The sequence below is a fragment of the Stegostoma tigrinum genome, chromosome 6, assembly GCF_030684315.1.
Source record: "Stegostoma tigrinum isolate sSteTig4 chromosome 6, sSteTig4.hap1, whole genome shotgun sequence".
Taxonomy (NCBI): Eukaryota; Metazoa; Chordata; class Chondrichthyes; order Orectolobiformes; family Stegostomatidae; genus Stegostoma; species Stegostoma tigrinum.
This window is the reverse complement of record NC_081359.1, coordinates 30,153,051-30,225,139: the sequence shown is the minus strand read 5'-3', so window position 1 is coordinate 30,225,139 and position 72,089 is coordinate 30,153,051. Positions and strand designations below refer to the sequence as shown.

The window sequence follows — 72,089 nt, the reverse complement described above, 5'->3', positions numbered from 1 at the left end:
GGCCTTGATTTCTCCTACTGAGTCTGGAGCACGGAGAATGTATCCTAATTTCATACAGTTGAACTGGGAAAACTGTTCTATGAATTGGAATTATCATTCTGGAGTAGTGGGGCTCCTTATGCTGCATGACCTGAGAACATAAGCATTTGCTGCACAAGACACACCTCCATGCACCAGTACTGTGTGAATATTAATAAAACCTAGTGTAACAAAAATCATCCCTCTCCCATCATGCGATCTCTTTTCATAAATCAAAACCACCAAACACTCAGGACCCACCCCATGGCCCCACACCATTCAATGTCCCCCTACACCCAGTTATTATCTTGTACCCATCTCCATGGCCCTCACACACCCCACACTAATCTGTGCTGTTCTATCCTCACACATTTTCTTTCATGTGAATATTGCCAATCATTGCTTCTATTCATCCGCACGGCTCTTTGTAGCACTTATGTCTCACAACGGCCCTGTACCTATCCCCATGCCCCCTCATAACACCGTCTGCCAACCAATGACCTTGAATCATTCCAATTGGCCTTTATTGCCCCCTGGCAATTTACTACCAACTCATGCTCCACAGCCACCACCAAATATCCTTCCTTCTCTATGTTAACTCACTTAGTATCCACCATTGCTAAACCTCAGGAGCTATCTTCACACAAAATAAGGTTGTTGGTTTATCCAAATGTTAAAAAAAACTTCAATGCATTATAATTCTGTCAAATAATCCCTAATGAAATCAAACATGTCTGTAAGTGCTGGAAGCTGACATCAAACTTTTCATTTCGTAGGCACTCCACTGTGAGAACTGTTTGTTAGAAAATGAAGGACACAGCACAAGTCTTACCCTGGCATATGTCACTGGCACACTTTTTTTTGTTTAACTTCACATAGTTTTTAACAGCCCTTTGTCAGCTTGACAACAGTTGTTTGACAACTTTGTCATTTCCAATGCATCTATGCACTTTTGGGCAAATTTGTACTTCTAAAGATTCCATGGTATAACACTGGCATCTGGTAATGCTGAAAATTGTTAATGTATGCCCAATACTCAAGGAAGAGGACAAATTCAATACAGTCAATTACACCCCATTCACCCTTGATCATTGGTAAAATGATGGAAGGGGTCATTAACAGTATTATCAAGCAGCAATTTCTTAGGAATAACCTGGTCACCAATGCTCAGTTTTGGTTGCGCTGCTTGGAGTCATAGCTGGCACAAAAGAGTATGGGTGAGGTTGTTGGAGGTCAGTCATCTCAGATGCAGGATGTCACTGCGGAGATTCCTCAGGGTATATCCTTCCGTTGTTTCATCAATGTCTTTCCTGTCATCATAAGGTAAGATGTAGGGATGGACTGCAGTGGTTTAAGAGGACAGCTCAGCAACTTCTCAAGGACAATTAGGGATGGGCAGTAAATACTCACATCCACTGAAGAATAGAAAAATCCAAAACCACACATGATCTCCTTTAAAAAATCAACTGTCATCTTCTGCCTAATGTTACCTGATCACACAAAAGGCACTTGATCCCATTTTCCAGCCACAAAGGTATCTCAAGATCAAGGCCATAGGGGCCAAAGAGGCACCCTATCTCTCCAAATGAATTCACCAAGGTTAGACCTACTGTTAGTAGATCTAATGCACACATTCCATGTTCCAATGCACAGGAACACCATAATTCCACTTCAGTGGGGACAGCTGGTTACATAAATGGCAAAGTTGCCTTTACAAAATGTACATGTGCAAACCTAGCTTGATGGCACTTCTATTCCATGGAAAGACCACATTAGGGTGTGGGGCTGGGGAGGTTTGGAGGAAGTGAGATTTCAGATATCCAGCCACCAATCATTTTCACTGTGTCAGAGATGGTTTCCCTTGTGATTGAACTCTGAGCCCAGATTTCAAGCTTGAAGTCTTTTACCATCGTAAACAAACTGAAAGCAGCATTATCTTATTACTATGCAGCAGCCAGTTTACATGCTAAAGTTCAGAAAGGTTTTTCTATTTAACTATTAAAGTGACCAAGGATCCCATACACAGTTAAACTTGACTCTACCGCATGAGGGGACTCTAAGTATTAAACCAGTTCACAGCTATTTGCTACTCCCAGTGACTTGCATTCGTTTTTCTTCTGAAATTAGGTAATCTTAAATCCCAGGACTGACTTTCGTGGGCAGAGTTAACTCAAACATTCTATCCCCTAGCCAAAGCTAGGCTTATGGTTCAGCTTTCTTAAACCCATTCAAATTTGATTTCCTTAATCCGAAAGTGAATAACCAACTGCCTTTTGCATGGTGAACAATATACATTGGGTTTATCTAAGATAACCAAGTGTGAAGCTGGATGAACACAGCAGGCCATTCTGCTCCTAAGATGCTGCTTGGCCTGCTGTGTTCATCCAGCTTCACACTTGGTTATCTTGGATTCTCTAGTATCTGCGGTTCCCATTATCTCTGATCACACTGGCTTTATCTTCCAGGAGTCTCTTTTTGGTCTATATTGGTGAAATTCAAGCAGACTTTAGGAAAACCTGCAAACCAATCTGTCAATAGCTTTCTATGGATTCTTCCTTCTCAAAACTCAACTGCATGCCAATGTTAACTCCGTCGGCCTTTAAGCAGGTCGAATTGCTAATCAGTTATCTTTTGTAACCCTGATTCTATCCTTTAACATTCCAACATTCTTTTTGAAACTAAGAAAGCACGCAGACTTTCTACTTAACCCGACAGTTATAACACTGTGAGACTGAGAAACTAGCTTTCTTCCCATAGCCAGCACTGAGCGTCTTTAGGTGTGAACATCTTGCACCTTTTTCACAGGAAAACGATCTGCCCTCTAGCACACTCAGAAATCACAAGAACTGCAGATGGTGAAGTCAGAGATAACACAGCATGGAGCTGGAGGAACGCAGGAGGCCAGGCAGCATCAGAGGAGCAGGAAAGTTGATGTTTCGCATCAAGACCCTCCTTCAGAAAAAGGGTCCTGACCTGAAACATCAACGTTCCTGCTCCTCTGATTCTGCCTAGCCTGCCGTGTCCCTCCAGCTCCACGCTGTGTTATCTTTGTCCTCTAGCACACACCAACTCCTAATTGTCCATAACCCAGGCACCCAAGCTACTTATTAGTCAGGTTCACAGCAGGACACATGACTGCTTTAGTTCTTCTATTCCATTCTAATTTAAAGACATTAATTTAAAGTTCCAAAACATTACAACCTTGTGCACGAGGCATTTGTAACAGTGTCTATGTCAGATTGGTCAGAGCTTTTTCTTACAGTTTTCAGAACATAGATGATGCCACCATATAAAAACATAAATGTTTCATTGAAAGGATTGCAGTTATCTAGCTGTTCTCATCGAAATGTGTGTCACCTTGTTTGCATTGCCTAAGTATCAAGTTACTATAATATTCTTGGTACAGCAATGTCTACAATTCATTGAGGAAGCATCGGTTATAAAAAAGGTACATTAGTAAATACAATGAAATGTTGAATGAACTGCTTGTTTTCATAATGATTAATATGTCATGTTAGACACATTTGGGTTACACCTACTGAGAAGATAATGAAGCCTCAACATAGTGCCATTGGATATGGCCTACCCTTACTACAGAAACCTTTGAAGGCTATAATAGCTTATCTGAACCTAAATAAACAAGCTGAGCAGGCAAGTCAAACAATAACCCTCTCATCCAAAGTAAGCAGTTATATATAACATCGGTTGCTGCAGCACTTAACTGACCCCCAAAAGTTTCATGGGTGGCATGAAAGGAAAATCAGTTTTGAACTTCAATAGATCCCAATTGGTACGGAATAGGATAGCTTTGATTGTCACGTACACTCAAATGATTGCAGTGAAAAGTTTGCATTGCCGCCTCTCAGTGTCATCTTAGATATTGGGTACCTAGGTACGGCCACTTTGTGTTGTCACAGAATTGAAACAGGGAAAAAGAATAAATTAATATGGGAATATAGAGTTTCAAAAGTCCAGAATGAGAATTAAAAGTGTCTTTAAAGTACTCAAGTTATAGTTCTTTCCCAACTTAAGTCCATGCACACCGAGCTTCAGAACACAAGGCCACACTGTCTCCATGCACTGGCCTTGTTCCAGGATTCACTCTGCTCCTGCTCCAGGCTCCGGCCCATGTTTTGGCCCACACTTGCTCTGCTGCTGTTCTGGGCTCCAACTGCAACTCGCCCTGCTCCCCATTCCAGGACTTGGTCTGTACTCACTCTGCTGTCACCCTGTGCTCTGGCCACAACTTGGCCTGCTCCCTGCTCCAGAATTCAGCTGGCGACACAGCCTACGCTCGCTCTGCCTCCACTCTGGGCCCCTGCTGCACTGACTGTGATGCCCACGCTGGGGCTTGGCCTGCATGCTCTGCTCTCACCCGGATCCGGCCATGACTCATCTCCCTTCATCTTTATTCCATTGTCAAGGTTGGGTAGGGTAGCTTCAAAGTTAAAATTTGGGAAGAAAGTTAAAAGGTGAGGGAAGAAAAACTGCTGCAAAGAGGGAATAAAAGGAAAAGGAACTGGCAAGCAGAGGAGCTCCTACTGGGGCATCTTAATCTGCTGCCATCTTCTCACTTAAATATCTCAAATTTTTTCATTAGATTTGTTTAGGCAATTGATCGATATACAACTTTAAATAAATGGGAACATGTACAAAAGAAAATTTCCTCTTGCTCATGAACACTGGTGCTGGGCTCATCCTTACGAGTATTTTCCATTATTTCAATGCATGCCAAGTAAGACCTGGCTATATGGCATTTGTAAAGGTACTGTCTTTCATTTAAATTATGTAGTAGTTTCTTAGTAGAATACTTTGATTCTCAGGCATCCAATAAAAGAGAATGGGTTTAATAGGATGGAGGGAACATTCCCAGATAGCTGACTGATGATAATGTTTCAACATTACTTGAAACACAAAGTAAATTGTGTTTCCTTTCATTTTTGAATCAAGTCCCACAAATAAGCAAAGTGAAATGCAGTGTGTTTACAAATAAATGCTCATCTTCCCTGGCCAATGACAGCAACATACTCAATGATAATATGAGCTGCAGAAATGTTATGATGCAATATAAATATTGTTTATAAGTCACAGCGAAAAGTAACGCATTGTTCAGCATCCTGGTAGAAGCATGGTCTTTCTAGTAGTTATCCCATTGGCATCGATTTGATCTCCTGCAATAAGTAAGTTTTGTGCAATTATTTTGTCCTATATCATGAAAAATAAGCAAAGATTACATTGAGCCATCACACAACATGTTAGCTATCATTTAAATAGCTACCATGTATGAAGATAACCAGAATGGAAAAAATTAGTTTAAAATTCCTTGGAAAAGAATTAGGAGCAGCCGATTGCTCTGCTCTGGAGGCTGGGAGATAAGCTGAGTCAACATCATGCATCCGTTGTTTTCTCTTAAAAAATTTTTCTGGTCTCTAGTAGTGCAACTGTAGAGACATTTATCTTGCCAATTTGATTCTTCAGCTGTCATCTGACACTTTTGTGTTTTGAATTTATTAAATATAATCAAAATAAATCCTTCATAATAGCCAGCTTAACATGTCCACAATCTTATGCTGTAAACCATTGGCACTGATATTGTCATTCTTAAGTGTGATTTGGGCACAACATTTGCCTTGGTAAGCCTGCATTAATGTAATACATGAGAAGTTTAATATTTGGGCTGGCTCCTTTACACGTAAGTGTCACTTAAACCAATGCAGGTATCTCACAGACACAGTTGGATGAGCACATAAAGTAGCATAGAAATTGTTAGGTGATCAAATATTCATGTCCATGCAGTTCACCTTGTAGCATTTTGGTGGTCTTATGAAACAAAAAATTGTAACACCATTTAATCATTACTGTAAATCTCACTCTGGCCATGTCATCGCATTTCAGAATATTGTGATTTTTTTGCAGAATAGAATAGAATTTGAAAAAAAGTTACTTATATTTAGCAATTTTTGTCACAAATCAGATTTGGAAGCAGTGAAAAATTAAGGCTGCCAACACTGCACAAAGTTCATTCAAGCTAGATTTTGATACTGATGCTCAAGCTGATCAGGAGTCATTGACACATCCTTGGAGTTTCCAACAATTTTATTGTGTGTGGTAGGAGGATGGGGATAGGAATCCAAAAAAATTCAAGACCAACTTTTTATTGGATAGACGATAAATTCAGTTTTTGGATAGTTACCATTTGCAGTCCGTTTGGGTCTGTTTGCCCTTGAACAAACCAGAAATCAAAGTTTTTTTTTCCCAAAAGGGCCTAAATAAAACTAAAGGCAAAGCTTCTTTTTATAGAACCCAAATGAACCTAAAATTGAAGCTTATTTTCCCAAAAGGTCTAAACTCAGCATGTCAACACGTCCATTTAGGTTTGCTTTCAAAAGGCTTTTTGTCTTAACGTCTATCCAGTTTATGGAAGTGTTTATAAAGGATACCCAATCTGTATTCTTAAATCAAGAAATATGCTGACCATTCCTCCTTTCAAAGAATACAGGTCAAAATTAGTGTCCCACCTGATCAGGTGTATCCTGGAACTTAGTGACAAGCCAGGGAAGTGATTGCTAGGCCCCTTGCTGAGATATTTGTATTATCAATATCCACAGGTGAGGTGCTAGAAGACTGAAGGGTGGCTAATGTGCACCATTTTCTAATAATTGTGGAAAGGAAAAGCCAAGGAACTATAGACCGGTGAGCTTGACATCAGTGGTGGCTAAGTTGTTCGAGGGAATTCTGAGGGATTGGATTTACATGTATTTGGAAAGGCAAGGACTGATTATGGATAGTCAACATAGCTTTGTGGGAAATTCTGTCTCACTAACTTTATTGAGATTTTGAAGAGACAAAGAAGATTGATGAAGGCAGAGCAATGGATGTTGTCTATTTGGACATCAGCAAAGTGTTCAGAAAAGTTCTGTGTGGTAGTCTGGTTGGCAAGGCTAGATCACATGGGATTCAGGGAGAACTAGACATTTAAATGCAAAATTGGATTGAAGATAGGAGACAGAGGGTGAAGGTGGGGGAGCACAGCAGAACAGGCAGCATCAGAGGAGCAGAAAAGTTGACATTTCGGGTCGGGACCCTTCTTCAAAAAGGAGGGTCCTAACCTGAAGCATCAACTTTCCTGCTCCTCTGATGCTGTCTGTAATCCTGTGTTCCTCCAGCTCCACATTGTGTTATCTCTGACTCCAGCATCTGCAGTTCTTACTATCACTGGGTAGTAGTGGAGGGTTGTTTTTCACACTGGAGGCCTGTGGCAGGTGTGTGCTGCAAGGGTTTGTGTTGGGGCCACTGTTTTTTTGTCAACTGTAGAAATGTTTTGTATGTGAATATGAGAGGACTGGTTCGTAAGTTTTCAGATGACACCAAAATTGGTAGTGTAGTGGACAGTGAAGGAGGTTAGCTCAAAGTACAATGGGACTTTGATCAGATGAGCAGATGGAGTGGCAGGTGGAGTTTGGTTTAGATAAATGTGAGGTGTTACATTTTGGTAAGGCAAACCAGAGCAGGCAAACCAAGAGACTTTGGCGGTAGACAGGATAGTGAAGAAGGTGTTTGGTACACTTGCCTTTATTGGGCAGTATTGAGTACATGAGTTGGGATGTCATGTTGCAGCTGTAGGGGAGATTGGTTAGAGATAATGGGAACTGCAGATGCTGGAGATTCCAAGATAATAAAATGTGAGGCTGGATGAACACAGCAGGCCAAGCAGCATCTCAGGAGCACAAAAGCTGACGTTTCGGGCCTAGACCCTTCATCAGAGAGGGGGATGGGGGGAGGGAACTGGAATAAATAGGGAGAGAGGGGGAGGCGGACCGAAGATGGAGAGTAAAGAAGATAGGTGGAGAGGGTGTAGGTGGGGAGGTAGGGAGGGGATAGGTCAGTCCAGGGAAGACGGACAGGTCAAGGAGGTGGGATGAGGTTAGTAGGTAGCTGGGGGTGCGGCTTGGGGTGGGAGGAAGGGATGGGTGAGAGGAAGAACCGGTTAGGGAGGCAGAGACAGGTTGGACTGGTTTTGGGATGCAGTGGGTGGGGGGGAAGAGCTGGGCTGGTTGTGTGGTGCAGTGGGGGGAGGGGATGAACTGGGCTGGTTGAGGGATGCAGTGGGGGAAGGGGAGATTTTGAAACTGGTGAAGTCCACATTGATACCATATGGCTGCAGGGTTCCCAGGCGGAATATGAGTTGCTGTTCCTGCAACCTTCGGGTGGCATCATTGTGGCAGTGCAGGAGGCCCATGATGGACATGTCATCAAGAGAATGGGAGGGGGAGTGGAAATGGTTTGCGACTGGGAGGTGCAGTTGTTTGTTGCGAACTGAGCGGAGGTGTTCTGCAAAGCGGTCCCCAAGCTTCCGCTTGGTTTCCCCAATGTAGAGAAAGCCGCACCGGGTACAGTGGATGCAGTATACCACATTGGCAGATGTGCAGGTGAACCTCTGCTTAATGTGGAATGTCATCTTGGGGCCTGGGATGGGGGTGAGGGAGGAGGTGTGGGGACAAGTGTAGCATTTCCTGCGGTTGCAGGGGAAGGTGCCGGGTGTGGTGTGGTTGGAGGGCAGTGTGGAGCGAACAAGGGAGTCACGGAGAGAGTGGTCTCTCCGGAAAGCAGACAGGGGTGGGGATGGAAAAATGTCTTGGGTGGTGGGGTCGGATTGTAAATGGCGGAAGTGTCGGAGGATAATGCGTTGTATCCGGAGGTTGGTAGGGTGGTGTGTGAGAACGAGGGGGATCCTCTTGGGGCGGTTGTGGCGGGGGCGGGGTGTGAGGGATGTGTCGCGGGAAATGCGGGAGACGCGGTCAAGGGCGTTCTCAATCACCGTGGGGGGGAAGTTGCGGTCCTTAAAGAACTTGGACATCTGGGATGTGCGGGAGTGGAATGTCTTATCGTGGGAGCAGATGCGGCGGAGGCGGAGGAATTGGGAATAGGGGATGGAATTTTTGCAGGAGGGTGGGTGGGAGGAGGTGTATTCTAGGTAGCTGTGGGAGTCGGTGGGCTTGTAATGGACATCAGTTACAAGCTGATTGCCTGAGATGGAGACTGAGAGGTCCAGGAAGGTGAGGGATGTGCTGGAGATGGCCCAGGTGAACTGAAGGTTGGGGTGGAAGGTGTTGGTGAAGTGGATGAACTGTTCGAGCTCCTCTGGGGAGCAAGAGGCGGCGCCGATACAGTCATCAATGTACCGGAGGAAGAGGTGGGGTTTGGGGCCTGTGTAGGTGCGGAAGATGGACTGTTCCACGTAACCTACAAAGAGGCAGGCATAGCTGGGGCCCATGCGGGTGCCCATGGCCACCCCCTTAGTCTGTAGGAAGTGGGAGGAGTCAAAAGAGAAGTTGTTGAGTGTGAGGACGAGTTCCGCTAGGCGGATGAGAGTGTCGGTGGAGGGGGCCTGGTCGGGCCTGCGGGACAGGAAGAAGCGGAGGGCCTTGAGGCCATCTCCATGCGGAATGCAGGTGTACAGGGACTGGACGTCCATGGTGAATATGAGGTGTTGGGGAGATTGGTTAGGCTGCTTTTGGAATTCTGCTTTCTTTTCTGGTCTCCCTTATAAAAGAAAGGTGTTACTAAACTTGAGAGGGTACAGAAAAAGTATACAAAGATGTTGTTGGGATTTGAAAGTATTAAGCTATAGGGAGAAGCTGAATCAGCTGGGGCTATTATCCCTGAAGCGTCGGAGGCTGAGGTGACCTTACAGAGGTTTTTAAAATCATGTGGGACATGGATAGGGTGAATAGGCAAGGTCTTTTTCCCAGGATGTGGGAGTCCAAAACCAGAGGGCAGTAGTGTAAGGTGAGAGGGTAAAGATTTAGAAGGGACATAAGGGGCAACTTTTTTATGCAGAGGGTGTGCATGTATGGAATGAGCTGCCAGAGGAAGTGGTGGAGGCTGGTACAATTGCAACATTTAAAAGGCATCTGGATGCATACATGAATGGGAAGGATTTAGAGGGATATGGGCCAAATGCTGGCAAATGGGACTAGATCAGTTTTGGACATCTGTTTGACATGGACAATTAGACCAAAGGCTCTATTTCTGTGTTGATTCTGTGAGTATATGACTCTGTGACTCTGTGTAGCTCATTCTATAGGTATGCAAAGTCCTGGTTAGACTATTTCAGCAGTAGTCTGAACTGTTCTTGAAATCACAGCTTTGGAAGGATGTATTAGCTTTCAAAGGAGTGCAGCATAAATTTGCCTGATTGGTAGTAGGTTTAAACTATGAGTAAGCTTACATAAGCTAGAATTGTGCTCTTTGAAATTTAAAAGTTTAAAGAAGTATTCAAAATATTAAGGAGAACTGATAGTTTATTTCTATCTGACCTATTTCTCATGGTTGGGGAACCTAGGACTGGGGCATATTCAGATATTATGATCCAATGGAGAGCAGCATCTATTGTGCAAAAAATGTATTTCTGGTGACTTGACTGGAAGGATCACACAATGTTTCAAGTTTTAAGACTTTTACTGTAACAAACAAACAATAAGCAAGATGTTTAAATATTATCACAGTAGGTAACTTTGCAGTAAACTCCAGAAGAAACTTCCCCAACTTTTAGAATGACTAAAAGAGCCTTTCACAGCTATACTTTATTCTGACCCTTAAATGGACACTTAGTTCTCCAAAATCAGCCCCTCTTCAAACTCATCTCCCAATTGCTTGTTTCTCCCACCTCCAAGCAGTTAATTTCTAATCCTCTAGCTGACTTCCACAGTGAGAGCTAAACTGAAGAGTGTCCTTGTTCTTCTATTGTTGGTCCTTGTTTGTATGTTCTTATGTTCCCTCTAGCCTGAACTAGGCAAACCTTTCAGCCTCATTTGAATCCACATGACCTTGGTCTTTTCAATTGGAATAAGACCTTCAACCTGCATTGTGCACGGGGCATAATAGAAATTGGTTGCCTTTATTTGTATTGTGTCTCCCTCACTCACGTTCCTGTAGGCTGACCAATCTGTTAGATTCGGGGATCTCTTCAGAAACGCTATCTCACAATGATTTTCTGCTGACTTTTCTTTCCTAAAAGTACATACCCATGTCAATATGAATCACAAAGTCCTTGAATCCAGGTAAAACACTAATTAGCTAGCCTCTAGATCTTTGGCTCTCTTCTTTCTTGGAATTCAATCAACAGTTTAGTATTAAGCCATTTATAAAATCTAACTTTTTCTGATGAAGGGTCTAGGCCCGAAACGTCAGCTTTTGTGCTCCTAAGATGCTGCTTGGCCTGCTGTGTTCATCCAGCTCCACACTTTGTTAGCTCTATTATAAAATCTAACGTTACTTTTTATATTCAGTCACAGCATGAGGGCATTGCTGGCTAGGCCAGCATTTATTGCCATCTCTAATTACCGAGAGGGCAGTTAAGAGTCAACCATATTGCTGTGGGTCTGGAGTCACATGTAGGCCAGACCAGGTAAGGATGGCAGTTTCCTTCTCCAAAGGACATTAATGAGCCAGATGCTTTTTTTCCCAACAATCGATTCATGGCCATCATTAGACTCTTAATTCCAGATTTCTTTATTGAATTCAAATTCCATCATTTGCCATGACAGGATTCTGGGTCTCTGGTTTAAAAATCCAGTGACAATACCACAAGGCTATCACCTACCCATAATCGTTATCACCTCTGTTTGTGACCTGGAGCCTGGATTGGCACACGGTCAATGCAAATGGGCCTGCCACTATTTGCGACTGTGATTATTTTGTATATTTCCTCATCCTAGTAAATGAAACTGTACCTAAAGGTACATTATGCATCTTAATTGTTAATGCAGACATACTCTGGAAGCATACAAAAATAAACTGACATTATACATTATCAATTTATTTGAGAATTTAGAGGAAGATATTATGAGTGATGTCCAATTGAAAACATATAACTTCTTGGAATTGGAAAAGGACACTCTAAATAAACTACACTGGGAACAGGAAAGGTCTCGACCAGCATGTCTTTAGGGTTTAGAATGCATACCACTTTTTAAGTGTTGTAAAATAGCAAATATCTTCCTCAGAAAGTCACCTAACTGCAGTAATTCCTTCTAAAAATGTATGTCAAATTGGGAAATATTATTTGGTGACACATACTAGTGTAATTATGATTTATAATTATGATCCTAAATGAAATAAAAAACTGTTCTTGCAATGGCACAGAAGCAAATTATCTCCATATTTAGAAAACTATTAATGAGAAAGTTAATCCAGCATGCCTGAATATTGTACAAGGTCATTGAGTGTGCATCTTCCTGCACGAGCTTTTACAGAAGCAAAAGCACATTTTCTTACATTTATTTCACAGTAGTGTTTTGGCATTCCTGAGTTAGCTTTCAAACTCGAGTGAATGTTCAGATGTTTATTAGGGACCTTACTTCCCTCACTTGAGGAACTATCATCAGTACAGGGGAGGAATGCAAAAATCAATGGAACAAGCTAATTCTGTATGGGTTTGAATCTTAAACGTGAGCATCGCTTCAACAATTACTTAATGCAGTTGGAATTTTCTGTGAGAACATAATTGTCATATGTTGTGATCAATATGCTATTACTTACTCATGGTCTTGACTACAAATTACACATTTCTATCAATAACTCTAATTGACTGCTTCTCAGAAGCTATAAAATGAGAAAATGTTTTAGAAATGACCCTTATAGAAAGGGAGACACAGCGCATTTAATATCAAAGGTAGATTAGATTAGATTAGATTTAGTTTTATTATTACTTATACTGGAATACAGTGAAAGGCATTGTTTTGTGTGCTATTTGCAAAGATTGGCCACTGTCTGGCGATATCTTGGATTCCTATCTGAATAGAGTATTATTGCAGCAATAGCTTTGGTATTTTATCCAGTTATTGTTTGTCTACTGGTTCTTTTCCTGCTTGCCCACTCAGCTGCGAACTCCTTGGCTCTCTTTCCTGCTGCTGAATATTGGTTGGGTCTTGGTTCCGGGCTCCATCTCTGCTGTTGCTACTGCTCCTGCAGCCATGTCCAAACTTGAGTGTGGGCCTGAGTGGGGCCTAGTGAGGCCTTGGTTCCAAGCAGCTCCTCCATCATTGCTGCCATTCCTGTTGTGTTAACCATGTGTGTGGGGGAAAGACCACTCGGACTACCTGACCAACTGACTACTTGAGTGATGACTTAAGTAAGAGTAAAATAGGGATTTTTTTATACTAAAGTGTTGCATGTCATGATATCATATTGCTGTCTTACAGCTATAGTACCTCTATGATATCTGAGCAATGACAGCACATTCCTCTTTTGCCCTTTATGGAATGAGAACCTTTGATCTAATAAACAAGGTGAACAAAGATACATAAGTCTACACATTGTAATAATGCTTTTGTGACATAGAATTGGACCAGATCCTGTCATTCTCCAATTATCTTGAATATGTAGATTCACTCTGCAGTTTATTGATCTGTGGACAGATGTGTATCATTTGTCATAGATGTATAGTTGTTGCCTGGTATGATACTTTTAGTATCTGCGTCATTATCCTGGGTGACAGATGATTGATGATATACAATTGAGATGTGGGGTCTGTTTTGTTGAGGATTTGCAACAAAATTATAATGTTGTAGTACTTTTCCTTGGAACCATGAAGATTTTGAACTCTTTGTCCAGATTCTAATTAGGATCAATGTCTCCATGTACATCAAGTATGGTCTTGTACCATTTTTTCCTTTCTTTCCAAAAATACACTTTGTTTATGTGGTTAGGTGGTAAGATCTGTGCAAGCAAAGAATTACGTGGATCAGCTTTCCAACATGAGAGATTTTGATGAAGGTGATGCATTTTTTACAAGAATAGAATGGAGACTTAAAATAGCTGTCTGAAAATCTTGGCAAGTCACTTTACACTTAGTGATCATGCTTATATTGCAGTATGAGCAATGAATTCAGTGAGACTATTTGTTTTTCACCTCATCTTCCCCATGTCTTGGAAGGATGCACAACTGTGTTCAAACCATTATCAGATACAATTGCTGAATTCCATCAAGCATATTCAATATGGTGGTGAAAGTAAAAGTCAGTCAGCAGAATGTAATCATTTCCTTGAACATGGAGAGTATCAGTGACAGCCTGGCACTCTGGCTCAAATGGAATCTTGCGTAGAATGAGAGGTTCTCTTGATGCTTGAGCTTGTTGAAATTGGCATGTTCCACACCGATTGATCAGTTCGTTAATGTCCTTACTGATGATAGGCCAAAAGTTTGGTCTTTATCTATGTCCATATGACCTAAATGCATATGATCAAACATTTCATGACATCAAGCTTGTGAAATAATTATTTGTTTGCCTTTGAAGATTACATCCCAAGACAGTACTGGTTCATTTCTGATCGGGCAGAAAGTACTTGTTTGCCCAAGTGTGGTTCAATGTATCTAGTCCATCTGCTGCTGATTATTGAGTGCTGCAGTAGGTCATTATCAAACATAGCTTGCTGAAAACACTCTGCTTGGTGATGCCAGAGTGAATTGGATTGGTGTGGAGATGATATTCTAAGTCAGATTCAATAATATCCACTTCTGGGTATAAGGAAACATCTTTGTTCTTCATAAGATTTTGAAGTTGACTAAGAACATTGCAAATAGATATCTTTGAACTTGGTTTTTAATTATACTTCTACATTGTACCTTGGGACAAGTAGTCAGGAGGTGTACTTGTGTGAGATTTTTTGACAGATTATTATTTCCATTAGTTTGTGATTAGTACAAATACTGAATAGGTATGTGTGAAATATTTGTCTTCCAAACACTAGAGCAAGAATTTTCCTTTCCATGTTCGTGTAGTTAACCTGAATTGTTGTGAGAGCTTTAGAACTCAAAGCTATGCCATCCTGTCATAGACATGCTGCGAGACCTTCTTGAGAAGGATCTACTTCCGATTTAGGGATCATAATATTGAAGGACACATTGGCTGGATGAGAAACCATTTTTAACAACTTGAAAAATATGCTGGTGACCTCCCTCCATATGTATGATATGTCTTTGAGGAGCAAATTGTGAAGAAGAGAGACTGTTCACAAAATTTAAAATATATGGGAATAAAAATTTGAATAAACCCTTGTGAGTTGCATTTTATTTGTGGTGAAACCATCTTTGGTCCATCTTTTATTGTGGTAGGTTCAGGTCGAATAGTGCTCACAGAGTAGATAGATCTGAAGAAGTAGATTTGGCTTTTCTTCCTTTTGAAAATGAGGTAATATTTCCTTGCCCCTGCCAAGAGCTGATGGAGGTTGGTGTCATGCTCCTATTTAGTTTCCCTGAGAACTGTAATGTCACCTGTGACACAGAGGCAACCTGGCAAATTCTTAATGATACAATCCCTACATTGTTTCACTATCTCCTGAAAATTGATAATCAAAATGGTAATCTGCAAAAAAAGTGTGTACAAAGTGTGTTTTAAAAGTTACTGTCTCCTGCAATTTCGGGGAAAGATATGTATGGATCAGCATTCATTCTTAGCATAGAGTTTTGAAAAATACCTGCTGCCTGACAACTTGTGGTCAAACTGACCCAGGGTAAGAATGTGATGTGAACATGGTTTAGTGCAATAATAGTCACCCTTGATCTAAACATACATATAGAATGTCAGAGATATTAGGAACTGTCAATGCTGGAGAATCTGAGATAACAAGGTGTAGAACTGGATGAACACAGAAGGCCAAGCAGCATCAGAGGAGCAGAAAAGCTGACATTTCAGGTCCAGACCCTTCTTCAGAAATCTTTCTTCTTTCTGAAGAAGGGTCTAGACCCAAAACGTCAGCTTTCCTGCTCCTCTGCAGCTGCTTGGCCTGCTGTGTTCATCCAACTCTACACCTTGTACAGAATGTCATCTTTTTTAAAAAAACAGAAGAAGTTGCACCAATCAGTATACTGTTCAAAGTTTCCAATGATATTGTATCAGGGAGTCCTATTCCAATTTGAGCTTGTTGTGAATGTAAATGTTGTACTTACAAGTGGCTGGGGGAAGGGGAGCAGGGTCAGTGCTGGATTGGGCATCATCTTTCAGTCATAGGGTTTTAAAGTTACCAAAAAGATCAAACCACTGTGAAAATTCATTGCTAAAGATGTGCAGTCTTAGGGCAAGAGCAGCTTTGATTACAATTAAGCAACTAGCGATAACAATGCCAGTGATAAGTGCTATGATGTTAGTGATGAAGTCATCTGACAGTATTGCAACAGCAAGACACACAAACCTACTGTAGAAGTCGGCCATTCAGCTTGGTTTGATCCCCCATTGTACAGCAGGAACAAGAAGGTGCATTTACACGCAGGGTATTAAAACAAATTGAATGACGCTACACTCAAATAGAGAAACACTGCCTAGCTATTGTTTTTATTTGTGAGTATTTTAATCGACACCTTGTTTGGGAGACACAAAATGACAGTGAATCCAAACACAAGCCGCTTCAAAGCATCTTCTTCAAACAGCTTCATTCTGCTCCAAAATGTCTGCAGAGAATGTTACTTTATTTGCAATTACATCATCTGGGTGTGATTTATAAGCAAAAAATATACATTAGTGACATGCTGACAAAGCAAAACGAAATTGAGGATGCAAAGATAAGGCATAAAATTTCCTGATTTAGTGAGATGCAACAGTTTGACATGCTCTGGAAGTTATCAACGTTGAATCAGAAAGACAAGCGTCTTGCTTGGATTAAGAAATTTACGCAACAAGATGCAACTCTTCGAGTGCTGCAGAAAGTAATGATGAAATGATGGACTGAAAATATTAAGACAGAGAGTTTTATTGTAAAATAGCACTGGGCCTATAAAAATGAAGCTATTGTCCAAGATGACATCATCTTGTTCAAAGGAAGTAGAGAAATTACTCTGGAAAAAGCACTTAAAGAGATGGGTGAAGCTTAAACATGCAAGACATTGAGGCTAATCTGGGCAAGGCAAGTGAAGTGCTCTACTGGCCAAATGTGAACAACAAATTTGAGGATTACATCAGTCCGTCAAGTGCTTTTAATGAATTCCAAGTTAAGCAAGCCCAAGAGTCACTTATGACACATGACATCCTAGACAGGCCATGAATGAAGGTTAGAGTTCCCCTCTTCCCTCTCATGAGAACTGATTATCTTGTCATCATCAACTACTGTTCTGACGATTGGGAGTTAGGCCAGCTGACATCAATGACTACCAACGAGATTACAAAATGCCTGAAAGCACACTTCAATTATGACAGCATTCCAGACATAATGATGTGACAAAGGCCCTCAGTTCATGAGTCAAGAATTCAGCTGCTTCATAAAGGTTTGGGAAATTCAACACCATCCATCATCTTCACACTATGTATCCCTAAACAAATGGAAAGGCTGCAGCAGCAGTGAAACTCACCAAAGGGATCAAAATGAAATCAAGCAAATCCAGCACAGACATGTACAAGGCAACCCTTGTGTAGAGAAATATAGCTACTAAAGGAATGGAAAGTTGTCCAGTCCAAAAGCAAAGATTGTGCCACACCCAAACGATTCTTCCAATTGCAAAAACAGCTGTTAACTTTATATAAGAATAATACAATAAGAATACAAGCATAATGTCACACTGATAACATCACTTAGCTTTCTTAAAAAGTACAGACTTGCCCAATCATAGGTACATACAATATTGCAACAATACTTAGACAACATTTGACTTTTTTTAAAACTAATCTGCATTGTTTGTCAAACTACTGGATATTGAAAATACACAAAAACTATCAACTGCATGTAATCAGTGTTGCAGTTTAAGTCCAGTGATATATGACTTTATTTCACATTTTAAGAACTCAATCTAAAGTAACAGTTGTAGGACCTATGAGAACCACACATTCAGTTAATCAGCCAATTTAAAAATAAATATGATCATAGATTTCCTCTTGCATTGCTCACTGTAAGCGAAATGGGACTGTCCTTTGTAAGGACTGCAGCATTAAACTAACTTCTTAAATAAGTGTCATCCAATACTTGATTCTGTTAAGATAACATTGTGCCTTTGTAAAGGCAAACATACGTTAAAGATAGTTTAATTGTTGTTTGGCTGGAGAACATTGCAGATCAAAGTGTGTTTGCCAGTTTCAGTCTGTAACCCAAAATGACCGAGTATGTTAAGTTTGTTCTGTTTCCAAAACAGAGTATGATGCCTGGTGTGTGACATTAGCAGCGTGACTTCAGAAGATAGTTGACCTGCCATTTTTGGAAGACATTAATAGCTAGATATTAATTAGCCCTATTTTCATTTAGTAGCCCTTTGGCATTTGCATTGTTTAACTTGTAGTATAATGTCGGGATTTCAGAGCTCTTGATATAATTTCCATTGATACATATAAATCTGTTTTAAAAATGCAAACATCTGCACCCATAAAACTAGAAATTGAAGGATAGCTGTGCCAGCAAAAACACCTCAAAATCTGACAACCATTTGTATTAGTCACGAGCTAGGGAGCACACATTTAAGCAAACATGAGACTCAAGCCCTGCCATTCTTGGCACTCTAGTCAATCCAAAAAACACATTTTTATATTACCAGGGAATGTCACTACACAGCAAATAAACATATTCTTGTTCTCCGAATGTTGATATCCATATTTTTCAGGACATTTAGTGCTAACAGACTTCAGCTTGAAATCCCACGTGTTTTCTGCTGGGACAATTCTTTCACCATTTTGGCATTAATGCAAATGCAAGAGATCCAGACAACCCAGATTTATCAGTGCCAATACCAGTTTCACACTTCTGAAGTCATTTAGGAGCTGTTTAACTGGATTAAGTGCACCCATTAATGTGAAGCCATCTGGAGAGAATGTAACTGTGAGCCTGTTATATCCTTCGCTGTGAGGGATAGAAGCTTATGCCGGAATCCAAACTTTAGATGTGGCCCTGGCTTCTTTCCATCTCAAAGCCTCTTGACATCATTAGAACCAGGGACCAGCTGGCCTGTCATGATGCTTAGACTGTTTGAGCACAAAACCTGTTTGCATCACCAGGTTCACTCCAGAAGAAGTTCAATGGCATGCCCAGAAGGACAAAGGTCTGCCGGGAATAATATGTAAGGGTGGCCAATGGACAAATATAGGTTTTGAGGTATGAGGGCAACATGGCATTGTTTGTGTTGTCATTCCATCTCTTCTCAGCGTGGGGTTACTTAGGGGCATGTATGCTGTAGTGTGTGAGGATGCTTACATTCTGGTCTAAAGAGAAGACTGCTGTAGAGTAAACAAGATGTCATTCATTCCATAAAAACCAAAAGAACTGCAGATGCTGTTAACAAGAAGCAAAAACAGTATTTGCTGGAAAAGCTCAGCAGGTTTGGCGGAATCGGAGTGTAGAAATCAGTGTTAATGTTTTGGGTTAAGTGACCCTATTTTGAGGAAGGGTCACTTGGCCGAACACATTAACTCTGATTTGTCTCCACAGATGCTGACAGACCTGCTGAGCTTTTCCAGCGAATTCTGTCTTGGTTTGTCATTTATTGCAGCTTTGAAACCAGTTTAGGTGATAAGAATAGGCTCTATATGACTACTAGGACTTTTGGGAGGACCTAGCCTCAGGCCTATCTTCCACAAGAATCTATTTTACCCTCCCACCAAAACCATATGCTCTCATCACACTGAATGGCATTTATGGCACTCAATGAAGCATTCATCCTTTTTAGACTTACATAAAAATGAAGTTTAACCGTAGAAGTGAATGTGCAACTAGTTTCAAATTCAAATTAAGATTGGTTCAGTTAGTTGGTTTGCTGAGCTGACTGGTTTTCATGCAAACATTTCGCCTCCCTTCTACACTATGTTAGAAACACACCAGAACTGACTACAAGACTCCTACAACCTCTTGAAATAAGTATAGCACAAAAACCAACAGCCACACTTTGCCAGTTACTCTCAAAGATAGAAAACCCCATACCCACAATGAGCAGGACAAATGTGATATATAAAATACCATGCAGCAACTGCAAGATTCACTATATAGGACAGATAGGCTGGAAACTCGCCATGAAGGATACATGAACTACAATTCACAACAAAATGGCACGATCAACTGTCCCTCATTTTAATGCATTCTGACATAGAAGGACATCAATTAAGCTGGGACGAAGTTACTAGGACAAATGAACAAAGGCAAACATGAGAATTCCTGGAGACCTAGTTTTCAACCACCAATGTAATTAACAAACATGTTGAAATAGACCCCATCTACATACCACTATAGTACAAAACCAGACGTGGCAAACCAGACCATATAAATTCAAAGTGCGACAGAACAACAGCGCTTCAATGGAGGCTGCACAGCACTGATGATGTCACCCACGACAGAGACAAAACATTTGCATGAAAACCAGTCAGCTCAGCGAACCAACCAACAACTCTAACTGCAACACGAGCGATAGATTGTCTTTAGAACATCAGATTAAGGTATCAACTTACTTGTACTTGTAATAATTTTTAATATTATTAATAATTATTATTATTGTATTATTACTTACAATTATTTAAAAATATTAATAATAATAATAATAATCAATAAGGCACAGATGGCACAATAAGTCAGATGTCTCCTTAGATATGGAAAGGGAAGTGTGTGAGTATGACTATTTACTCTTATATATACTCTATATGCTCTTAGTTAGGTCTTATATTTCATGTGAAGGAATTGGTTTACATCTTGAATGACTTGGCATGGTTGAGTGTGCATGTTGTCCTTGCATTTAAAATAGCTTTATCCTGACAGACACAGACAAGTAGAATATGCCCCTTGCTTCATCAGCAGAATTTCTTATGACTGATATCATTTCTTTCCTCCTGGTTAATCTTTTTTCAATGCATAACACAGAAGAGGAACCACAGGAGGATGGCTCTGGATGATAAGGCCCAGGAGCTCCACCTCATTGAAATTCCTTCACAAGCAATCATTCTAGGAACAGAAGCTTACTACTATCCAGGACAAAGCAATCTACTTGGTTGGTATCTCTTCAACTTTCTTAAAAAATCACATCCTCCAGCACAGATACACAGTGTGCACCATCTATATGATGAGCCATATCAAATATAGATTGGTAAGGTAATTAGTTTATTTTTTATTCTTTATTTTTCAACAGTGTCTTTGGGAATTTAGAATAATGGGAATGGAGGTCAGGGCAGTTGAATGTTCCTCCTGCAGAATGTGGGAGGTAAGGGTCACCACTAGTGCCCCTGCTGACTACATCTGTGGGAAGTGCACCCAACTCCAGCTCCTTGAAAACCGCGTTAGGGAACTGGAGCTGGAGCTGGATGAACTTCGGATCATTCAGGAGGCAGAGGGGATTATTGAGAGGAGTTACAAGGAGGTAGTCACTCCTCAGGTACGAGAAAAAGGCAGATGGTTTACAGTCAGGGGACGGAAAGGGAACCGGCAGGCAATGAAGGGATCCCCTGTGGCTATTCCCCTCAACAATAAGTATACCGTTTTGGATACTGTTGGCGGGGGAGACTTACCAGGGGAAAGCAGTGGGGCACAGGTCTCCGGCACAGAGTCTGTCCCAGCTGCTCAGAAGGGAAGGGGGAAGAGGAGCAGAGCAGTAGTCATTGGGAACTCCATAGGTAGGGGGACACACAGAAGGTTCTGTGGGGATGAGAGAGACTCACGGTTGGTGTGTTGCCTCCCAGGTGCCAGGGTTTGTGATGTCTCTGATCATGTTTTTGGGATCCTCAAGGCGGAGGGGGAGCAGCCCCAAGTCGTAGTCCACATAGGCACCAACGACATAGGTAGGAAGAGAGATGGGGATTTTAGGCAGAAATTCAGGGAGCTAAGATGGAAGCTTAGAGATGGGAGCTTAGACAAACAGAGTTGTTATCTCTGGCTTGTTGCCCGTGCCACGTGCTAGTGAGGTAAGGAATAGGGAGAGAGAGGAGTTGAGCACATAGCTACAGGGATGGTGCAGGAAGGAGGGTTTTGATTTCTTCAATAATTGGGGCTCTTTTTGGGGTAGGTGGGACCTCTACAAGCAGGATGGTCTTCACCTGAACCAGAGGGTACCAATATCCTGGGGGGGAAATTCGCTAAGGCTATTCAGGTGCATTTAAACTAATTCAGCAGGGGGATGGGAACCAAAATTGTAGTTCAAGTATAGAAAAGGTTGAGAGTAAGGAGGTCCGAAATAAAGTTTCAGGGACGCAAGCTGGCACCAGCAAGCAAGAGGTTGGTTTGAAGTGTGTCTACTTCAACGCCAGGAGCATCCAGAATAAGGTGGGTGAACTTGCAGCATGGGTTAGTACCTGGGACTTCGATGTTGTGGCCATTTTGGAGACATGGATAGAGCAGGGACAGGAATGGTTGTTGCAGGTTCCGGGATTTAGAAGTTTCAGTAGGAACAGAGAAGATGGTAAAAGAGGGGGAGGTGTGGCATTTTTGGTCAAGGATAGTATTACAGTTGCAGAAAGGATGTTTGGGGACTCGTCAACTGAGGTAGTATGGGCTGAGGTTAGAAACAGGAAAGGAGAGGTCACCCTGTTGGGAGTTTTCTATAGGCCTCCGAATAGTTCCAGAGATGTAGAGGAAAGGATAGCAAAGATGATTCTCGATAGGAGTGAGAGAGACAGGGTATAGTTGTCATGGGGACTTCAACATTCCAAGTATTGACTGGGAACCCTACAGTTCGAGTACTATAGATGGGTCAGTTTTTGTCCAATGTGTGCAGGAGGGCTTCCTGACACAGTATGTAGACAGGCCAACAAGGGGTGAAGCCACATTAGATTTGGTACTGGGTAATGAGCCTGGCCAGGTGTTAGATTGGGAAGTAGGTGAGTACTTTGGTGATAGTGATCATAATTCTGTTATGTTTACTTTAGTGATGGAAAGGGATAGATGTATACCACTGGGCAAGATTTATAGCTGGAGGAAAGGCAATTATGATGAGATTAGACAAGATTTAGGGAGCAAAGGATGGGGAAGGAAACTGCAGGGGATGGGCACAGTAGAAATGTGGAGCTTATTCAAAGAAAAGCTCCTGTGTGTCCTAGATAAGTATGTACCTGTCAGGCAGGGAGGAAGCTGTAGAGCGTGGGAGCCATGGTTTACGAAGGAAGTGGAATCTCTGGTCAAGAGGAAGAAGAAGGCTTATGTTAGGATGAGATGTGAAGGCTCAGTTGGGGCGCTTGAGGGTTACAAGGTAGCCAGGAAAGACCCAAAGAGAGAGCTCAGAAGAGCCAGGAGGAGACATGAGAAGTTGTTGGCGGATAGGATCAGGGTAAACCCTAAGGCTTTCTATAGGTATTTAAGGAATAAAAGAATAACGAGAGTAAGATTAGGCCCAATCAAGGATAGTAGTGGGAAGTTGTGTGTGGAGTCAGATGAGATAGGGGAAGCACTAAATGAATATTTTTTGACAGTATTCACTCTAGAAAATGACAATGGAGCGGCACAGTGGCTTAGTGGTTAGCACTGCAGCCTCACAGCGCCAGGGACCCGGGTTCAATTCCCGCCACGGGCGACTGTCTGTGTGGAGTTTGCACATTCTCCCCGTGTCTGCTTGGGTTTCCTCCGGGTGCTCCGGTTTCTTCCCACAGTTCAAAGATGTGCAGGTTAGGTGGATTGGCCATGCTAAATTGCCCGCAGTGTTCAGGGGTGTGTGGGTTATGGGGGCATGAGTCTGGGTGGGATGCTTCAAAGGGCGGTGTGGATTTGTTGGGCCGAAGGGCCTGTTTCCACACTGTAGGGAATATAATCTAATCTCATACTGAGACACAGGCTATGAGACTAGGTGAGATTGAGGTTCACAAGGAAAAGGTATTAGAAATCCTACAGAGTGTGAAAATAGATAACGCCCCAGGACTGGATGGGATTTATCCTAGGATCCTTTGGAAAGCAAGGGAGGAGTTTGCCGAGCCTTTGGCATTGATCTTTAAATCATTTTGATCATTATCTACAGGAATAGTACCAGATGACTGGAGGATAGCAAATGTGGTTCCCCTGTTCAAAAAGGGGTTTAGAGACAACCCTGGTAATTATAGATCAGTGAGCCTTACTTCAGTTGTTGGTAATGTGTTGGAAAAGGTTATAAGAGATAGGATTTGTAATCATCTAGAAAAGAATAATTTGTTTAGGGATAATCAGCACGGTTTTGTGAAGGGTAGGGCGTGCCTCACAAACCTTACTGACTTCTTTGAGAAGGTGACCAAACAGGTAGATGAGAGTAAAGATAATAAAATGTGAGGCTGGATGAACACAGCAGGCCCAACAGAGTAAACCAGTTGATGTGGTGTATATGGATTTCAGCAGGGCGTTCGATAAGGTTCCCCAGAGTAGGCTATTGTACAAAATGCAGAGGAATGGGATTGTGTGAGATATAGCAGTTTGGATCAGAAATTGGCTTGCTGAAAGAAGACAGAAGGCGGTGTTTGATGGGAAATGTTCATCCTGGAGACCAGTTACTAGTGGTGTACCGCAAGGGTCAGTGTTGGGTCCACTGCTGTTCGTCATTTTTATAAACGACCTGGATGAGGGCGTAGAAGGATGGGTTAGTAAATTTGTAGATGACACTAAGGACGGTGGGTTGTGGATAGTGACGAAGGATGTTGTAGGTTACAGAGAGACATAGATAAGCTGCAGAGCTGGGCTGAGATGGCAAATGGAGTTTAATGCGGACAAGTGTGAGGTGATGCACTTTGGTAGGAGTAACCAGAATGCAAAGTACTGGGCTAATGGTAAGATTCTTAGTAGTGTAGATGAGCAGAGAGATCTCGGTGTCCATGTACACAGATCCTTGAAAGTTGCCACCCAGGTTGACAGGGCTGTTAAGAAGGCATACAGTGTTTTAGCTTTTATTAATAGAGGGATCGAGTTCCGGAACCAAGAGGTTATGCTGCAGCTGTACAAAACTCTGGTGCGGCCGCACTTGGAGTATTGTGTACAGTTCTGGTCACTGCATTATAAGAAGGATGCAGAAGCTTTGGAAAGGGTGCAGACGGGATTTACTAGGATGTTGCCTGGTATGGAGGGAAGGTCTTATGAGGAAAGGCTGAGGGACTTGAGGCTGTTTTCATTAGAGAGAAGAAGATTGAGAGGTGAGTTAATTGAGACATACAAGATAGTCAGAGAGTTAGATAGGGTGGATAGCGAGAACCTTTTTCCTAGGATGGTGACGGCGAGCATGAGGGGGCATAGCTTTAAATTGAGGGGTGAAAGATATTGGACAGATGTCAGAGGTAGTTTCTTTACTCAGAGAGTAGTAAGGGAATGGAACTCTTTGCTTGCAACGGTAGTAGATTCGCCAACTTTAAGTATATTTAAGTCGTCATTGGACGAGCATATGGACCTACATGGAATAGTGTAGGTTAGATGGGCTTCAGATTGGTATGACAGGTCAGCACTACATCGAGGGCCGAAGGACCTGTACTGTGCTGTAATGTTCTATGTTCTACGTTCTATGTTCTATGAAGCCCTTTTGACAGTACCTTCCAAATCTACAATCTCTGCCAGCAAGTACTACAGCAGCAGATACTTTGGAGCACCATTATTTGCAAGTTCCCCTGCAACTCACTCACTGTCCTGATGCGGAAATACTGTTCCATCACTGAGTCAACACCTTTGAACATCCTCCCTAGCAGGACCCTGGGTACATCTAAAGCAGATAGACTGCTGTGGTTTGAGAAAGCAGCTCATTGCTACCTTTTAAAGAGCAATCAGAGATGTTTAACAGTAGCTGGCCTTGCTCACTATGCTCATATGCCATGGAAGAACCATGGAGGATGTTATGCTATTTATTACCCCTTTCTTCTCTCTTTCACAAAAAAAGGTCGGCACAACATCGAGGGCTGAAGGGCCTGTACTGTGCTGTTATGTTCTATGTTCTATGTTATTACCATACGCTGAGCATAGGCAGTATATGACATATACCACAATATGTGTGTCACAACTGCACAAGATGTATTAACAAGGCTCCAGTGCCTCTTTGAGGCTGAAGAATTCACAACCAGGTCACAGGTGCCTTCAGGCAATTGATGAGTGAAGTAGTTTCATTCTCTGGATTTATAATCCTCAGAATTGGAAAGCACAGAACATTTCAACACTCAAAGAGTGCAGTAGTTCTGCTGCTGAAGCTTAAGCAGACTTCAGTGAGACTCAGATGGAAGTGGTTCATTCTGTTCGAGAATCGGCAGAAATAGGCATCTCAATGGACTTATACGGACAGACGCTGCTAGGTATTGTGCACACTTGCCATTGGTCTGGATGTTTTTAATGCTTCTGTGCCTAACATGGATAAGATGCTCAGGTCTGAAGCTTAGAGCACTGTATTTGCCAGCTGCTGTGATGAATGCTGAAGCAAACTGAGACCGTCAGATGGAGATTCCCGCACACATACATGCTGTCATTTGTGGTATTTGTGCAAGTAGCAGGAAGAAAGATAAGGAGTTGTAACTTTTGTAACTTCCTATAACTTCCTACCCAGTCCACATGGCATTTTAATTTTCTTACTCAAATCTTTTATTTGGTGCAGAGCCTCAAAATGTGTCACAGCTTCCAATTCCATAGTCAAGCCAGTAAAACTCCATTGCTGTGTCCTCTATTTTCTCATGTAAAGTAAGTGCTAATGGCCAGTTTAAGTTTTTAACCTGTGAATTAATCATCCTTTCTCGCTGTGCTGTCTGTTATTTTACTGATACCATTCAATTTAAAGCTGCCTGCGATGTTTTCAAAGATGACTGAGCACTACTTGGCAATGATGGGAACCTGTTTCTGCAAGCCTTAGTTATTGGGCGCCAGCTCAGAAGTAGTGTAAGTGAGATTTGCAGTTCACATCCAACACGATCAATGAACTTCCAGCTCTAATTCCAGCTCCTTCTGGATTGGCTGAGTGATAATCAACAATATTATCTAATTCATTGGCCACATGTCAAGCAGGCAACTTCTAAGCAGCAACTGCACTATGACAGGGCTGCCCAATTTGACTACACAGTTGAATTCCCCAAAGTGTCAACAGTTCATGCGCCAAATGGTGTGGATGCTGGAAATCCAATATAAAAACTGAAGTGGTTGGTAATGCTAAACATACTGAATATCTATTGCATTTCTTGTGTTTATTCCAAAGGGTCATTGTTGACACTCAGGGAGCTAACAAGGTTTCTAAGCAAAATGACATGTCATGCATGAAGAAAAAATGTGTTCTAATCCACAAATGTGTAATGGTCAACATAACAAAGTGTAGAGCTCGATGAACGCAGCTTGCCTTGCAGCATCAGAGGATCAGGAAGGCTGACGTTTCAGACCTAGACCCTTCTTCAGAAATGTAATGGTCAGTGACATACCAACATTGTACCACAGCAATCAATGAACAGTGCCCAGGCAGGAGTCACAATATTTTGATAACAATAATTATGTGCACCAGGGTGGTTTGAAGATAATGCACTTTCTAAAACCTTCTCTTTATGGCTCGTCTTTCCTATGGAGGATGGATTAAAGAAGTGTAGTTTTCTGGTTCATTATAAAATGGAATTTATAAGGCTCTGAGCCAATAAAATCTCTAATGTACTTAGCCTTATCCAGTTGAATAAACCTGGAATCAAAATGTACCAGGAGTTAATTGCTATTTTGGAAGACCACTATGCCCCAAAGTCCCAACTAATCACATACAAGTTCAGATTTCACAAGTGGAATCCATTGGAAAGGGAATTAGTGGCTCAATTCATCATATCTCTTACCGGCCTCACAGAACACTGGGTTTGGTAATGTTTTAGATGAGGCCTTAAGAGACAAACTGGTATCTGGCCCATAAAATAAGGCCATCCAGTGAAGGCTACTGACAGAGGGAAATCTAAATCTTAAAACCACATTGTGCCTTGCAAAGATGCATTGTGGAATTAGCAGCCAAAGAACCTACACAGCTTATGCCCAAACTCAAGACTCACCAAAACTCACCATTTTCCATTAAACGGTGATCACACAGATGAAGGCCGCACAGCAGCATGGGTGCCACTGGTCTGACAAATCTGGATACTCTAAAGCTGACTGCTGGTTCAGGGATGCACCCCCTGCAAGAAGGGTAAGTGAGTCGGCCACATTACTAGAGCTTGCTGGAGAAAACACAGCAGTCTGGAAAAATCCCTACCAAAGAAAAATCAGTTAAACACATGGAAGAAGGACCATGTGGTACACCATGAGGGAGATGTGTATGTGAATCAAACATCTCCGACAAGGAATTTAAATTGAACCTGCCGATAATCCGGGGGAAACATATAAATTTCAAGTTGTGCCTAAATTCGAGGGGCAACACATCAAAATGGAGTCAGACTCTGGGGCAGATGTTTTGCATATTTCCAAAACAATTTACAACTAAAAGCTGAGACATCTGTCACTCATGAACTCCAACATCGACTTCAGAACATACACAGAGCTTGTGATGCCCATAAAAGGGTATGTAATGGTAAGGGTGCGACTGCAGGACCAGGCCATTGAGCTACCCCTGCACATTGTAAGTGGAAATTACATGGTCTTTCTTGCACATTCATGGCTACAGAAACTAAAATGGGACTCTGTGAACAAATTGTTTGAATCTAAACTAAGTCTTTAAGTAATCTTAAGTAAGCACCACACAGAAGACATCCTTGAAGAAATGAAAGGAATTTAGCCTAAAAACCAGATAGTCAACCCAAAAGTCGGAGGCCATACACTGTCCCATGTGCCATCTGTCTGAAAGTAAGGGCAGAAGAAATGAGAGTAGTGTAGCTGGCAAACTCAAACCAGTCAAGTCAAGTCACCATAGTCTTACCAGGTCATCAGCTTCCTTCTCATTGGACAGAGAGAACTGATGGTGATTTAACCTGAGGGCCACCACACCTCAAGCAAGGGGAGAGATTGAGAAGGAGAGTTCTTCATGGTAACCTCAGCCAGTGTGGGAAATTGAACTGACAGTGTTAGCATCACACTGTTTCACAAACCAACTGTCCAGTAAACTGAGCTAAACCAATGTTTAACGTAAACAATAACAGCCAGTGATTAGGAAATCCCGTTGTAACCATTTTGAAACATGACGTGGCAGTCTGAATCTGCGGTGACTTCAAAATTACTGTTAATCCAGCACTCTGTGCCGGTAAATACCTAATGGCCTTGATCAGAGATTTGTTCAGCAGCCTGACGGGGGACCCAAACTTCACAAAAATAGATCTTTTACAGACATACCTGCAGATGAGAGTGCGTGCTAAATCTCTGCTGACGATAGTGACCCACTGGGCTTGTTTTGCTGGACATTGCTCTCCTTTGGGGTAACACCAGGCCCCAGCCTTATTTCAGAGATGTATGCACCAAATCCCAAGTGAACTTAAAGGGGTACAATGCTCCCTCAATATCTTGATCACCAGCTTTGCAGAAGAGAAACACATGAGGGAATCTGGAGGAGATCCCAAGCTGCAAACACATAGCTTACGAGTAAGGAAGGAAATCTGCGACTTCTTCAAGGACTTGATTGAATATCTAAGAGCGCATCAGCAGCAGCAAGGAGCTTCACAAGGCACCAAAGAAAATGGAGGCAATCACAGAGGCTCCTTGGTCTACAAATGTGCCCCAGTTAAGGTCTTTCCTGGGTTTTGTGAATTGTTATGGCAAATTCATTCCAGCTGTGGTGAACTTGTTGAAGCCTTTTTACAATCTTCTGTGCAGTTTTAGAAATTAAACTCAGACTCTAAGTGAGTGTATTTCATTGTCAACAGGCACTCCAGAGGTCAGACAATCTGATTCACTTTGACTGTAGGTTGCCTTTCTAATTGGCGTGTAATACCTCACCCTACTGAACTGGTGCAGAGCTGCTGCAAACCCAGCCAATGGAGAGGAGAGGTCAAAATGCCTTTGCTTCACGCTTTCTCACAAGTGCAGAGACAAGGTTGGGGAATTGGAGAAGGAGGTCCTCAATATCATTTTTAGGGTGAGAAAATTTTTACCACTAACACAGCCGCCATTTTATTCTGCTGATGGACAATCATCCCCTCCTACCCATCTTCAGCCCAGACACTGGGCTTCCCTCACTGGCAACCAGTCAACTTCAGAGGTGGGTCTCATTCAGACAATATCAAATACAGACACTCGGAGTGACACATAAATGCAGACACATTGTCCATACTACTCCTACCCTCAAGTAAGGGGCAATCCTGTAGTGGGTCAAAGATTGTCTACTCCTCTCATTCAGAAATTGTGCTGGTGATGGTGACACAAGTAAGGAATGATTCCAGAAATGACCCTGTTTTAAGCAGGAACAGGGATCTGGAAATCGAGTCCTGGGATTGGGAGCTGTCAGTTCAGAATGGCTGAGTACTACAGGATTGAGAGAAATCATCCCTCCGAACATACAATACAAGGTCAAAGTTGCTGGAAAAGCTCAGCAGGTCTGGCAGCATCTGTGAAGAAAGAAACAGAGGTAACATTTCAGATCCGGTGACCCTTCCTCAGAATAGTTCTGTAGGATGTGGGAATTCATCTTGTCCTCAGGTATCATCCCATCAACCTCCAGATTCAGTGTATCATTCTCCGACACTTTTGACACCTCCAACTTCACCCCACGACCAAGGACATATTTCCCTCCACACCCCGACCTGCCTTCCGGAGGGGCTGCTCTCTCCGTGACTCCCTCATCCACTCCACACTCCCCACTAGCCCCACCACCCCCAGCACTTTTCCCTGTAACTGCAAGAAGTGCTACACCTGCCCCTACATCTGCCCCCTCACCCCAATCCCAGGCCCTAGGAAGACTTTTTCACATCAAACAGATGTTCACCTGCACATCTGTCAATGTTACATACTGTATTCATTGTTCCTGTTGTGGCCTCCTCTACAGCAGAGGCTTGGAGACCGCTTCGTGTAGCACCTATGCTCGGTTCATGACAAACACTTCCCAATCACGAACCACTTCAACTCCCCCTCCCACTTCTTGGGCCTCTTCCAGTGCCACAACGATGCCACCCAAAGGCTGGAGGAACAACACCTCATATTCTGCTTGAGAACGGTGCAGCCCAATGGTCTCAATGTGGACTTTACAAGCTTCAAATTCCACCCCCCCACCCCAACCTCATCCCAAAACCAGCCCTTTGTTCCTGCCTCCTTGACATTTCCACCTTTTCTCCCATCTATCCACTCCACCCACCTCACTGACCAAAACAACCCCCACTTCCTACCTCCTTGCCTCATCCCTTCCTCCGTGGCCTGCCTGGCTTCCCTCCCACTACCTGCCTTTCCCTCCTCACTGATCAACCCCCATCCCAACTCCCTACTACTGACTTCATCCCCGCCTCCTTGACCTGTCCGTCTTTTGTCCGCCTATCTGCTCCTCTATTCACCTTCTATCATCACCTCCCCCTCTCTCTATTTGTTTCAGAGCCCCCTTCCTCTCCCCCATTTCTGAAGAAGGGTTCAGACCCAAAATGTCAGCTTTCCTGCTCCTTTGATGCTGCCTGGCCTGCTGTGTTCATCCCGCTCCACACCTTGTTATCTCTTTCCTATTAAATGGTGCCTCCTGTTTGTTGCTTCTAATGAAATTTTATATCATGGCCATTTAAATAGTTTTGCTGTCTGTTGTGTTTGGAATGATGTAAATTCTGGGGAATTTTTAAAGCAAAAAGGAGAGTTGTTATATATTTATATGTTCTGCCAGGACAGTGTTCCTTTAAGATGTGAGTCATGTGACTGCTGGTGTGTCACACTAGTCAGTCTTCAGCAAGATTCATAGGGTTTTTCAACTTGTATTCTGCTCTCAAAGAGGGCACATCCATGAAATAAAACCCACTTGTTGGGTTGCAGCTGAACAATGAGTTTGTATGTTCTTTAGTTTTGACTAGAGCATAGTAACTGCCCAGAACAGAATAATATCCTTATTTTCATTTTTGATTATGAACTGAAATGGGAGAAAGACTTTGTTGAAAACCAAGCAGCATCTACCCGATATTCATTGGGTCTAGGCCCGAAACGTCAGCTTTTGTGCTCCGAAGATACTGCGTGGCCTGCTGTGTTCATCCAGCTCCACACTTTGTTGTCTCTCTTCATTGTAAATGCTGTTTGTTTAAGCAGTGGGGCAGTTTACTGAAGATGAGCTGGCTGTATCAGCCTCCATGCTGCTGAAACACAGATTGCCAACTTAGCCGAACAGCAAACGATGCTGGGTACATTGGCCAAATAAAGCTTTGAAATCACAAAACCCACACACCAGACACAGTGCAACACAGCAGCCAGGCACTAATGACATTGGCATACTGTAAAATTCAACGGTTAGTCTGCACAAACACTCCCAACAACTTATCCACTAAACAAAGGGTAGCCCTGACAGAAAGGAACCAGGTCCTGCTATACAAAGCAACTTGACAGTAGCACATCATCGAAATGATTGACCTTTGTTTCAGACCATTAAGTGTATCTCCCTGATTGGTCAGAACTACAGAAAGTTCCAGAAAACCATTCTAAAGGTATAAAATCGGAGTTCACCTGCAGACCTCCCTCTTGGAGCCTCTTTTGGAACAACTCTTGGAATCGTCTGAGGCCTCCTGAGGAGGCCAGCACAACAACAGGCAGAGACCAGCTGATTATCCAGAGACAGAGAAGGAGAAAGCAGCTTCGCAGACCCAGAGACAGAGGCACAGAGAGAGTGACTGTACAAAATTACAAGAGACTGGGGAAGTATTGTAACTGTAAGTGGCCAAATAGGATTAGGAATAGTATGTTTTGAATTAAAACTTATTGTAATTTTGTTCCTAATAAAGTAGGAATGTTTTGCTTTGGTACCAGCTTGAGTTTGTATTGATTTCACTGCTTTGGTATTGTGGGACACCTGGGCAAATTCATTCATAACATTGTGGTTGGAGTTGTCTGTAACTTGTTCAGAGAGGAACCAGACAACATGGTGTATGTATATGAAGGGAGATTCAACCAGAAGCAAAGAGCTGATTGATCTATGGAATGGTGACCTATTGTTGTGATTGGCTCCCAGGTGACTGAACAGCTTGTGGATGTGAATGTTTGGTGAGTATCCATTGGACTTCGGGAAAAGAATGAGCTATCCTTCTCTCTGAAGTAAAAATATCTGAAGCCTGAAGAACACCAGTATTTTTCTTTCCCCCTCATTGGTTGCTTTAAGTCAGAAATGTCATAAAGGTGAACAAGGCACCCTATGCAAGTAACTGGAAGGATCTGAGGAAGGAAGAGTGATGAGCAGCATGCCCCGAAAAGGCAAGAAGATCATCTTAGTGAGTGCTATTGACACAGGTCATTGAGCTGCCTTCCCAGACTTTTCTTTTCTCCATAACATCCATGTGTTTCTGTCTGTATGTAAGTGTGTGTGAGTGAGTGTGGGTGGAAGTGTAATTATTTAGAGACAAAGAAACTGCAGATGCTGGAATCCAAGGTAGACATACAGGAGGCTGGAAGAACACAGCAAGCCAGGCAGCATTGGGAATAAAGGAGAAGTCTAAGTTTTGGGTATTGAAGCCTGAAGAAGAGTAATACCCAAAAAGTTGACTTCTCCTTTCCTCCAGATGCTGCCTGAAAGTGTATTTATAATGGATTAGAGTTTTAACCAGCTGAGTTACATATCGATGGTTTACAGTTTTTTACCCATAGCTAGAATCTATTTATTTTAAATAAATTAACAAATTCTTGTTAAGTACAGGAGCTTGGTCCATCGTTTCAGTCAACCTGGGTCTAAAAGACATATAAATTGGGGCATTTTGTGTACTTACTTTAAAATCTAACTTTTGTCATCAGTCCAGGAATGGTGGGACTTGATTTCCAGTGTGCTACCTCAGTGAGACATAATACATTGCTTAGGAAACACTTCCTTCTTACTCTTGGAAGGACTCTATTTATGAGTTGGCCGAGATTAATTCGTATTGGTATTAAATCACCGTAACAAGAAAGAATCCCACCCATTTTCTGAGGTTCTGGTGTGGAAGGTAGAAATAATTGTCAATAAAGGTAAGTCCTTTTTTTCCTTAAGGATGAATAACGTGTTGCACTAAGAAATACATTTCACCCGTTTAGTTGTCACCTCTGGAAAAAAATGCAGGGCTGCTGAAACTTAGTCAAGCAGATACTGAGCTTTTCTTGGCTTAGTTTTTGCAGGGTTCCAACACATTGCTGAAGCATTGAAAAGAAATTATTGCTGAACCAAGTTTTCATATTGGCATAGAGCTGGAGGAACAGCACTTTTAACTGGTTGTGCCAGGTTTGGGTTCAATGGGGCTTGACTGAGATTGAGCTGAATGCTACCCAGACACTGTTCCTCAGCTAAGATAATAAAATGTGAGGCTGGATGAACACAGCAGGCCAAGCAGCATCTCAGGAGCACAAAAGCTGACGTTTCGGGCCTAGACCCTTCATCAGAGAGGGGGATGGGGGGAGGGAACTGGAATAAATAGGGAGAGAGGGGGAGGCGGACCGAAGATGGAGAGTAAAGAAGATAGGTGGAGAGGGTGTAGGTGGGGAGGTAGGGAGGGGATAGGTCAGTCCAGGGAAGACGGACAGGTCAAGGAGGTGGGATGAGGTTAGTAGGTAGCTGGGGGTGCGGCTTGGGGTGGGAGGAAGGGATGGGTGAGAGGAAGAACCGGTTAGGGAGGCAGAGACAGGTTGGACTGGTTTTGGGATGCAGTGGGTGGGGGGGAAGAGCTGGGCTGGTTGTGTGGTGCAGTGGGGGGAGGGGATGAACTGGGCTGGTTTAGGGATGCAGTGGGGGAAGGGGAGATTTTGAAACTGGTGAAGTCCACATTGATACCATATGGCTGCAGGGTTCCCAGGCGGAATATGAGTTGCTGTTCCTGCAACCTTCGGGTGGCATCATTGTGGCAGTGCAGGAGGCCCATGATGGACATGTCATCAAGAGAATGGGAGGGGGAGTGGAAATGGTTTGCGACTGGGAGGTGCAGTTGTTTGCACAACTGCACCTCCCAGTCGCAAACCATTTCCACTCCCCCTCCCATTCTCTTGATGACATGTCCATCATGGGCCTCCTGCACTGCCACAATGATGCCACCCGAAGGTTGCAGGAACAGCAACTCATATTCCGCCTGGGAACCCTGCAGCCTAATGGTATCAATGTGGACTTCACCAGTTTCAAAATCTCCCCTTCCCCCACTGCATCCCTAAACCAGCCCAGTTCATCCCCTCCCCCCACTGCACCACACAACCAGCCCAGCTCTTCCCCCCCACCCACTGCATCCCAAAACCAGTCCAACCTGTCTCTGCCTCCCTAACCGGTTCTTCCTCTCACCCATCCCTTCCTCCCACCCCAAGCCGCACCCCCAGCTACCTACTAACCTCATCCCACCTCCTTGACCTGTCCGTCTTCCCTGGACTGACCTATCCCCTCCCTACCTCCCCACCTACACCCTCTCCACCTATCTTCTTTACTCTCCATCTTCGGTCCGCCTCCCCCTCTCTCCCTATTTATTCCAGTTCCCTCCCCCCATCCCCCTCTCTGATGAAGGGTCTAGTCCCGAAACGTCAGCTTTTGTGCTCCTGAGATGCTGCTTGGCCTGCTGTGTTCATCCAGCCTCACATTTTATTATCTTGGAATCTCCAGCATCTGCAGTTCCCATTATCACTGTTCCTCAGCTGTTTGTTCATCCATGTCCATGGATGCTTTCCCAAAAAGCAGCAGAAAATAAAATGTCTCGTTCATTGCAAGTCAGCTCTACCCTCCAGAAGCCATCAATGAGTTGTGGAACTCTGCAAAAATATTTGCAATTTACTAAATCTTAATTTGCACATTTTTACAGTTTTTATTAGCAAATACCACTCTCTGAACATTGATATAAAGCTCATGTTTGGCACAATGCAAAGTACAGATTTTGCAGATGTGCACGGATTTGATAAATAGTTGTGTTACTATGGTTATGGAACAGCTGCTGCAGTTGACATGCCTACCCTGAGTGAGCATGTCTGCACATTGTAGCAGGTGCATACCATGATTCCAGCTACTATTTATTTCGCCTTGACACTAATTTCATTGTCTAATTCCAGCTCAACTCTTAACAAACATCTGTTAGCAGAATACGGAGGAATTTAGATGCATATATGGAGTTTTGAGTCAACGAGTGCACTCTTTCCATTCGCTGAGTACCTCCTCAACAAATCACTGAGGAAATGTTTTTCTTCATGGGAGCTTTCAACAATATATCTGTGTGGAAATGTACTCATTTGAGCTGCTTCAGGAACAGAGGGCTACTTATTCAACACATGTATTAATATGTTAGACACACAATTGGAACTGTGGCTCTGCCTGACGAAATAGTAGAACTGAAACAAAGCCAAACCCATTGACCAAACATTTCTTCATCCCCAGGTGATGTGAAACAGCAAATTAGTGTTGACGAATGCAGCATTGAATTGCTAACACTGTGCTACTAATCCTCTATGTCCACACGTGTGCTTCTAATTTATGACGTTTCTTTGTTATTTTCTCCGAGGCAAAATTCATCTACATTTTGCCAGGATGGCTGGATGTGTACAGCAATGGGTACTGGCAGACTCTTTGTGAAATAGAAAATCACTGAGGTTTGGGACCATTTCCCAGCCTGGACATCACTGCAGCCCCTCACCGCAATGCACACTTACATGAGGTGACTATTGGACAGGATGCTTCTTTATTCCTCACCCAATTAAGGGTGGCAGGGAGAACTGAGATGCAAGAGGCCCAATGAAAGGTCTATAGCACTGGACGACAACCAGACCTCCTCAAGAACGATAAACACTACTACAACAGGTAGGTGAGTAAGTGGGAAGTCTCAAGGTGGAGGCTGTGAATCATTTCAAAAGAGAATGACGCTGATGTGAGACAGCCATCTGAGTAGAGAGGGCCAGTGACAGTGACCGCAGCTGCCACCATTTCAGTCAGGAGGCTCCCTCACTGAGGGTTTGAGGCAGAGGGACATGCATCTAGCCAGCTGTCTGTCCCCAAACAGTAAGCAGGTTCCAGTTTTCGCAGGGGACATATCCAGTGCTAGCAATGTTCAATCTGTGTGGGATCACATTCTGTGATATGGAGCCTCGATTAGATTAATCAGCATCGAAGGGAGTTGTCAGTTTTTGATGAAGGGTCTAGGCTCGAAACATCAGCTTCTGTGCTCCTAAGATGCTGCTTGGCCTGCCATGTTCATCCAGATGTACATTTTTTTATCTTGGATTCTCCAGCATCTGCAGTTCCCATTATCTCTGGCAGCCCATCACTTTGAACCTGGCTTGGAGGGGAGGCAAATTCCTTCCTAATCACATTGCTCAACATCTTCCCCCATCTTCCACCACTCATCAAAACTGCTTACAAGGGGCGAAGAAGATTCCATTGGTTAGTGCAGAAAATGCTGGGGGCAAATCTTGCAGAAATCTGAATGAGATAGTAGGAACTGCCGATGCTGGAGAATCTGAGATAACATGGTGTGGAGCTGGATGAACACAGCGAGGCAAGCAGCATCAGAGGAGCAGGAAAGCTTTACGTTTTGGGTCGGGACTCTTCTTCAGAAATGGGGGAGGGGAAGGGGATTCTGAAATAAATAGGGAGATGGGGGAGGCGGATAGAAGATGGATAAAGGAAAAGATAGGGTGAGAGGAGACAGACAGGTCAAAGAGGCGGGGTTAGAGCCAGTGAAGGTGAATGAAGGTGGGGAGTTAGCGGGGAATAGGTCAGTCCAGGGAGAACGGACAGGTCAAGGGGGCAGGGTGAGGTTAGTGGGGAGGAGATTGGGGGTGGGGCTTGAGGTGGAAGGAATGGTTAGGGAGGCAGGGACGAGCTGGGCTGGTTTTGGGGTGTGGTCAGGGGAGGGGAGATTTTGAAGGTTCTGAAGTCCACAGTGATATGTTTGGGCTGCAGGGTTCCCAAGCGAAATATGAGAAGCTGTTCCTGCATCTTTTAGGTGGCATCATTGTGGCACTGCCAGGAGGCCCAGGATGGACATGTCGTCCGAGCAGTCGGGGGGGGGGTTGGAAATTGAAATGGTTTGCGACTGGGAGGTGTAGTTGTTTGTTGCAAACAGAGCGTAGGTGTTCCGCAAAGCGGTCCCCAAGCCTCTGTTTGGTTTCCCCGATGTAGAGGAGGCCACAATGGGAACAGTGGATACAGTATATAACATTGACAGATGTGCAGGTGAACATCTGTTTGATGTGAAAAGTCTTCCTCGGGCCTGGGATCAGGGTGAGGGGGGAGGTGTAGGGGCAGGTGTAGCACTTGCTTAGGTTGCAGGAAAAGTGCCGGGTGTGGTGGGGCTGGAGGGGAGTGTGGAGCGGACCAGGGAATCACAGAGAGAGTGGTCCCTCTGGAAAGCACATGGGTGGGGAGGGGAAAATGTCTTTGGTGTTGGGATCGGATTGCAGATGACGGAAATGTCGGAGGATGATGCGTTGGATTTGGAGTTTGGTCGGGTGGTACGTGAGGACGAGGGGGATCTGTTTCGGTTACTATTGCGGGGTGGGGGTGTGAGGGATGAGTTGCAGGAGAAGCGGGAGACACAGTTGAGAGCATTTCTGATAACTGTGGAGTGGAAGTTGCGGTTTTTCAAAAAAGAGGACATCTGGAATGTTCCGGATTAGAATGCCTACAAAACACCTTGCAAGGACTGCGACAAACACTACGTTGGACAAACTGGCAGAAAGCTAGCCACCAGGATACATGAACATCAACTAGCCACAAAACGACATGACCCACTATCACTCATATCCTTACATACAGATGAGGGAGGACACCACTTTGATTGGGACAACACATCCATCCTAGGACAAGCCAAACAGAGACACGCACGAGAATTCCTGGAAGCATGGCATTCCAACTGGAACTCCATCAACAAACACATTGATTTGGAGCCAATCTACCATCCCCTGAGAAAAAGAACAGGAAATGACATCACCAACACAGGAAATCACATCACCAACCCAAGGAAACCTAACCAGATAAATCGAAAGCGGGACATAACACCAGCGCTTCATCGGAGGCTCACTGATGATGTTACCTAGAATGGTGACGAAACGTCTGAAAACTAACCTTCCAGCTCAGCGAGCAAACTCACATCCAGAACCTCAACCTGAGCTACAAATCTTCTCAAAACTCGCTAGAATGCCTCCTCTCGGGAGCAGATGCAGCAGATGCGAAGGAATTGGGAACAGGGAATGGCATTGTTACAGGGTAAGAGGAGGAATATTCCAGGTAGTTGTGGGAGTCAGTAGGTTTAAAATGGATATCGGTTTCCAGGTAGATGCCAGAGATGGAGACAGAGAGGTCCAGGAAGGAGAGAGAGGTGTCAGAGATGGTCCAGGTGAACTTAAGGTTGGGTTGGAAGTGGATGAACTGTTCGAGCTCCTCATGGGAACACGAGGCAGCGCCAAAACAGTGATCAACCTAGCGGAGGGAGCGATGGGGGATAGGGCCAGTGTAGCTTTGGAAGAGGGATTGTTCCACGTAACCTACAAAGAGGCAGGCATAGATTGGGCCCATGCAGGTACCCATGGCCACTCCCTTTGTCTGTAGGAAGTGGGAGGAATTAAAGGAGAAGTTGTTGAGGGTGAGGACGAGTTTGGATAAGCAGATGAGGGTGTCAGTGGAGGAGGACTGTTCGGGTCTGCGGGACAGGAAGAAGCGGAGGGCCTTTAGGCCATCTGCATGGGGAATGTAGGTGGATAGGGACTGGATGTCCTGAGTGAAAATGAAGTGCTGGGGACCGGGAAATTGGAAGTTCTGGAGGAGGTGGAGAGTGTGGGCGGTGTCACGGACATAGGTAGGGAGTTCCTGGGCCTAGGGGGAGAAAATGGAGCCCAGATAGGTGGAGATGAGTTCGGTGGGGCAGGAGCAGGCAGAGAGAATGGGTCGACCGAGGCAGTCAGGTTTGTGGATTTTAGGAAGGAGATAGAAGCGGGCAGTGCGGGGTTGGGGAACAATCAGGTTAGAAGCTGTGGGTGGGAGGTCACCTGAGGTGATGAGGTTGTGGATGGTTTGATAGATAATGGTTTGGTGTTTGGGGGTGGGGTCATGATCCAGGGGATTCACATCAAACAGATGTTCACCTGCACATCTGTCAATGTTATATACTGTATCTGCTGTTCCCGTTGTGGCCTCCTCTACATCGGGGAAACCAAACGGAGGCTTGGGGACAACTTTGCGGAACACCTATGTCTGTTCACAACAAAAAACTACACCTCCCAGTCGCGAACCATTTCAATTCCCACCCCCCTGACCCCGGCCACTGTTCAGACAACATGTCCATCCTGGGCCTCCTGCAGTGCCACAATGATGCCACCCAAAAGATGCAGAAACAGCATCTCATATTTTGCTTAGGAACTCTGCAGCCCAAGGGTATCAATGTGGATTTCACAAGCTTCAAAATCTCCCCTCCCCCATCGCATCCCAAAACCAGTCCAGCAAGTCCCCACTTCCCTAACCATTCCTCCCACCTCAAGACCCACCCCCAACCCCTACCCACTAACCTCATCCCGCCCACCCCCCCGACATGCCCGTCCTCCCTGGACTGACCTAACCCCCCCCTAACTCCCCACCTACATTCACCTTCACTGGCTCTGACCCCGCCTCTTTGACCTGTCTGTCGCCTCTCATGGTACAGTGGGCAGCACGATAGCTCAGTGGTTAGCACTGCAGCCTCACAGCACCAGGGACCTCTGTTCAATTCCAGCCTCGGGCGACTGTCTGTGCGGAGTTTGCACATTCTCCCCGTGTCTACTTGGGTTCCCTGCAGGTGCTCCGGTTTCCTCCCACAGTCCAAAGATGTGCAGGCTAGGTGGATCGGCCATGCTAAATTGCCCATAGTGTTCAGGAGTGTGTGGGTTATAGGGGGATGGGTCTGGGTGGGATGTTTCAACGGGCAGTGTGGACTTGTTGGGCCAAAGGGCCTGTTTCCACACTGTAGGGAATCTAATCTACCCACCCTATCTTCTCCTTTATCCATCTTCTATCTGCCTCCCCCTGTCTGCCTATTTATTTCAGAATCCCCTTCCCCTCCCCCATTTCTGAAGAAGGGTCCCGACCCAATACGTAAAGCTTTCCTGCTCCTCTGATGCTGCTTGCCTCACTGTGTGCATCCAGCTTCACACCGTGTTATCTCAGAAACCTGAGTAACGTGGGCTAGGCCAAGATGCATGGCATATTCGTGTGAGTCTTATCACCAAGCTGAATGTCAGATCTTTTATGCAAGCACCATGACCAGATTCTGAGTGGGCAGCAGTGTGTAACCAATTAATGACAGTTATCACTTGTTAAGGTCCTCATTGGTGGCCTATCATTAATATTCCAGTTGCAATCCTACAAACTTTCCCATCAAACAAGCCATTGGGAAAACCCCAAGTGGAAATTGGAGCATGTGCTTGGGAGGTTCAACTTGCCCCAATCCTCCGAACAAGCTCCAATTTGCCCATGACCAAACTGCAGAGCAGGGCGTGAATCACCAGCCTCAACCACATAAGATCATAACACCATAAAACATGGGAGTGGAAGTAAGGCCATTCGGCCCATCAAGTCCACTCCGCCATTTAAATCATGGCTGATGGGCATTTCAACTCCACTTCCCTGCACTCTTCACGTAGCCCTTGATTCCTTCTGAGATCAAGAATTTGTCGATCTCTGCCTTGAAAGCATCCAACGTCCCGGCCTCCACTGCACTCCGTAGCAATGAATTCCACAAGCCCACCACTCTCTGGTTGAAGAAATGTCGTCTCATTTCAGTTTTAAATTTACCCCCTCTAATTTTAAGGCTGTGCCTGTGGGTCCTAGTCTCCCCGCCTAACGGAAACAACTTCCTAGCATCCACCCCTTCTAAGCCATACATTATCTTGTAAGTTTCTATTAGATCTCCCCTCAACGTTCTAGACTCTAATGAGTACAATTGCAGGATCCTTAGCCGTTCATCATACTGTAAACCTACCAGTCCAGGGATCATCCTGTGAATCTCAACTGGACACGCTCCAGGGCTAGTATGTCCTTCCTGAGGTGTGGGCCCCAAAATTGGGCACAGTCTTCCACCATGGCGCTGTCACCCGAATTTCAGTGAGCCATCATCACAGCCCTGGCATATGCTCCTGTTCTAACTTTGCTCCCTGCAAAGGCAGACTGGCCTACCAGGACACACTGACAATCAGCAGTCATGGTCTGGAGAGAAGTTTTGTTGGGAAATTACTGGCAAGAGGAAGAAGTCTAATCTTCAGCAAATAAAAGGTATGTGTAATTGTGAATTCTGAGAACAAAGCCTCTACACTTTAGGCTAGGATGGATTTGTTAACTTCAGCCTGAACTCAGGCAGAATGATGAATAACTGCTCGGCAAAAAAGAACATTTCACAACTGATATGCTGCTATCTCCTTTTCAGCACCCACTTATTGTCACTAACTAGCTGACTAACTATTATTATTTGATTTTAGTGTCCACCATGGTTACATTCATGTAACAAGTATTAATGAGAGTTGAGTCAGGTATCTTGAAGTTTATTTGCAACATTAACTATTTATGAGGCTATGATATCACAGGCGTCCACACATAGTCTGGGTTCTAAGCTTACTGATTTATTGGTACACCACATACACATGGCTGACTGACTACATTAATTCCCTACAGTGACTGAAGGCAAGGAGGGTATCTTTACTCTGGAAAGAAACATGCTGTGATGTTAGGTAGTTGTCTTAAATATACAGGCCTTCCACTGTGGAATCTATGTTATATTACAACAAGAATCAGTCAACTAGCTTTTGTGCTCCTGAGATGCTGCTGGGCCTGCTGTGTTCATCCAGCCTCACATTTCATTATCTTGGATTCTCCAGCATCTGCAGTTCCCATTATCACTGATACTCTTTTTTACTTAACTCTATTTAGAAACTTGGCCTCCACTGCCTTCCATGTGCAGAATTCCTTGGATTTGCACCTTTTGATTTACAAGAATTTTCTCCATCTCAAACCATAACAGCCAGCCCATATCCTGAGACTTATCAGAATTTTACATGCTTCAATGACATTCCCTCTCATTCTTCTAAATAACAGTGAATATAGGCCCAGTCAATCCAATCTCTGCTTATATGACAAACTTGCCATCCTGGGAATTAATCGGATAAACACTTGCTGTACATCATCTACAGCAAGTAGAGTTGGAGGAACTTAGTAAGCCAGGCAGCAGCAGAGGAGCAGGAAAACTGATGATTCAGGTCAGTATACTTCTTCAGAAAATCTGAAAAAGGGTCCCGACCCAAAATGTCAGCTTTCCTACTCCTCTGTTCCTGCCTGGCCTGCTGTGTTCCTCCAGCTCCACACTGTGTTATCTCTGGCTCCAGCATCGACAGTTCTTACTATCTATAGCAAGTATATCTCTTCTCATGTAAGACAGCAAAACTGCATGCAGTATTTCAAATGTGGTCTCACTAAAGCCTGTAAAGTTGCAGCAAGTCTTCCTTGCTCATAGACTTATTGTAGTGAAGGCCAACATACCATTTGCGTTCCTAACTGCTCATTACACCTGCATGCTTGCTTTAAATGACCAGTGTATAATGATATTCAGGTCACTTCGTACCTCAACATTTCCCAATTTATCACTAATTAAATAATACTCCACTGTTCTGCTTTTTCCAACAGAAATGGATAATGTCACACATCTGCGATGCAGTTTTCCACTCACTCAACGTTAATAAATTACCCTGAGGTTTTTTACATCCTCCGTGGTGCTCATAATCCCACCCTGGGATTTGCAGTCCGCAAACTTGAAAATATTTCTTTTGGCTCCCCCATCCAAATCATTGATATATACTGTGCATAGCTGGGGCCCAAGGACTGATCCCAATAGTATTTCACCTGGAAATCTATCCAATTATACCTTCTCCCTGTTTACTCTCTGCTAACCAATTCTTAAAACATACCAGTATATTACCACTAAGCCCATGTGTTTTTATTTTGCAGACTAAATCTTTTATGTGTGAGTTTATTAGAAACTTGCAGAAAATCCAAGGACACTACATCCATTGGTTCTCCCTCATTTTTTCTACTAGTTACATCCTCTAAGAACTTCAAAAGATTTTTCGAACATGATTTCCCTTTTATAAATCTAATTTGACTTTGTTTAATCTACTGCATTTTCTAAGTGTCCTGTTACAGTAATCTTAATAGCAGATTCCAGCATTTACCCTAACTGGTACTAGGTTAGTTAGTCTGTCATTCTTGGTTTTCTCACACCCTTCTTTTTAAATAATGGAGTTACATATCCCATCCTCCTAGCCATTTGAAATGTTCCAGAATCTGCAGAATTTTCACAGATGACTGCCAACACATCCATTATTGCATTGCTTACCTCCTTCATTATCCTGGGTATTTCAGTTCCATTAATTCTGTAACTTTTTTTTCCCTGATGAAAGAGCAGCACTCCGAAAGCTTGTGATTTTGAACAAGCCTGTTGGATTATTATCTAGGTGTCCCATGAACTTCTGACTTTGCCCAAACCAGTCCAACACTGGGCATCTCACATTACAATCTCCCTCAAACTTTCTTTCTCAATAAACTGGTGCTTCTCTAGCATTTCTGGGAAATTATTTGTGTCTTTTTTCCGTGAAGACAGAACAAAAGTAATTGTTTACTTGTCCTGCATTCAGATTTACCTTCACAAGTTTTTTTTTATTTTCATAAAGTTTTGGTGATCTGCCATTTTGAACCACCACAGTCCATTGGGGTGTAGATACACCCACAGTGCTGTCAGGAAGGGAGTTCCAGGATTTTAGTTCAGCAGCACTGAAGGGACGGTGATAGATTTGAAAGTCAGGATGGTGATTTGCCTGGAGGGCAGTTGTAGGTGATGGTGTTCCCCTGCATCTACTACCTATGGTCCTTCTAGGTATTCCAGGTTGGAAATTTGGAAGGTGCTGTTGGAGCAGCCAGGGTGAGTTGCACCAGCGCGTCAGTATTTCTGTCCTTGCTACGCCAGCTTCAAGTAAGTGCATCAGAAAGAGTATCAAAGTACTTTTAGAGCCCGGGGATATATGGAGCATATTTTCAGGATATGGAATTGGCGTTTTTGATCTCCGATGATGAGATATTTCTTCACTCAGAACTGTGAATCTTTGGATTTCTCTACCCTGCGGGCTGTGTATGTCCAGAGTTTTAGACAGAGCGTGATTGATTTCTGGACACTCAGGAAATTAAGGATTAGGGAGTGGGACAGGAAAGTGGAACAGACATAATCTTATTGAATGACTCTTGGTGCCGTACAGCCTGCTTCCAGTTCGTAATATTCCTTCATATTCCACATGAGCATTTAAAACATGACTCCAACTATCCCTTTTGCCAGGAGCTAAGACTGCATTGACACGGGGAGAAACTCAACAGAAGAGTCATGTTAACTGTTTAGCTTTCCAGGATGCTGAATTTCACAAGGGGTCTGCAAACAGGACTTAGACCTCTTTCCTCATTTACATACGTAAGGGGCCTGTTGGCTCCAGGGATATCTGAAAAATGTTCAGCACGACATTGGCCTCATTGTGCCTGCTCTAAAGCAAGCACAACAAGGTTCAATTTCGACTTGCTGTACATCAGGAAATAGTGGTTTCTAGTAAATAAACCACTTATATCGAGAGCAGTCATGAGTTGCATGACTTGTACCACTTGATGACTCATTTTCCATAAGGCACTGAATGCCATGAAGTGTCCTTTTATGTTTATTTGGGGAAGCTGCTAGAAAGGAAAACTAAGAGTAACATGTATAATTTAATCTAGCTATTTTATTACATTCTGTTGATTCTGTGAAACGTATGAGGCTCAAGTATTTACAAGAAAATAAAGAGGCTACATATAACGTATGTTCTGAAATAGCATTTTACATTCTGATTGACTGGTTATTAATAACCGAGTTATGAGGATGAGTTCTAAGCAATATCAGGATACTAAAACCTTCTAAATTGGACAGATTTATTGTGTCCAGAATGTATCTTTGCCAATTCAAGATTTTCAATCTCATATAATAAAGCAAAGTAAATGTAACTGTTTCATTCATACAGTACTTTAAAATGCTGGCAAATGGGACTAGATTGACTTAGGATATGTGATCGGCATTGATGAGTTGTACGAAAGGATCTGTTTCCATGGCCGTACGGCACTATGACTCTATGACTTTTTGTGACCTCGGGACAATTCTGAAGCCTTTTGAAGAGTGTAAAGTCACTGCGTTAATGTATGAAAAGGTGCAATTAGCAAGCTGTCATAAGCGAAAACGTAACCAGATAATGATTTTAACCTTTTTTTTGGCGATGGTAGATCCTATGTAGCAGAATGGCATCCATTCTATATGTGATATATCACTCCAGTGGTGATGTGTTCCATACAAATCGAATTTGCTTTGCTTGAGAAACGTTGCATACCTCCAACATGTAGGTGGCAACAGTGCTGAAACAGAACATTGCTGTCCTGCTGGCCACTTCCCTTGCTTCACAGGATTTCACTTTGCTCAGGGAGTGGGGAAATCAGTGAGGTAACAGGTGAGCCATTGAAAGCCCACTTGTGGTAATTTTGAAACCTAACAATTTGATTCCACAATGCTGTAATTTCCATTGATTTCAGAGAGCTAAATGCGCTAGGGTTTGAGCATAGTGAAAGTTGTATTTCTGTTTTTGCTGGGTTGCTCTGTCACCTAATGGTGGTGTTAGCTATTAACACAACTTTAATGAAAATATCAGTGGGTCAATTATTCTAATACCTGTTTCACGGCTCTGAAAGAATGTCTCCTAATCATAAGCAAATAAAAATCACCAGGCTATTGAGTTTAAATAGTATCAGAGATAATGGGAACTGCAGATGCTGGAGAATTCCAAGATAATAAAATGTGAGGCTGGATGAACACAGCAGGCCAAGCAGCATCTCAGGAGCACAAAAGCTGACGTTTCGGTCCCAGACCCTTCATCAGAGAGGGGGATGGGGAGAGGGAACTGGAATAAATAGGGAGAGAGGGGGAGGCGGACCGAAGATGGAGAATAAAGAAGATAGGTGGGGAGGTAGGGAGGGGATAGGTCAGTCCAGGGAAGACGGACAGGTCAAGGAGGTGGGATGAGGTTAGTAGGTAGGAAATGGAGGTGCGGCTTGGGGTGGGAGGAAGGGATGGGTGAGAGGAAGAACCAGTTAGGGAGGCAGAGACAGATTGGACTGGTTTTGGGATGCAGTGGGTGGGGGGGAAGAGCTGGGCTGGTTGTGTGATGCGGTGGGGGGAGGGGACGAACTGGGCTGGTTTAGGGATGCAGTAGGGGAAGGGGAGATTTTGAAACTGGTGAAGTCCACATTGATACCATTAGGCTGCAGGGTTCCCAGGCGGAATATGAGTTGCTGTTCCTGCAACCTTCGGGTGGCATCATTGTGGCAGTGCAGGAGGCCCATGATGGACATGTCATCTAGAGAATGGGAGGGGGAGTGGAAATGGTTTGCGACTGGGAGGTGCAGTTGTTTGTTGCGAACTGAGCGGAGGTGTTCTGCAAAGCGGTCTCCAAGCCTCCGCTTGGTTTCCCCAATGTAGAGGAAGCCGCACCGGGTACAGTGGATGCAGTATACCACATTGGCAGATGTGCAGGTGAACCTCTGCTTAATGTGGAATGTCATCTTGGGGGCTGGGATAGGGGTGAGGGAGAAGGTGTGGGGGCAAGTGTAGCATTTCCTGCAGTTGCAGGGGAAGGTGCCGGGTGTGGTGGGGTTGGAGGGCAGTGTGGAGCGAACAAGGGAGTCACAGAGAGAGTGGTCTCTCCGGAAAGCAGACAGGGGTGGGGATGGAAAAATGTCTTAGGTGGTGGGGTCGGATTGTAAATGGCGGAAGTGTCGGAGGATGATGCGTTGTATCCGGAGGTTGGTAGGGTGGTGTGTGAGAACGAGGGGGTTCCTCTTAGGGCGGTTGTGGTGGGGGCGGGGTGTGAGGGATGTGTTGCGGGAAATACGGGAGACGCGGTCCAGGGCGTTCTCGATCACCGTGGGGGGAAAGTTGCGGTCCTTAAAGAACTTGGACATCTGGGATGTGCGGGAGTGGAATGTCTTATCGTGGGAGCAGGTGCGGCCGAGGCGGAGGAATTGGGAATAGGGGATGGAATTTTTGCAGGAGGGTGGGTGGGAGGAGGTGTATTCTAGGTAGCTGTGGGAGTTGGTGGGCTTGAAATGGACATCAGTTACAAGCTGGTTGCCTGAGATGGAGACTGAGAGGTCCAGGAAGGTGAGGGATGTGCTGGAGATGGCCCAGGTGAACTGAAGGTTGGGGTGGAAGGTGTTGGTGAAGTAGATGAACTGTTCGAGCTCCTCTGGGGAGCAAGAGGCGGCGCCGATACAGTCATCAATGTACCGGAGGAAAAGTTGGGGTTTGGGGCCTGTGTAGGTGCGGAAGAGGGACTGTTCCACGTAACCTACAAAGAGGCAGGCATAGCTGGGGCCCATGCGGGTGCCCATGGCCATCCCCTTAGTCTGTAGGAAGTGGGAGGAGTCAAAAGAGTTGTTGAGGGTGAGGACGAGTTCAGCTAGGCGGATGAGAGTGTCAGTGGAGGGGGACTGGTCGGGCCTGCGGGACAGGAAGAAGCGGAGGGCCTTGAGGCCATCTGCATGCGGAATGCAGGTGTATAGGGACTGGACGTCCATGATGAATATGAGGTGTTGGGGGCCAGGGAATTGGAAGTCCTGGAGGAGGTGGAGGGCGTGGGTGGTGTCACGGACGTAGGTGGGGAGTTCCTGGACCAAAGGGGAGAAAATGGAGTCCAGATAGGTGGAGATGAGTTCGGTGGGGCAGGAGCAGGCTGAGACGATGGGTCGACCAGGGCAGGCAGGTTTGTGGATTTTGGGAAGGAGATAGAAACGGGCCATGCGGGGTTGGGGAACAATGAGGTTGGAGGCTGTGGGTGGGAGGTCCCCTGAGGTGATGAGGCCATGAATGGTGTTGGAGATGATGGTTTGGTGCTCGGGTGTGGGGTCATGATCGAGGGGGCGGTAGGAGGTGGTGTCGGAGAGTTGGCGTCTGGCCTCGGCGATGTAGAGGTCGTTGCGCCATACTACCATTGCGCCACCCTTGTCTGCGGGTTTGATGGTGAGGTTGGGGTTGGAGCGGAGGGCTGCCCGCTCTGCGGGGGAGAGGTTGGAGTGGGTGAGAGGGGTGGAGAGGTTGAGGCGGTTAATGTCTCGACGGCAGTTGGAGATGAAGAGGCCGAAGGAGGGTAGGAGGCCTGGGGGTGGTGTCCAGGAGGAGGACTTGTGTTGGAAGCGGGTGAAGGGGTCAGTGGAAGGAGGGTTGGGTTCCCGGTTGAAGAAGTAGGCATGGAGGCGAAGACAGCGGAAAAATTGCTCTATGTCCAACCGTGACTGGTATTCGTTGATGTGTGGTTGTAGGGGGACAAAGGTGAGCCCCTTACTAAGGACTGACCGTTTGTCCTCAGTCAGTGGGGGGTCTGGGGGGATGGTGAAGATGCGGCAGGGCTCCGTGTGGCTGTCTTCTCTGGGGTTGCTGGCTGTGGAGGTTGTGGGCGGAGCGATGAGGTCGTCGGCCGTGGGCGGGGTTCCGTCGGCGTCGGCCATGGGCGGGGTTCCGTCGGCGTCGGCTGTGGGCGGGGTTCCGTCGGCGGTTGGAGTATCGGGGTGGGCGGCAGCAGCTGCGGTGAGGGTGGTGAGTGAGGTGTTGTACCTGGACGTGGAGGTGGTGACTGCAGCAGCGGTTCCGGAAGTTCTGTGGCCGGCGGAGGCGGATGTGACGTCATCGGTGGGGTCTCCAGCCGTGTCCTCATGGTCAATGGCGGCAGGTGCATGGTGGGGGAGGGGCAGGGACAGAGTCGGGATTTGGGAGGCGCAGGAATCCTCTTGTGGGTGGCAGGGGCCAGTGAGTTGGTTGTACTTACGATTTTTGGTGTCCAGTAAAGCTGAGTGAAACTGGGTATTCAGTCTGTGGATCCTGCGGAGGATAAAAAACAGCAGAGGTCCTTTGCAGGTCTGGGAGAGGGAGGCCCCAAGATGACATTCCACATTAAGCAGAGGTTTACCTGCACATCTGCCAATGTGGTATACAGCATCCACTGTACCCGGTGTGGCTTCCTGTACATTGGGGAAACCAAGCGGAGGCTTGGAGACCGCTTTGCAGAACACCTCCGCTCAGTTCGCAACAAACAACTGCACCTCCCAGTCGCAAACCATTTCCACTCCCCCTCCCATTCTCTAGATGACATGTCCATCATGGGCCTCCTGCACTGCCACAATGATGCCACCCGAAGGTTGCAGGAACAGCAACTCATATTCCGCCTGGGAACCCTGCAGCCTAATGGTATCAATGTGGACTTCACCAGTTTCAAAATCTCCCCTTCCCCTACTGCATCCCTAAACCAGCCCAGTTCGTCCCCTCCCCCCACTGCACCACACAACCAGCCCAGCTCTTCCCCTCCACCCACTGCATCCCAAAACCAGTCCAACCTGTCTCTGCCTCCCTAACTGGTTCTTCCTCTCACCCATCCCTTCCTCCCACCCCAAGCCGCACCCCCATCTACCTACTAACCTCATCCCACCTCCTTGACCTGTCCGTCTTCCCTGGACTGACCTATCCCCTCCCTACCTCCCCACCTATACTCTCTCCACCTATCTTCTTTACTCTCCATCTTCGGTCCGCCTCCCCCTCTCTCCCTATTTATTCCAGTTCCCTCTCCCCATCCCCCTCTCTGATGAAGGGTCCAGGCCCAAAACGTCAGCTTTTGTGCTCCTGAGATGCTACTTGGCCTGCTGTGTTCATCCAGCCTCACATTTTATTACCCAGGCTATTGAGTTTACAAGGTGTAGAGCTGGATGAACACAGCAGGCCAAGCAGCATCAGAGGAACAGGAACGCTGATTTTTCAGGTCTGGGCCCCAGATCTGAAACAACAGCTTTCCTGCTCCTCTGATGCTGCTTGTCCTGCTGTACTCCTTGTTATCTCAGATTCTCCATCATCTGCAGTTCCTACTATCTCTGAGGCCACTGAGTTTATCAGGATAAAAATCTATTTGCAAATGATTCCTCCTTTCAGTGGTTGCTGTGAACAGCTGTCCTACCTGAAGAAATGAAGTGATTCATTGATGAAGATCATCAATGTCTGTAAGCTACACCTCCTTACTGCATTCAAAAGTTATTTTAACAACACAGTGTGGCGTGCATGTATATTAATCCAGATCTTTTGTAAATATTTGCTCTAACAAATATTTATCAACATTTTTGCTGATATATATATATTCCCAATTACAAATAATATTTTTAAAAATGGTTTGGGAGAAACAGATCAGTTCATAACTAATTAGCTGTATTGTTTATAATATGACCTTTCTCCTTTTTAAAACCAATTTTGATGTGAATATATAATCAGTAAAAACACAAGATATATAATGTAATATTTTATGACCCCAAACCCCCAGTGGCAAGTGTAACCACAGGAGTAGAAGTTGCTATAGACAAAGGTCAGATGGGGATTAATTTCCTGTTTCTCCCAATCCCTCAATTGACCACAACATCTGTAGTTTAGAAATGTGTTTTAAGCCCCTCAAGTGCTGTGACTCAATAAAGCACAAAATAGACTTTTTGCTAAGTTTAAATCAAAAGAAAGTATAAACCTTTACTTTTGTACAAAACCTGGAACATAACTGCAGCAAACACCCTTTCTTCATTCACACAGATACACTGACAAATAAAGATGCTTGCCAAAGAATAGTATGATGCACCAATATCCTCGAGGAGAGTTCAAAGATCACGACTGCACTTTCTCTTCAAGGTGATCATCACATGCATTGTAGACTTGGAAAATTCTCTATTTGGTTTGCTGAAGAGAAAAATAATTATAAATTGGAAGTGATTAGTGATGAATTGACAATGGTTTAATCCAAAGCAAGAAGAACAGACTTCTGGATTCTTCCATCGTCAGTATTCAAACTTGTATTCCATAGATACACAAACAGCTCCATTTCTCTGTTCAAGGTAACTTTTTTTTGGCAGGATTATTTTCTTTCTGAAGCAAGATGGCTTCCCACTGCGGTGCTCGGGCAAGTCTGTTTTTGTGCTGTTCTTAGAATTAAAACATATTTGTTATTTCCGGGCAGGTTTTGTTATGTGGTGATAGCATCAATGACCCCATTGTCCGCACAGATGTGTTAATGACTACATAACTGGTTACACGATTGATGATGTCTAATATCCCGTTTATGTTCCAGCTATGAATAGAAATATTTTTATTTGTAATCCCATTTTCATAGGCTGACACGTACAACAGCCATTGCTACTTTAAATGTCTTCAACTGTAATGAAGAATGGCTGGTCATCAACATCTGGGTAGGTGGCTTATATTGTAAGTGACCTCCCAAACAAGCTCAAAGATATTTGTCCCTGTCTGTACAGAAACCATAATATAAGCCACCTGACCCCTGGATTGCATTTTCTTCAGGGAAAATGTAAATATTCTGTGCTTCTTTTAAAAGGTCAAAATGTCTGCTGTCTTCATACATTCATGGCTATATGATATGGGATAAGGGTAAGAGATAGAACTGTCAGACTCAGGAACCTCTCCTCATAGGAGGTGAGAAGCAGGATGTTATGCTTTAACTTCTCCACCATATTGTTGTCTGTTTTCCTCCTGGAGTGAGAAGCAATTACTAAGGGAGCTGAAAGAGGGTAGCACAGCTATTAATTTTTGAGCAGGTGGGGAGATACCCAGAGTGAATTTGTATTCAGTGCAGAGACATGCAGGGTTAGTGATAATGGGAGTTGGGGTAGGTGACAGTGGGGGAAGATGCTGCAGGCAATAATGAGAGTAGTACAGCAGGAGCTTTGTTTAGGACATTTTTGTTTGAGATAGAGTGAGAGTGATGTATTGGAGAGAAGATGATGGCACTCACACTGGCAGAGTGGAGAAAGTCATTGATCTTCTTTCAACCGTGCTGGGCTTTCCTCTAGATGGCTGAGACTGAACCAATCTGGATACCTCAGACCAGGCTGGCATGATCTTATGTCGAGGTCACCATTGCCACAAAGCAGGCAACAATATTCACTTTTTGTCATGACTGAGGGAAATGTCAGGATGTGCACAGGGCAGCTCTGGATTAGTTCTTGTCCAGGTGCACAATGGGAATATAAAGATGGCATTAGTACCAAAAATGGTGGTCCATTCTGGGATATCCTGGCAGTTACGAGTTAGTCAAAAGGAACTAGAATAGAACAAGAAGAGTGTTATAGGGGTATGGTAGATAGTTAATGAGGCAAATTTGGTAAGGCACAGTGGAAGAAACCAGCTGGGCCACGTGGAGAGAAACAGTCCATGAAACTTTGATGACACTAATACATAACCAAAAAAGTCATAAGATTCACTCCAGTGTTTCTGACAAATTTGAAGCTGTGAAATGTATTCTGGTGTATTACCAGGATTAGAGAGGAATTGGTAAGAAAGCAAAATTTAGAATTGCTGTGACTGTGTTGACTTAATTCTATTAAAGCTTAATTCATCCCAATATTTTAACTTTTGGCTTAAATTCTTCATGATCTTTCCAAACTGGAGCCTCTTTTCCAACTGTTGCTTTATTTCCACTTTTCAGTCAGTCTGCATTTGAAGCCTAAAGTAATATCACTGAAGCCTTCTGCTTTCTTTCTAGAGATCTGTATAAATAGATTCCAGGCCAGAGATCAGCCATAATTCAGATTTTATTCTAAAGGGATTAAGAGGAGAATTGCTGAAAATCAGGAACTTGAATCAGAAATTATGTGATCAGTTGCCTTCTTAAAATAGTGATTAACGTGCATGCAGTTCATCTCTGGTTTTATTAACAAAGTCTCACTCTGAGATTTCAGTTGAAAGGGGCTTCCACGAAAACAAGTTAAATCTTGAATTGAAGGAATCTCCATTTCAACCTTTTATGAGGAACTGAATATATTTTTAACAAAATGTTGACAGCATTTCCTTCGAAGTACGTGGCTATCGAAGTTTCAAATATATTGCAAATGGATGCTTAATTTTGCTAATTAGGCTCTGCAGAATGGTCTCTGACCAAACACACATGACCAAATGTAACTTTATGAAAATCGGGTGGTGAGGCATTTGGAGAAATGCTCATAAGCTCATGAAGTCAAGACATATAACCTTACCCCCATCCTACCATTCCAGTGTGTTGTCTGATCTCAGACACAGTTAGATTTTCTAGCAAGCTATCCACAACAAGAAAGCTAGACAGTAGGACAGAAAATCATGGTTCCTTCAGTGCTTGTGACATATTCTTCTCATTGTAGCCACAGAGCAAATCCCTTGCCAGCCCTTGATGTTTTCAAAAGCATGTGGCTAAGATTTGGATCACTAAAAAAAAAGTATTTCAGTCCCGTCCAAAAGTATGTGAATCAGCAGGGCTAGCAAATGTACACTAGCAGCTATTAGAAACTTTAATTTTTTATAAAGGTTCATAATTTGATACCAATCTCTAATTCCTTAGGTTACTTGAGCCCTGGATGTCAATTATTTCTTTGTTGCAAGTCTTTAATAGTATAGAGATTTAGCTGGAAGTCCCCCAAAACAGTGCTGTGAGCTGCAGTGATTCAAGAAGACAACAGCCCACCATGTTCCCAAGGGCATTTAGGGATGGGCAATAAGTGCTGGCCCAGCCAGTGATGCCCACAGACCGAGAATAATTTACAAAATACAATGGTAGTTCAAGGTGCTCTGCAGTTTATAAAGGTGCTGGACAGTCTAAATTCAAAGTATTACCAATTGAGCGTAATTCTACCATTCTCAAAGCATCCCAAACTGTCCCATTCACAACACTTTTGAGTGCTATTTATATTCAGATTATATTTATGGTATTTCAATGACTTTACACAAAGTAGATTAGAATAATGATATTGCATTATGAGTTAAATTATTTTACATGAGAACTTTCTGCCTTGCAATTTATCCTGTATAGTCAAATTTTATTGCCTCATATACTGTCTCACTTGAATAAACTCTGTACATTCCTTTCTCTGCCCACACCTACTTTTTATTACTTGAATTAGCTGCCATGTGGTGACTATTATGCCCACAAAGTATTTAATTATGATATGGTATCTTTTTTTATATTCCTGCTTATAGAAGACTTAAAGAACAGTCGTCTTACAACTAACATAATGCAACATTAAGTGTGCACATGTGTATATATCCAAATGACAGGGTATTCAGTCATCTCTGTTTATTTTTTATGACAACAATTACTCAGTAACTGCTACCTTCAATAAACATGCTACTATATATCTATATATATCTATATGCCACAAGTAATGGCTCTGAACTGGCGATAATTAAGAGGATAATCCAAAACTTTAAATAATTCTGATTCTATTCTCCCAATCCAATCCAGTCTTTAAGATGCACTTTAATGAAGGAGTGTAAGCTACATTACCTGAATAATACAATGGTAAATGTTTGTTCCACCTATGTGGTGAGGAGAGAATTTGATGAATTGTGACCCTAATAGACAAGGAACAAATTGTTACAGAGCATTAAAGTGTGATTTTCTTGGAGTAGTTCCACGTTTAAAAAGTCTTTTTTTCTGAAATACATATATTCCTTTACAAAATGAAACACTGGTATGTGGAGGGGGAGCAGTGGGGGTGAGGGGTGACATTTCACAGCCAAAGGCAGAGGAGTTTCAATTTATGTGGAGAGTTCAATCCCCTGAAAGTGATATCCATTGAGGATCCCGACATTACCACATCACCATAATAGTCCCTTTTCGCAGCCATTCAGTCTCCTATGCTGACTTTGAACCAATTCTTTGTCTGTCCAACGTTTTTTTTTCTGTCTCTTTGGACACTATTTCTATCTATCTTTTACTCCTCTCCCCAGTCCCCACTCTATCTTCTGGATGAATACCATAAGACCTAAGGAACAGAAATTAGGCCATTCAGCCCATCATGTCTGCTCTGCCATTCCATCATGGCTAATACCTTTCTCAAACTCATTCTCTCATTTTCTCCCCGTAACGTGTGATCCCCTTGACAATCAAGAACTTATCTATCCCCTTCTTAAATATACTCAATGACTTGGCATCCACAGCCTTCTGTGGCAATGAATTCCATAGATTCACCACTCTCTGGCTAAAGAATTTTCTCCTCATCTCTGTTCTAAAAGGTCTTCCCTTTACTCTAAAGCTGTGCCCTTGGACCCTAGTCTCTCCTACTAATGGAAGCATCTTCCCAAAATCCACACTGTCTAGGCCATTCAGCATTCTGTAAATTTCAAGTGGATCTCCTCTTAACCATTCTAAACTCTACCTAGTATAGACCCAGAGTCCTCAAACATTCCTCATATGTTAAGTCTTTCATTCCTGGAACACCAAACATTTCCTACCTACCATCAGTTCTGAAGGAGGGTCATTGGTCCTGAAACATTTTTTTTCTTTTTTTTCTATTCATTTTGTGGGATGTGGGTGTCGCTGGCTGGCAGCATTACTTGGCCATCCCTAGTTGCCGTTTAGAAAGTGGTGGTGATCTGCCTTCTTGAACCACTGCATTCCTCCTGCTGTGGGTTGATCCACAATGCTATAAGAGAGGGAATTCCAGGATTTTGACCCAGCGACAGTGAAGGAACAGCGATATATTTCCAAGTCAGGGTGGTGAATGACTTGGAAAGGAACTTGGAGGTGATCCTGTATATCTGCTGGCCTTGTCGTTCTAGGTGGAAGTGGTCATGAGTTTAGAAGGAGCTGCCTGAGGATCTTTGGTGAATTTCTGCAGTGTATCTTGTAGTTAGTACTCACTGCTGCTACTGGGCATCGGTGGTGGAGGGAGTGGATGCTTGTGGGTGTCGTGCCAAACAAGCGGTTGTTTTGTCCTGGATGGTGTCAAGGTTCTTGAGTGTTGTTGGCTGCACCCATCCAGGTAAGTGGGGAGTATTCCATCACCCTCCTGACTTGTGCCTTGTAGATGCTGGATAGGCTTTGAGGAGTCAGGAGATGTGTTACTCGCCTCAGTATTCCCAGCTTCTGGCCTGCTCTTATAGCCACTCTGTTAATGTGGTCAGTCCAGTTGAGCTTCTGGTCAATGGTAACTCCCAGGATGTTGATACTGGGGGATTCAGCGATGGTAACATCATTGAATGTCAAGGAGCGGTAATTAGACTGTCTCTTATGGGTGATTGTCATAGCCTGGCATTTGTGTGGCATGAATGTTACTTGCCACTTGTCAGCCCAACCCTGGATATTGTCCAGATCTTGCTGCATATGAACATGGACTGTTTCAGTCTCTGAGGAGTCATGAATAGTGCTGAACATTATGCAATCATTGGCAAACATCCCCACTTCTGACCTTACGATAGAGGGAAGGTCATTGATGAAGCAGCTGAAGATGGTTGGGCCTAGGACACTACCCTGACGAACTCCTGCAGAGATATCCTGGAGCTGAGATGATTGACATCCCACAACCACGACCATCTTTCTATGTGTTAGGTATGACTCCAACCACCAGAACATTTGCCCCCTGATATCCATTGATTCCAGTTTTGCTAGGGCTCCTTGATGCCACACTCGGTCGAATGCAGCCCTGATATCATGGGTTGTCACTCTCACCTCACCTCTGGAATTGAGTTCTTTTGTCCATGTTTTAACCAAGGCTGTAATGAGGTCAGGAGCTGAGTGGCCCCGGTGAAACCCAAAATGGGTGTCACTGAGCAGGTTATTGCTGAGCAGGTGCTGCTTGATAGCACTGTTGACGACACCTTCCATCACTTTCCTAATGATCAAGAGTAGACTGATGGGGCAGTAATTTGCCAGGTTAGATTTGTCCTGCTTTTTTCTGTACAGTACATGCCTGGGCAATTTTTCATATTGTTGGGTAGATACCAGTGTTGTAAATGTACTGGAACAACTTGGCGAGGGGAGTGGCAATTTATGCAGCACAAGACTTCAGTACTATTGCCAGAATGTTGTCAGAGCCTGTAGCCTTTGCAGTATCCAGTGCCTCCAACTGTTCCTTGATATCATATGGAATGAGTCAAATTGGCTAAAGATTGGTATCTGTAATGCTGGGGATCACTGGAGGAGACTGAGATGAATCATCCACTTGGCATTTCTGGCTGAAGATTGCTGCGCATGCATCAGCCTTATCTTTTGCACTGATGTGCTGGGCTCTTCCATCATTGAGGATGGGGATATTTGTGGACCCCCCTCCTCCAGTCAGTTGCTAAATTGTCCACCACCATTCATCGCTGGATGTGGCAGGACTACAGAGCTTAGATCTGATCCATTGGTTGTGGGATGGCTTAGCTCTGTCTATCACTTGCTGCTTTTGCTGTTTGGTTTGCAAGTAGTCCCGTTTGCCTTCACCAGATTGATACCTCATCTTCAGGTATGCCGGGTACTGCTCCTGGCATGTCCGTCTGCACTCTTCATTGAACCAGGATTGAGCCCCTGGCTTGATGGTAATGGTTGAGTGGGTTATATGTCAGGCCATGAGGTTACAGGTGATGTTGGAGTACAGTTCTGCTGCTGTTGATGGCCCACATTGCCTCATGGATGCCCAGATGGAAGTTGTCCGTAATGTGAAGGCGGGACTTTGTCTCCACAAGGACCATGCAACGGTCACTCTTACTGATACTGTCATGGACAGGTGCAACTGCAGATGGCAGATTCGTAAGGGTGAAGTCAAGTATGTTTTTCTCTCTTGTTGGTTCCCTCACCACCTGCCACAGACCCAATCTAGCAGCTATGTCCTTTCTATGTCCTAGTAACTGTGACCAGCTCGATCAGTAATACTGCTGCTGAGCCACTGTTGGTGGTGGACATTGAAATTCCCCACCCAATTTTGGCACTAACCCCCAGCTGTTAGTGAAGACGATTTCACAGGATCAACAGGGCTGTTTTCTGCTGTTGTCTCTTCCAGTGCCTAGGGCAATGCCAGGTGAGTGATCAGTTTTATTTCTTTGAGTGTTTGTAGAGATTGGTACATCTGAGTGGTTTACTATGCCATTTCAGAGGGCATTTGAGAGTCAACCACATTGCTGTGGGTCTGGAGTCACATGCAGGCCAGGACAGATGAGGGTGGTAGATTTGCCCCCCTGAAGGACATTTGTGAACCAGATGGGTTTTTCCAACAATTCGCAATGATTTCATGGTGATCAGTAGATTCTTAATTCCAGACATTTTTTTTTCCTTGAATTCCAATTCCACCATCTACCGTGGTGGGATTCGAACCTGGGTCCCTGGAATATCAGCTGGGTTTCTGGATTAACAGTCTAACACCACTGGGCCATCGCCAACTCTGCTTTCTGTCCACAGATGCTGCCAACCGCTGAGTTCTCGCTGTAATTTCTTTTGTTGTTTTCAGCATGTTCGCCGCACGCTGCCCTGCTCCCACCAAACCTCCCCAGTGTTGGGTTACTCAGTTATACAAAGAGCCCCCCACCCACTAGAACATAAGGCTTGTTTGACCTGGGTGATTTCCCCACATGGCAGTCCCCGCACCCACCACTGCTGGAATGCCAGTGGCTCTGAAAGGGGTACTTCAAACTTTTTGTTAAGTTGGTCATGGATTGGTTTGTCGGCTATTGTAGAAAATTCATACACAGCAGGCAACTGCTGCCACCTATTTTACTTTTTGGGCTTGTCATCTTGCTGGTATCTCTGGTTAAGTGTACATTGTTCAATCATCGCACTTTAATTTGACCTGAAGTGTCTTTCGAGTGTATTTACAGTCATATCAAACATTGGCATGTTCTCTGCGAGTTGTTCAAGTACTTGCTGGCCTCCTGCCCTGAGGAAAAGATCGTGTGACACTTTCTTGTGAGTGTCCGCTACCTGCAGGCTAAACATACACGTTACAACCAAGTCAGTCCTGAATCTTGGCATAGGTGGATCTGTTGCTGAAGAAAGAACATTTGTTAAGTGTTGGAGCCAGTAATTTTAAACTGTTCTCCATCCTTGTTCCCAGATATTGTGTTATACTTTCTACGCCAGAGATATGCAAACACTCATTATAGTCTACTTTTGAACAGGAGCTTTATTATGATGTTTTTAAAATGTCTGCTTTCTCATGGTTTTTGCTTGTTTCAGGTTCCTAACCAAACCCACAGGCATGACTAACAGTGCACATGGCAGTAAGCAACCGACAGATGCGTACAAATGCTGAATAATTGAACAATACAGACACGAAATCCCTTCCACTGCAAGCACCAGGGTCTTGTGCCATAGACTACATTCTTAAACGCATTGTGACTTTTGTAATCCTAGCCCGTGTCCTTGATGCTGAGAATGGCTTGGATCTTATTACGGAGAATACTGCAGAGCTGGGTTATTTCTTTCAACTATCTCCCAAGTGCCCTCACTTTGCTTATAATTTTCCTCCAGTATCACAAACGGGAAGGAAATAATTGTATAAATGCCCCTTAAGTGGTGAGGTTGTGCCTTCCAGTGAATTCAATTATGACACAAAAGATACGCTGGAATTAAACACAAAGTCACTACCAAAATCATTACTTGGCACATCATTGTACGTGGAATTGCCCTTTTATCGAGATTTGTTACCATGTGTATTGCATAGGTTCGCAAAGCTAAAAAAAATCTTGTTATGTCAGAAAATTTATAAAGGCTATAAAAAGTGAACTGTTTTTGATAGGAATAAAACTGCTGCTAACAATTAGGAGGTAAAGGTGAATAAGCTTGAAGTGTGCCACTTCTTTAAATGCCACATCGGCCTGGTGTTGTTGTCACAGTTGTGTTGTATTTTCCCATCCCTGGAGGTGGCTGTAGAAGTGATGAGAAGAGGAATTGATTGGGTGAATTTGCCCTGGAGACAGGATCGCTCTGCAATGAAATGCTGGGTGGCAACATCCACAGGTGACTTTCTCAAATCACCATCACTGAAGGACCTTCAGTGCTCAAATAATGGCCTTAACGCATGCCTCTCCAATCACATGAGCACCATAATGTGAGAATGGTGATTAGCTTAGCTGCTGTGGCATGGCAACTTACAATAAATTGGTATTTTGTTCTAAAATGCTTATTCTAGTTTCCCAACTGGAAATCACCGTAACCTGCCTGTCATGTTGAGGAGATAGGTTGTGGGGGGGAGGGGGGGGTTGCGGTGTCTTCAACTGCCCCAATCTAGGGCAATTACAGAGATGGAAGTGAGGTAAAGCATAGCCTCTGAAAACTACAACCCTGGTCTTGCCTGACCTCATCCATCCACAAACCCCTACCCTTGCAGCAGGAAGGAAAGTGAAAGGTCTTATCTCCTGGATCCTCCAAGAAATAGGCCTCAACTGGCAGAGTTTAGGACCCAGAAGCTACTGGATTTTGATTGGCTTCCTATTGATCTAACTGACAGGTGATCTGGTGAGTTATCTTGGTGGTGGACATTGACATGTTAGTCATCTTGACCACCAAACATATAAAAAAGAATCGAAAATCACACCCACGATGGCTGCCATCGTTAAGAGTCAACCAAATTGAATCTACAATCTTTTAAACAAGTCACAAACGAAAGTTGCATAGACCTAGGATTCATCCTGGCTTTCCAACCCTTCTCTCTCTCATTTGCTACAATGTTTAAGGAAGGCACTGAAGACTTGCCTGCAGGCATCAAAATAAGTTCCGCTTTGGAAATCTCTTCGATCTCTCCAGACTTCTCTAAGAAGTCACAGAGGAGCCACTCAGAGAGGCTATGTATGCAGATGCCGTGTTGTAGCTGCCCAAAGCAAGACAATCCAACTGTGACAAACATATTCTGACATGCTGCCAAAAACCCTTGTCTCCAAATCAGTGTGTAAACCAAAATAAGGCTACGTTTCAGGAAGTGCCAGGCACAAGCTGTGAAGTACTGTACAAGACATAACTGTTGACAGTACCAGCCTGAAGGCTGTAGAAAAATTCTCAGATATCTTCTCAGGTGCTGTTGACCCCCTAAATTACCTAAGCTTGTGATGTTGTGTGTGCGTAAACTTCCAAATATCTAATTATATAATAATGGAAACCTGCAGGTAGAGCAATAGGATCCCTTTGTGATCTGAACTTGATGTTGTCCTAACACGCCGTTCTCCAATCTTTGAATAGTCGAATTGAGAAACACTTCAGTGAGCTGCAGCCAAACATGAATTATTGAGTTATCCTCTTTTACAGGCTAGAATTAAACATCAAGATTTACGATTGTTTACTTATTTTATTCAATTTACTATTCTCATTGAAAAAAATCACACTCTTTTAGTGGCTGACTTACCTGATCTTGCCATTAACTTGTTTTCCAGAGAACTTCTCACTAAATGAACTGGTCTATTCAGCCAGCCAGTCTTGCACTCTCCTAGGCAAAAATCAAAAGACTTCCTCATTCAAACACTTGGCAGGTGAACTATCCAGAAAAACAGATGATTTACATTCCTCGTTGGAGTACGAGACTTAAGAACAACTTCCTGTTTTTCTCCAATGTAAAGGGACCATTCTGGTTTGGTGCAAAAGGCATGACACATTGACCTTGGAGAGAGATAATAGGAACTGCAGATGCTGGAGAATCCGAGATAACAAAGTGTGGAGCTGGATGAACATAGCAGGCTGAGCAGGAAAGCTGACATTTCGGGCCTAGACCCTTCATCAGAAATGGAGGAGGGGAAGAGGGTTCTGAAATAAATAGAGAGAGAGGGGGAGGCGGATCAAAGATGGATAGCGGAGAAGATAGGTGGAGAAGATACCGACAAGCTAAAGGAGCGGGGATGGAGCCAGTAAAGGTAGTGTAGGTGGGGAGGTAGGGAGGGGATAGATCAGTCCAGGGAGGATGGACAGATCAAGGGGGTGGGATGGGGTTACTAGTTAGGAAATGGGGGTGCAGCTTGAGGTGGGAGGAGGGGAGAGGTGAGAGGAAGAACAGGTTAGGGAGGTGGGGACGAGCTGGGCTGGTTTTGGGATGCAGTGGTGGGAGGGGAGATTTTGAAGCTTGTGAAATCCACATTGATACCATTGGGCTGCAGGGTTCCCAAGCGGAATGAGAGTTTCTGTTCCTGCAGCCTTCGGGTGGCATCGTAGTGGCACTGCATGAGGACCAGGATGGACATGTCGTCTAAGGAATGCGATGGGCAGTTGAAATGGTTCGCAACTGGAAGGTGCAGTTGTTTATTGCAAACCAAGCGTAGATGTTCTGCAAAGTGATCCCCAAGCCTCCACTTGGTTTCCCCAATGTAGAGGAGGCCACAATGGGAACAGCGGATTCAGTATACCACATGAGCAAATGTGCAAGTGAACCTCTGCTTGATGTGAAAGTCTTCTTGGGGCCTGGGATGAGAGTGTGGGAGGAGATGTGGGGGCAGCTATAGCACTTGCTGTGATTGCAGGGATAAGTGCTGGGTGTGGTGGGGCTAGAGGGGACTGTGGAGCAGACAAGGCAGTCACAGAGAGAGTGGTCCCTCCAGAAAGCAGACAAGGGTGGGGATGGAAAAATGCCTTTAGTGGTGGGGTCAGATTGCAGATGGCGGAAGTGCTGAAGGATGTTGCATTGCATCCGGAGGTTGGTGGGGTGGAATGTGAGGACGGGGGGATTGTCTTTTGGTTGTTATTGCAGGAACGGGGTGTGAGGGATGAGTTGCGGGAAATGCGGGAGGCATGGTTGAGGGCGTTCTCGACCACTGCTGGGGCATATTGCAGTCCTTGAAAAACGAGGATATCTGAGATGTATGGGAGTGGAATGCATCATCCTGGGAGCAGATGAGGCAGAGGCAAAGGAATTGGGAATAGGGGATGGCATTTTTGCAGGAAGGTGGTTGGGAGGAGGTATATTATAGGTAACTGTGGGAGTTGGTGGGCTTGAAATGGATATTCTAGGTGGTTGCGCGAGATGGAGACAGAGTAGTCCAGGAAGGTGAGGGAGGTGTTAGAGATGACTTTTATCACTTTCAACTGAGCCATGCCATTGTACAGATCGGATTCTCTATCTTTAATATCCATCTTCTGTGCCTGTCTCTCAATAAGTAAATGTTTGGTCACAGTTGACATGTTTTTCTTTTGCAACCATGCAAAATGGCATTTTTCTAAAAAATATGCAAACCTTAAATACAGTAGTCTTCTAAGTAAGCACTCCTTGTTAAACATCAGTGTAAGAATAAATTAACTCTGATTTATGCACTAATAGTTCACTGGAATTCCCACACAACTTAAATACTTTGGTGCTTAAATCCCAACGAAGCTTCAATCCACCTCTATACAAAATGTGGTTTGAGGTTAATACATGTTCCTGGTATGTTCTCTTGCTAACAGAACCACTCCCTAGCTAGACTGGAAGTTACATTCAGCATTCAAATGCTGCTGGCAAGTTGATAATGATCTAATTCCTGAAAGTTCGATGGTATGGCATGCCTTAATATTGCTTCCTTGACAAAAATGATCTGGTTAACGCTAAGAAAAACATTTTGAGATTGGTCGCAAAGCTAAACAGGTAGCAATCTGGTTAAAGGAAGTTATTCTTTTTCATAAAAGAAAGAATCATTTTGCAGTTACTGGGTTCAATAATTCCTGAATTGCCTACATTCGTTGGCAAATAGAAAAGCAAGTGTTCCAAGTGACTCTCTTCCTGTCGTGTGAAAAAAGTGGGCAACCTGGTATTTGCCTTTATAACTAGCTGAGATAAGACCAGAATAAATAGTTGCTTAATCAGCAAGCAGAAAAAAGAATGCACTCTCTATTCAAGAGTTTCAGTAACTGCAATGGTCTTTCAAAATTGGTACAAATTAATTCTTCTGACAGGTGGAGACAAACTAAAATACACTTGTCTGTTTAAAGCTCTCAGAAATAACTATTTTACTGATACCCCATAGAAGTAAAACAGATTTGTTAACTAAAAGTTATCAGTTAACGCTCTTCATTTTGAAGAAGAAATTACTGTTCTAAGAAACCTGAATCAAAAGGCGCCCTAGCCATGCTGAACAACAATCCCATTGAAAAAATGCAACAGGACTCAGCACTGAAACAAAATAGGAGCCTGAAAGTAGCAAATGAGATTATTTTGAATGACTGTGCAAATATTTAATTTTGAAATGAGACGGTCTCTTTAAACAAATCGTTGCAGGAACACAAAGGAGATAATTTTGACTTTATGTGCGATCTTGCAACATGGTGAAAGCAAATTGGTAGCCTGCTATACAGCTCTATTCCAATTTGTGTTCCAAAGAATTCAATGGAAATAATTAGCAGGAAAGAAGTCCATATGCCAATAACCTTTAACTGAGTCATATATACCCGTGACTGCCAGTTTCAATTTAAAGCTTGTTCTAATTCATCAACTCAGATCATCATGTAGCTGCAATCTCATAAATGCCCTCAGCAACCATGGCTAGAGAAGGCAACAAAGATTGTTAATGGTTTTAACTGTGGCATTTAGCTGGAAACTACAGAACTGAGAGTTGTTTAGGCAGAACTATGATTATACCTACAGTTGAATGGTTTGCTAGTAGCATATTTTATTGCCACTTTTGTGACATAGCAGTACTTACCTAGATCCCAAGAAATTGAGCATGAACACACCTGATGTTTTCAGGAGGTGAGGAGGTTCATTAAAGACCTTAATTTTTCAAAAAGTTTTAAATCTGCTGAACATTTTTGTTACCAAAACAGAAATTGCCGTAAAAGATCAGCAGGTCTGGCAGAAACTGTGAAGAGAAATCAGTTATTGTTTTGGGTCCGGTGACCCTTCCTCAGAACTGATAGTAGCTTGGAAAGTGTTGGTTTTGTTAATCCCTTGCATGCATAAATTGATCTGGAATACAATACAACCACACTCTTATATGGTATGCATGTATCTGATGTTTGACAATCTTATGGAACAGACACAATCTATTCCGCATGTATGGTTCATCATTGAAGAATATTATTTTTTGGGATGGGTGGGTGGGGAGCCAGAATGCATCTATATTCTCTGCAAAAAGTATTTTTGCATGTCCATCTAATACAGGCTGTCAAGTGAATCATATGCCTGAATGCTGCAATGTCGGTAGAAGTTGCCCTTTAATTCAGAGGAATTTTGTGGTTACTCTGCATCTAACTTCTGACAGTTCAGCGATAAGGAGGAATATATTTTTTATGATGTGTTCATGGTAGTCTACATATTCTTGGTGTCTCTAGTTGTTTAACACTACTACGATATTCAATTCAATATGGTCGAAAACCAAAACACATGCTGTGTGTTATAAAACACAATTTCATGAAGCATAGTTGAGAGGGTGCTGTGTTCTGTCATATTTGATTAATGGTGCAGTTAGGTGAATATAATGCTGCACAATATGTGTATTTCATAAAATGTACTTTATGATACAATATTTACCCACATTGTTTTTAATACAGCTTGTTATTAAAATACCCACATTTCTACAATACTTTTTCAGAGTTGGGATATCATGTTGAAATTATACAGGATCTGGAGTACTGTGTGCATTTCTAGATGCCCTGCTGCAGATACGATGTTATTAAATTAGAAAGGGTTCAGAAAAGACTTACCAGGATATTGCCGGGAATGGAGAGTTTGAGCTAGGGGACACTGGGACTTTCTTCACTGTAGTGTAGCAGGTTGAGGGCTAACCTTAATGAGGGGCATAGATAAGGTGTATAGCAAAGATATTTTCCCTAGGGTGAGGGAGTTCAAAGCTAGGGAGCATATTTTTAAGGTGAGAGGAGAAAATTATTTTTAAAAGGACATGACTGTCAATATTTTTTACACAGTGTGCTTTTTGCATCAAATGAACTGCCAGTAAAAGTGGAGGATGCAGATATAGTTATGATGTTTAAAAGGCATTTGAAAAAGCATGTGACGAGGAACGGTTTGGAGGGGTACAGACAAATGCAGGCAAGTTAGACTAGTTTAGTTTGACAACATGATCGGGGTGGACTATTTGGACTGAGGTGTCTGTTTTCGTGCTGTATGACTGCATGACTATGACTCTATAACATGAATAAAGCACATCATCTGGATCTGACTGGCTAAGTAATTCATGATAAAGGTGAGTTATTAGCTTATATAATGAATGGATCATGCGTGATGATGTAATCAATATCTGCATCATATATCATATTCTCATATTCTTTAATTATTACAAGCCTTAAAATGCAAGTAATATCAAAGAATGTCATTAAGAGTGAGATGCAACATATGATGCAAAAGAAGGTTTCTGTTTCTGAGTCTAAATTGTTTGGTTTTGTATTTCTTTCACTGAACGGAAAAAGAATTAGTTTCGGTCCAATTTCTGTCATCCACCCATATGCAAAAGCAAATAATGCTGATAAGTAACTATGCACATTTTAAGCTTTCCTCGTCTGTGTAGTTGGAAGGGATGTTTGCACACACTTACCTGTGTAGTCACATATCAGGAGTCCCTCAATATCCGCCCCAAAGCAAATAGCCTTTTTATGATTTTCTGTCACATCATTGCAATCGTTCATGCAGTCACCATGGAGTTTCTGGGCTTGCCGGATATGAATAGCCTCTGTAGCCCCTTGGGAAAGAATGTATCGGGAAGAAATAGGATATGTTAGCAAACAGCCCAAAGAGTAACCTTCGAGAAGGAGTAAGATGGAAATGTAGCCAGTATCATTGTGTACTATGAAGCTAGCCAATTTAAAATCAAACAGAAAAGCATTAAAGCTTTGCCAAAGTAATAATTAAATGGGAACTATAATTAGTAATCCTTACAGTTAATAAGTGTTAGTCCTTTATCATCACAGCAATAACATATCAGTGATTGCAAATAAAGAGTCAGGTTATATATGCATGCAGAATTTTATTAGACTTCTTTCTTGCTATTCTGACAATGTGTCCATTTGAGTTTCATGTCAAAATCAGGTTTGTATAATGCAGAAGCTGAAATTGGTACCCGAAGCAAGACTTCTGAGTTTGTATTCACTGACTTTTTTTGCCCTCAGTGATCTCAGCACTGTGAGGGGAAACAGAATCAAAATGTTTCTTACTATGCTGCAATATCAATCACAGTGCAAAAACGTCTTCATTATTTTAGAATGTGTGTGTGTGCAAAATCATCGAGAGCAGCATAATTTCTTCAGAAACACAGTTTGATTGGAAGTAAAAATGTTAAAAGTGGTCACCAATTTCAAGCAAAGTTAATATCAGATGACATGCAGTTCAACACATCATAGACAGATATCTTGGCCATCCTTTGGGCAATGAGTGTTGTTTGGATATGATTTCATGTGTGAGACTTCTTTATTCTACATTTGTACTTGCATCCTAATACCTTTCTTCTGTTAGGTTTGTTTGACTTTATTCATAATAAACTGAGATGAAAAGCCAATGATTCATTATGCTGCAAGATAAAGCAGAAAAAAACAAAAGAAATAGTAGATCAAAAGTAATAATTAGCTTTCTTCCTGTCAGACCAGTCAGGTGTCCACACATTTACCAAACATCATCTTGAAATTGCTCCATGCTGCAGCAGATGAAATGTAGCCTGTAGCAAGTCCCTGAGTTTTCTTCAATCCTGAGGTCAGGCCCACAGCAATTCCAGAAGGATGATGATAAAAAAAAACACAAACTAGGCACACTATAGCCTACTGCCTTTGTAAATTCACCAAAGCAAGGAGGGCCAAGGTTGAGATTGAAGCTTTCACTTCTAATCTCACTTGGGTCAAGAAGTTATGAGGCTTGTTGCTATGAGTGGAGATACGAAGCAATTTCATTTTCTGAGCCTTCCTGCCTCAAAGTGCAATGATGAAAAAGCCATAAAACTTTGACTTCTATGTAATTTTTGTTGGTAGCTGCTCTGTCTGCTTCTACTAAGCTGACCTGAGAAAAATCTGAGTTATCCTTAATGGCTAATAACTTTGTAAGTTTGTCACAATCCAACCATTATTTGCAACCTTTGTCAAAGGCTGACGGTTCTTTTCTGGTAGCACAAATCATGCTTTTATTACTGTCCGCTCTAATTATGAAGCATTGCTTTCTCCCTCTTTGTTGTTTTATTTCATCATCTGTCTGAAATTTGTTCAATTCCTTTATTCTCAAGTACTGGATGGAATTTGCCACTTATCACTTAATTGCTCCACCTTTGTCATTTTACAGATATTCTGCTGAGCTCTTTTACGTGGCCTGATATCTATCTCACCTATTGATTTCAACAAATGTTAAGCTTCGCTGATGAGCTGTTCATGTTCACTGATATCCCTACGCCTACCAGACCAAATAATCCTAACTAATTCAAAGGTGCTCCTTATTGTGTCTGACCTGAACAGTTCTGACAAGATACATTCCAAAACTAAACAAAATTATTTCACTTTCCATTTCCTATGTTATTAAACTTGACAATCTTAATGACAACTTCCACTTCTCTTAGTCACATCTGATGCAATGCCGGGTGGGAAAGCATTCCAATAACGGATCAACTAGAAACTTGGGAAGGAAAGAATATGACAACTTTAGGTCCTCCCACTCAGGGTAGGATCTGGAAAGGTATACAATGAAATCCTCTCTCTTTGTCTTGCTGAGTAGAACTCAGAGTGCATTTAGCAACATCAAAAATCAATCTTTAGTTGTCAGTGTAAAGTTGTCAAATTCTGCACCAATCTGTCCTGGTGTTAAGCAAACTCAAATATAGCTAGAGTTTCAACCCAGAATTAGGTCAGAGATCACAATGTGTAAACAGACGCAGTGTTTGCCCCTATATCTGCTTTATTTTCCTTTATAATTAACTCAGTTACTCCCACTGAACCTACACTTTGTACAATTGTAGTGCGTGTGTAGAATGAATGTACATGCTGCATACATGCAAAGGCAGAATTTCCTTTGTCTGGTTCTGAAGATGCATTTGTTCCTTATTGTTTATCAGCACAGGATGCTAATCTTAGGGCATAAAAGATGACTCAATATAAACAAAGTATAAATTCTGGATGAAATTTAATTATCTTTGACTGCTCACTGTAGCTGACAATTAGCAATGATGTGATAATGGGAACTGCAGATGCTGGAGAATCCAAGATAATAAAATGCGAGGCTGGATGAACACAGCAGGCCCAGCAGCATCTCAGGAGCACAGAAGCTGACGTTTCGGGCCTAAACCCTTCATCATTAAGCAATGATATCTGCTTTTGCATCTTTTTGAGATGAGTAGCCCGTAAACTGAATAAATGCCAAAATACAGGACACCACACAACTAAGGGTGAATATAACTCCTGGACCAATATTCAACACCCTTTAACATCTCTTTCCTCCAAAGCAAAAATTTTAGCTTCCTCCTCCAGGTAGTAATGTTGAAAACCTGACAAGCAAACTGGTAAGTATAAGACTGTCAAACAGGAAAAGACCAGCAGGTCCAGTGAAGCTGCCTCGTACAACTGTGATGCATTAGGTCATGAAATCTCAAATTCTATACCCTCCCCCCTGCCCCTTGCTGACGAGTCCAAACACAGTGACTTCTGGTTTCACAGATTGCAGCTAATCCAGGATTGGACATTGAAATCATGCAGGCTGTCAACAAAGAACCAATAATGATTCCAGGACAGCTAGTGGTGAGGTAGGGATTTTTGCCATCACCTACGTTAGTACATCACTACAATATTGGTAACAAAACGAAACATTTTTCCAGGTGTGTCCTGTCCATGCAAGTCAGAACAAAGTCAATTCTGGTAATCACTGTCTAACCAGAACACTCTCAATCACCATCAAAGCGGTTTTCACAGGGCATGTACTCAAGAATGGCCTGCTCAATGATGCTCAGTCTGGGATCTGACAAAACCATTTGGCTCTACAACCATGCTCCAAAGACCTGAAGCTGAATGCTGGGGATTAGTGGGAATAAAAGTCTGTGATATTGAGGCTACAGAGGATTTTGAGTGTGGTAGTTTATAGGGGGATATTGATAGGTTAAATAAATGGGCCAAAAGACAAATAGAGTACAAAGTGGAAGAAATGTGAAATTGCTCATTTTCGAAGGGTGAACTTAAGAACTGTATTATTTAAATGGAGAAAAACGGCAGCAATTTACAACACAAAGGAACAAAGAAAGCCAGCAGACAGATGCAACAGGTAATCAGGAAGGCTAATGGAACATTGGTTGTTATTTGAAGGTTGGGATGTGTGGGGATGTAGTTAGAGTATAAAAGTAGGGAAGTCTTCCTGCAATTGTGCAGAGTGCTGGTGAGATCACATCTGAGGCAGTTTGGGCAGTTTCGGTCCCCTTATTTAAGAAAACACATTATTTCATTGGAGGAAGTTCAGAGAAGGTTCACTAGAATGATCCTCAATATGAAGGGATTGTCTTGTGTGCAAATGTCAAATGAGTTGGGACTCTACTCACTGGAATTTAGAAGACTGAGAAGTGAACTTGTTGAAACATGTAGGATTCTAAACAGTCTTGATGGTAAATGCTGAGAGGACGTTTTCCTTCATGGGAATAGAGGGCACAGTCTCAGAATTAAGGGGCACCAATGTAAGACTGACAGCAGAAGGAATTTCTTCTCTCAGTTAGTTGAGGGTCTTTGGAACTGTCTGTTGCAAAGAGCTGTGGGGTCAGATCCTTGTTATATTTAATGCTGAAATAGATTTCTGGTCAATAGGGGAATCAAAGGTTACCGGATAGGGCTGGAAAATGGATGTGAGTATTGCCAGATCAGCAATGATCCCATTAAATGGCAGAATAGACTCGATGGACTGAATGGCCTACTCCTGTTCCCATGTCTAATTGTCTTATCATAAGATGAGTATTATCCAGGACAAAGTAGTAAACTTGATTGACACCCTATCCACTCATTAACTAAACATTCACTCCCTCCACCACAAATGCACAGTAGCAACAGTATGTACAATCAATAGGATACACGCTAGCAACTAATCAAGGCTTCTTTAACAGCAAACATTGGACCTCTGACCTCTATCACCTAGAAGGCCAAAGGCAATAGACAAATGGAAACAGCACCACTGCCAAGTTATCCTCCAAGCCACATGATATCCTGAATACTAATTATATTGGTAGTCCTTCACAAGGCAACAAAGTGTTCAAGGACTTAGGAGAGGAAAGAAATATTGGAAGTGGGCAAACAGTTGTCAAAGGTAGCTGATGACAAGAAGGGACCAAGTGTGACAAAATGGAAAGGAAAGGAGGACTGCATCTGAGGAATGGAAGCCAATTACAATGTTTCAAATCAAGAAGTGAAGTCCATTGTTTCTCAGAAATAGGGGTTGACAGAGGAGGACTGGCAAGGTGGCT

General features: G+C 43.4%; 1 long non-coding RNA gene across 1 annotated transcript; it reads left to right on the top strand.

Moving 5' to 3' along the window:
* The first annotated feature begins 46,363 nt into the window (after positions 1–46,363).
* On the top strand, positions 46,364–60,548 carry LOC125453461 (uncharacterized). The gene is made up of 4 exons (XR_007247771.2): positions 46,364–46,428; positions 50,946–51,013; positions 51,585–51,883; positions 59,965–60,548. It is a non-coding gene; the product is annotated as an uncharacterized LOC125453461 (long non-coding RNA).
* Positions 60,549–72,089: the final 11,541 nt, after the last annotated feature.